This window comes from Protomyctophum parallelum, assembly GCF_964188405.1.
Source record: "Protomyctophum parallelum genome assembly, chromosome: 19".
NCBI classification, from domain to species: Eukaryota; Metazoa; Chordata; class Actinopteri; order Myctophiformes; family Myctophidae; genus Protomyctophum; species Protomyctophum parallelum.
This window is the reverse complement of record NC_139717.1, coordinates 19,563,272-19,635,360: the sequence shown is the minus strand read 5'-3', so window position 1 is coordinate 19,635,360 and position 72,089 is coordinate 19,563,272. Positions and strand designations below refer to the sequence as shown.

Below are 72,089 nucleotides of genomic sequence, written 5' to 3'. Positions count from 1 at the left end.
GGTCTGTGTCAAAGTTTGAAATAAACATAAATCCAAGCAGTGTTAAAAGCAGTAGAACAGGTTGTTTTTTCTAGATGTGAATACAGGGAAGTCTTGAAGGGGGCCATAACAGAGGCAATACATCTGAGTGAAAGCAGAAGTTTGTTCCAGTGAGATGGAGCTTTGTAGTGGAATGCCATAGTCTGCGTCCAACTTCAGAACATATTCCTTTGGGAACAGTGAAGTAGGGATGTTGTGAATTATACTATGACTTACAGTTTTTCACGATTGCTAACACACGTTTCTCAACACAATAACGGCTTTCTCAAAACGGCACACACAAAACTGAAAACATCACACACACAAAATGCAAACCCCGACACACTTTTTGCAAGATGACACTTTGCCATCAAATCTCTTATTATTATTAATAAGATGAATTAATTTATTATTATTATTATTATTATTATTATTATTATATATCCGGTCCACAAAATGGAAGCTGGTATATAGTGTGCAGCATTTGCTGCTACCGAGCTTTTACAGAACAATGAAGTGCAAAATTTAAAACACAATCTGTGAAATGGAACACACCATATGAATGGCAATGAGTCTGGAGAATGAGCCATTTCTCCTTTTGTAAAATGACTAAGTGTAGGCCTACTTTTTTCATAGTCAGACAAAGGCAGACAAATATGCAGCCAAAACAGGTTTATTTCATTTTTACTGTAAAGTTACTGTCTAATGCAGATGAGGGAGTGTGAAGCAGTGCAAATTGTGCTTTCGATTTTTGCCTGTTAACAATCGTGGAAAAACTGTAAGTGGATATGTGAACGGTTCCAGAGACGCTGCACCCAGTCTTGGCTCTCGATTCCTATTAGAAGCTCGACCGGCCGTAAGCGCCAAGAAAAAAAGGCACTGTAATGTGCCTGAATAATGCGTTTTATATTAACTGTACACTATGTGAAGACATTGAGGGTGGGATAATGACGGTGACCACCGGAGAGACGGGTGACAGCCAGGAATGTAGACGGCACCCTATAGGTGAGCAGTTAGCGCCCCAGCCTGTGTCCCCTGTGATCTTTCCCTAATGAGACTGATCATGGGTAGCTACTGGGACGTAAGTCGGGACTTGATCACCCCGGCTGGGTTGCCTGAGTGAGGGGTATGATGTTCGAGAGACCCAAAACCCCGATGACCTTGGGATACATCACTGAGGATATGTCCCAGGTGCATCCGTGCAATGTTTTCTAGTTAATGCCTCCGGAGTCCCACAGGGCTCTGTGCCAGTATTATTCTGTAGTCTGTATAATATGTGGAAACAGCGACGTAGAGTCTGTGGGGGCCACGGGGCCATGGCCCCCATGAAGAATCCTAGGGCCCCTTTCGGCCCCCATGAAGATTTTCGTGGACATTTTACATTTACATTACATATTTTCTGTAATATATAATACCTCTCCGCCGGCAATCTGAGAATCCCATCGTCAAATATTCGGGAAAACAGCACCTCCCCTGTTGTTCCTCAGGCAACAGTCTGTCTTGAGAGACACCGGCCGTCCAAGAGGTGTTAAAAAGTGCTAATCGGGTTTCTTTTGTAGTTGTTCTTGAGGCGTGGGCGCATTCGGAAATACCACACCGGAGCACACTCGCCTATTAGTTTGCATTGCACAGTGGGCTCAGTGCGCTATTTCCGAACGCGCCCATTGACACTGATCAAGAATTCACCAAAGAGACCTAACCACAGACTAGTGAGACTACACACTGACTCGAGAAAAGACCCATATCGTCCAAAATAGGCTGATCAGTCGCTGTCTGTGTATAGGCTAATTCATTGGTAAAAGGGGAGGCGGGGCTGCGGGGGGGGCCCCTTGAGGATTGATCAAACTCTTCGGCTCTGTGTGGAAACCCATGTCGAATCGAGTCGACTTGTGAGGTCAATGACTGTGTGTGTGTGTGTGTGTGTGTGTGTGTGTGTGTGTGTGTGTGTGTGTGTGTGTGTGTGTGCGCGTGCGTGCGTTGCTTTCGTGCGTGTGTAGGTGTGGTACAGACAGCTGTGGACTCAGGGTTGGATGCAGGACGGAGAGAAGGTCGTGGACGGACTGCTGAGCCTTCTGCATGAACACCTGTCTCACCTCTCTGACATCAAACCCACCTGTATGGAGGTGAGACCCTCCGTCTGTCTGTCTGTCTGTTTGTCTGTCTGTCGTGTGTGTGTAGTATTTGTATACAAATGGTGTATTTTATTTGTATTGTGCAGGTCTTAGTGTCCCGCCTTCACTCGGCGGTCTCAGTGGAGTACGTGAGGAGGATGATGAAGAGGAAGTTGAGGATGAAGAGCAGACAGGAACAGGAAACGGCCGCCAGGCTGATGCTCGACGACGCCCACAACCTCGACCTCTACTTCACTGATCAGGTGACGCACGCACACACACACGCTCGCACACGCTCGCACCTAGCACGGAGCACATGTAAGGTCTAAATTGTGTGTGTGCGTGTGTACACTCTCAGAGTTACACACCAGTAAGGGTCCATTTGGTTCCATTTCTACACTCTCAAGAGTCACACACTCGTAAGGGTCCATTTGGTTCCATTTGTACACTCAGAGTTACACACCAGTAAGGGTGCATTACGGCGCCAGTGATTTCTCTTCCGCGCTTCCTAATCGCAGCCAGCTGGCTGCTGGCTGTAGGCTCCATTGCATTGTCTTGATAAGTAACCTATAGCTACTGGCTGATATGGGTTGATAACATTCGAAGCATGTCTGTCTGTCCGTCCGTCCGTCCCCAGAGCTCCAGAGAGACAGGTGTGTCCGCGGTCCTGTCCAGGTTGGCAGAGGTCATCAGACTCCAGGATCCAGGAAGTATACAACTGGAGGTCGCAACACTGGCCAGAGACTACCCTGACCTCAGGTCTGTCTGTCTGTCTTTCTTCACAGGTCTGTCTGCAAGGCAGACTGCAAAGGCATTATGGCATGTTCGGTCAGATAACTCACGACTCTGAGAGATTGAACAAATATTTTATTATAGAATGAGAATACATTTATACATTTAATGTATATATTATCTTGGCGTTCGGCTCTGCTACATTTTCTCCCTGCTCGGCACAATTACACGGGTGCAGTACTTAGTTTAGACAGTATTTGGTTTAGACTAGTCATTGGTTAGACCAGTCCTACAATTACACAGCCATCATTAAACCTTAAGGGGTGCATACTTAGTTTAGACTAATCATTGGTTAGACATGCGTTAAGGTTAGGTTTAGGTGTGCTGCCCCGTGGGAGGTTAGGGTTTGAGATAGGTTGTAGTTGTAGGACTAATGACTGGTCTAACCAATGACCAGATAGTACCAAGTACTAGATAGATAAACAATAACAACCCCCCCGCCCCCCCCCCCCCCCCCCCCATGGGGAACAGAAATAAAATAGCAGAGCCCTCCGGTGGTGCTGGGGTGGCCGGTGGGAGCAAACAGCGCATAAAAACCAGGAACCATATGCAGAAGGAAGGCAGGAAGAATGCAGTATTAGGTTAACTTAAATACCCCGCCCGATTGATCACCTACATATAGCATCTGTCTGACAGTAGGATATCTGTACAGTGAGGCTATGAGCAGGGGTTGTAGCACCAAATTCTGGGCCTTGGGACAACACAACACGCACCTTTTTTCTGTTCTTTTTTTTAATCCCCCCCCCACCCTGGGTAATCTGACTCCGCTAGCTGGTGGCAGCAGTGAGTTAGTTCCTGCTCCTGCTCCCATCTGGTCCCTCTCAGGCAGAGACGATGTACTCCGAGACATTTCTGACCAGAGAGATATGCGGCCGCTAGAGGCGGGATCAACACGATGATGACGTATTGAAGCGCTGCCACAGTGCAAATGTAAACACAACCTAAAAAGACTACAACTCGAAATTATTATGGAGATATCATCATTTATGTCCCGCTGCTTCCGGTTTATTGTTTCTGCTTGAGAGAGACCAGAGATCCAGGCAGGAGGGAACTTGTGAACTCAATACTGCCACAATCAGGTTACACCCTGGGGCCCTAAGTAGTGGTATGGGGCACCCTATATCCCTCCCACCCTTTTTATTTAGGGGGGATCCTAACCACCCATTTTTAATTAATCTAAGACACTCCCCAGGGACCATATTCCCTCCCAGGGGCGCTCCCTAGAGGGGTGGGCGTGGCATTTCCGCATCTGATGACGTCATTATATCGATTTTGCTGTTTGGAGCTTCCGGTATCTGATGATCTCATTAGATTGGATGAGGACGGCAGTTTCATCGGTGCCAGTTTGGGTCAGCATATTGATTATGTATACATGCATTTTCATCTTTGGCAGTTGGGGGATCAATATGATTCTAGTTCTGCTTTCGAATTGGTTTCACATCCCCATCTGTTCAAACTGAACTGCGCATGCACTGATTTGTGTAGGCGAACTGTCCTATTGATTCTATCTGTGTGTGTGTGGGTCTGGGATCAATAGTTCGTATATGGGTCGTGACAGGGACATGCTTTTGCTAGGGTGTGTGTGTGTGTGGGTGGGTCTCTGAGCCGGTAGCTTTTTCATTAACACTAATCTATTTCGTAATCAGCCACTGACCATATGCTACTCTATTCCTGTGCTTAGGATACAGTGGGGTTTGAATGGTCATTATATTGGCTCCACCTCACAGACTAGTGATGTTCCTCATATGTAATGTTGGGAGTTAAGCTGTGTGTGGTGTGGTGTGTGAGTATTGATTTTACGTTTCCTTTCAACCGCAAGCAGTGGTCTCAGTTGTCTTACTGAGGAAGGGGGGACAGTGGGGAGGAAGCATACAGAGCATATCTATTATCTCTTCAGAACTGGTGCGGGGAAGAAAAAAAAAAAACTCGTTAGCGATCAATGTGACAAAAACAAAAGAACTTGTCATTCATGAAGAGAAGAGGAACCTGTGCAGGCCATTACAAATGGTGGACAAATAGTGGAGGTAGTAGACAGTTTTAAATACTTAGGCAGATATATTGACAGCAAACTCATTTTCAGTGAAAATACTGAACAGATTTTTAAAACTTGTAACCAACGTCTCCACCTACTACGCAAGCTCAACTCCTTTAGAGTGAGCAAGCATATCGTGGAAACAGTCTATAAAAACCTGATAGAGTCTTGTGTTTTAACATGGCAATGTGGTTTGGCAATCTAAAGGTCAAACGAAGAAGCAAGCTGCAGCGAATAGTAAATCTAGCCTCAAAAATAATTGGGAAGAGACACCAGCAATTAGGCTGTATCTACAATGAGATACTTCGTAAAAAAAAAAAAAACTATCAAGATAGCAAATGACCCCGTCTCATCCACTGTGCACCGACTTCCAGCTACTTCCCTCTGGTAGACGGTACAAACTAGGCATGCCATGGTATGAGATTTTACAGTACGGTACGATGCCGATATTGATAATCTATACCTCGGTATTCCAAGGTATTTATATTTATAAAAATAAAATAAAAAGATTACCCCCCTGACCTATGTCTAGTGACTACCTCCACATCCTTATAAGCCCTTCTTTGTTCCCCAACATGCAGGCCTACACATATATATATATATATATATATATCATAATATATGCCATGATTATGAATTGATTACCCTGGACCGAATGGAAACAAGACAGCAAGGACTTTTATCAGTGATCCCTTTGGATATGTGGTTGACTGTATCCTATACTGATTACACTTCTGCCAATAAAGTAATCAGTCAGTGAATCAATAGCTATTCCCCAGTCCCCATTGTATTTCACTGTACTATGGCTCCCCCTAATGGCCGTTTTGTACCCAGTATGGTGGAGCAGAGGTGATGCAATCTGCGCATGATCACAACTGTCAATGTGTGCCTCCGTGTTGACAGTCCACACTTAGTTACTACATATGGAAATATGGAATATACATTTGGATCTGGGTGTTTTTCAGCAACACTAACTCAAAGGTAGGAAGCAACTTTTCAATCTACTGCATCTGTGGGGTGAAAATATTTGTGTTAAGTGTTGTTGATGTTGTAACCGATAGTTTTTTACTGTTTGGTAAAGTTTTGCCTGGTTCAGGTTGTCTTAAGGTTTTGTTTTAATGTATGACTTGGATTATTTTGGTACGTGGTGGCGTATTTTGTGACAGTTGCATGGTTCATGATGTCTTAATGTTTTGTTTTAATGCATGACATGGGTTATTTTTGGTATGTGATGTGGTGTTTTGTGACATTTGCATGGTTCACGGTGTCTTAAGGTTTTGTTTTAATGTATGACATGGGTTATTTTTGGTATGTGGTGTGGTGTTTTGTGACAGTTGCATGGTTCATGATGTCTTAATGTTTTGTTTTAATGTATGACATGGGTTATTTTTGGTATGTGGTGTGGTGTTTTGTGACATTTGCACGGTTCATGATGTCTTAATGTTTTGGTTTAATGTATGACTTGGGTTATTTTTGGTAGGTGGTGGTGTATTTTGTGACATTTGCATGGTTCAGGGTGTCTTAATGTTTTGTTTTAATGCATGACATGGGTTATTTTTGGTACGTGATGTGGTGTTTTGTGACATTTGCACGGTTCATGATGTCTTAATGTTTTGGTTTAATGTATGACTGGGGTTATTTTTGGTATGTGGTGTGATGTTTTGTGACAGTTGCATGGTTCATGATGTCTTAATGTTTTGGTATAATGTGTGACTTGGGTTATTTTTGGTATGTGATGTGGTGTTTTGTGACATTTGCATGTTTCAGGTTGTCTTATTGTTTTATTTTATTGTATGACATGGGTTATTTTTTGGTATGTGGTGTGGTGTTTTGTGACATTTGCATGGTTCAGGTTGTCTTAAGGTTTTGTTTAATGTATGACTGGGGTTATTTTGGTACGTGATGGTGTATTTTGTGATATTTGCACGGTTCAGTTCGTTTTAAGGTTTTGTTTTAATGTATAACTTGGGTTATTTTTGGTATGTGGTGTGGTGTTTTGTGACATTTGCACGGTTCATGATGTCTTAATGTTTTGGTTTAATGTATGACTTGGGTTATTTTTGGTAGATGGTGGTGTATTTTGTGACATTTGCAAGGGTCAGGGTGTCTTAATGTTTTGTTTTAATGCATGACATGGGTTATTTTTGGTACGTGGTGATGTATTTTTGGTATGTGGGTATGTGGTTGGGGAATTTTTACATGGTTCATGATGTCTTAATGATTTGTTTAAGGTATGAGTTGTATTATTTTGGTAACTGATTGTATGTTTTGTGGCATTTGCATGGTTCAGGTTGGCTTAATGGCTTATTTTAATGTATGACTTGGATTATTTTTGGTACATGGGGGGTGTATTTTGTGGCGTTTGCATGGTGCATGGTTCAGGCATGCCCGGGCATGTCTGTGGCCGTTTGAGCTGTGAGGTTGGGGGTTAATACTGAGTAATGTACGGTTAGTTCATGCTAGTAGGGTACATGTTTAAAGTAATCATGTATATCATACTGGCGTAACTAAATTTGAAATGAGCTGACTGGACTATGTATTTTTTAGATGAACACAGTATGTTGTTCACCTACAATTATATCGATCGATGACTAGAGTAGATTGACGGCATTTTACAATAGCTACTATTAGGTATTATTGACATTTAAAGTTAGATAGACTATAGTCTATACTACATGGTGGTATAGGCATCCATGGATTTCCAGGGAATTCAACTTGAATCTGTAGACGGGGCCTGTACACAAAACACAATGTTTTGTGTTGACAATAACTACGAGGCAATAACAGCCATCATACTAGTAAATATTATGTATACTAGTTAAATTATCTAAACTCTGTGATTTGGCATAGACGTTTTTCACGACACATAGGAAGAGTCTAAACTACATGCATAATAATAAAATATGGTTGAATGTTTCAAATAGTGGATAGTTAGATTGGGTCATGCATGTTTTTAATACAAGCGCCTTAACATCACCATGTCTGATGGTGCAGTGTGTAAATGTATCAGGTTATCTACATGGTGTATACTAAAGCATGTAACACTGATGTACCGATGTTTTTCCAAGAGTTCAGAATGTATAGTTTAGAAAATTGTGTAAGTCTATACTATACGAGGTCTTTAGATCATGGTTAGCACCAAATATCATACCAAAAGTCTGTATCTTATGTTTATCAGGTTTTATTTTGATCAGAAAATAGACAATTATGCAGATGAACATACACTGTAGCACAACATGGAGCAAAATGTACAAGACAATGAATTCACCAGGGCATCAAATATACTCAGTCATCAGCTATTTATAGATCAATCATAGTGGCAATAGTTATGTCCTTGATTATTATTTTTTGGATCATATCAGGGTAAATCCTTCCAGTAATGCAAATAAGATGTACATAGCCTATGGATTCTTGACATTGGCAGTGGTCCTACCTCAATACCGCTAGTTCTCAATACCTTAATAACCCCCGGTATAAAATCATCAGTCCACAACTTGTTCATTAAATCTTTAAAATGATTGTAGAAGTAATATCGGGGCGTAATATTCAAACACGTGTGCTCGGTTTGACTAGAATGGTCTATGCGGCAGCCGTTGCAATCATCCTTCATCTGTTTGGTTATAGCGTTTGCGAGTAGTTGACCAACATGTATTTTCAGAATATCTGTAAGATTTGTGGGGTTTGTCCCAGCAAACTCATCAGTTGTCAGTGGCCAATTCAGGGGGTATGGCGGCGAAAGCAATGGTGTGTCGGAGGCTGGAGGGTCATGGGGAGCAGTTGAATTTGGGGGTGATAGGTCTACCCTCTCAAAATACTCTGTGTCCCCCGCACCATAGCCCCAAAATGCCCTCTCAAAATGTTCATCGTTCTTCGGATCATAGTCGCAAAATGCCCGGGCATCATCATATTCATCGCTGTCCGTATCTGCAGTACTGATGTTATGCCACCACGGGGGGTGTATACATGGTCCATTGCGGGTCCATCCACCATGAGAGGTCCCTTCATTCGAGTTTGATTCTCCCAATGAAGAAGTAGAATCCTCCATGGTGCGTGAATGGCGCAATATACCGACAATAATGAGTTAGCATTTTACCTATAGTGTAGGAGGGGGTGGGCTGGTAGCTGCATTTGTTGGCCCATCGGTTTCTAGATCAGAGTGGGGCGTGGGTGCATCGTTTTCTAGGGCGCTGTACGAATCATGATTTACAGGACGGTTATCCATTGAGAATAATGTAGCGCCAGCTGGCTTTGGGGGATCACCGAGCGAGAAGCTACTATGTCTGGGATTACCGAACGAGAACCCCGTAGGTCTGGAATGGCTTGTCTGGTAATCCACAAGCCTCAGTTTCTTTTCATTGAAGTAGTCCAATGATCGTGAATCCACACGTTTGGCGCCTCTAAGGTAGCCTTCCAGTAGGTCCAAAGATTGATTCTCTATAGTTGTGAAGAAATCCAAGGCTTCACACATCACATGCTTTAGAATCCCTAAATCATCCACACCAACGGCTAGTTGGATTGGAAAGCATTTCTCTTTCTCCATGATACTCTTAGGTCTTTCAACTGGGGTACCACATTGAGATTTGTATCTTAGTAGCAACCATAAATTTGACCTAGAACAGTCAACGATGAAGCCCTCAGTGTCACCACGTGAGGGTATTTCAGAGCTCGCCCGTACAAATCGACATGGCTTGATATAGCCAGGGTTTATCTTTGTATCCAATTGCAGGTACTTACAGAACTCAAGAATAGGAGGGACCAATCGCTCAAATTCAGATGCATAGATGCGTATGTAAGGCAACCGGTCTTCAAAGATACTGTCGCCTGTTTCCAATGTATAGAGTTCAATAAATCGCTGATTCTTGAAGGGAAAAAACGACAGACGAATTTTCCGCCCGTCAGATAATGTCCAAACTTTCCTATTCTCATCTTGGTAGCAGGTAGAGTACATGTCGTCTTTCTTTCTTCACGGTCAGCTAGTGTCTCTATTGTAGGATTACTCAGTTATGCAGGGTTATTCTCCGTATTTAAGAACATCCCCGGAGAGGTGGAGCCTAAAGAATAACTGCCATACTAATCATGGCCGACCTTTGAGGTCAAACAGGGTTTTGTATACAGTACCGGATACGTTACACCCTCCCCAACAAAAGAAAGGAAGGATCATCACCAATGCATAATCCTAATTAGTTACATTAGTCGCAAAGTTTAGTATACTACCACCGTAAGAACCTAACTAGAATCTAACAACGTTAATAGTGTAAATATATATATATATATATATATATATATATATATATATATGAAATAAAAACAACAATGAAGATATGATTTTTTTTTATTACTGAGAAACATAGCACGTATTTACACAAGTATGTTACACATTACATTTAATAGACATGTTCAGTTCATTCCCATTCGCTTTGGGGTTTCAACCAGGTAGAGGTGGGTTTCAACCATCTAGTTTTTAGGTGAAGCAGACGCTGAGATCGTCGACATGCCTTGGGTGCAGACAGAGGGGAGGGTACGTCCTCATCACCAGAGTCTGCAGGGGATGGTGGTGGATTGGAGTAATTCTCTGGTTCAGAGTTCGGTGCTCGGGAGGACGGGGTTGTAAGGGAGAGGTGTACAAATTCCGCATTTTCGGACAGTCCAGGAGTTTTCTTGCTCGTAGTCATGTCCAATGGTTCGATGCTAGCAAAATATTCCTCATCCGTATCGATTATTAACCCGTCCGACTCGAAGTCCTGCTCATCAATTCTCGACATATGGTTACTTAGCAGCTCCGCGGCCATGATCTCGTCCTCTGCCCTCTCTTTGTATAATTCAAAATCACGGGTATAGACAAATCTACCCCGTGTTGAATTATATTCCTCTAGTCTGAGAGGGGTAATATACGGGGTATATGACTGGTGCTCCACAGGTTCAACGGGGTTACGCGGTTTACCCATAGCCTCCATGACTAATACTGAGAGGAGATAGTTAATGACAAATGGTGTTTCCTGATAAATTATCTCCTATAGCCTTATCCTCTGGTGTGAATAAGCCTTATCCTCTGGTGTGAATAAGCCTAACTCTCTTTGCTCTATACATACATCTAGATCTGAGCCCTCCCTTTTAATTAGTTTGTTCCTTAGCTATACACCCCACCCCTCTCAGTGATTATTCATGGTAGTGTCTACAATACATTTACACTGATACATTTCAACTAGGCTATTAACTTATGTTGTCGTCAGCAGTTTCAAACCAGTATCTAAAAAATAATGCATGTTTCTACATGTACATGTATCAATTTTTGTTAATTATTAGCCATACGATTTTGAACAATAATGATCAATATACTTTATAATTTAAGCTTGGAGAGTCCACGGCATAGGCTATATAGAGTAGATGCATAGATGTAGATAATATCCTTATTGCCGGTATATTGCGCCATTCACGCACCATGGAGGATTCTACTTCTTCATTGGGAGAATCAAACTCGAATGAAGGGACCTCTCATGGTGGATGGACCCGCAATGGACCATGTATACACCCCCCGTGGTGGCATAACATCAGTACTGCAGATACGGACAGCGATGAATATGATGATGCCCGGGCATTTTGCGACTATGATCCGAAGAACGATGAACATTTTGAGAGGGCATTTTGGGGCTATGGTGCGGGGGACACAGAGTATTTTGAGAGGGTAGACCTATCACCCCCAAATTCAACTGCTCCCCATGACCCTCCAGCCTCCGACACACCATTGCTTTCGCCGCCATACCCCCTGAATTGGCCACTGACAACTGATGAGTTTGCTGGGACAAACCCCACAAATCTTACAGATATTCTGAAAATACATGTTGGTCAACTACTCGCAAACGCTATAACCAAACAGATGAAGGATGATTGCAACGGCTGCCGCATAGACCATTCTAGTCAAACCGAGCACACGTGTTTGAATATTACGCCCCGATATTACTTCTACAATCATTTTAAAGATTTAATGAACAAGTTGTGGACTGATGATTTTATACCGGGGGTTATTAAGGTATTGAGAACTAGCGGTATTGAGGTAGGACCACTGCCAATGTCAAGAATCCATAGGCTATGTACATCTTATTTGCATTACTGGAAGGATTTACCCTGATATGATCCAAAAAATAATAATCAAGGACATAACTATTGCCACTATGATTGATCTGATTGCATCGTTATATATATCTATATATATATATATATATATATATATATATACATACATTATAAATAGCTGATGACTGAGTATATTTGATGCCCTGGTGAATTCATTGTCTTGTACATTTTGCTCCATGTTGTGCTACAGTGTATGTTCATCTGCATAATTGTCTATTTTCTGATCAAAATAAAACCTGATAAACATAAGATACAGACTTTTGGTATGATATTTGGTGCTAACCATGATCTAAAGACCTCGTATAGTATAGACTTACACAATTTTCTAAACTATACATTCTGAACTCTTGGAAAAACATCGGTACATCAGTGTTACATGCTTTAGTATACACCATGTAGATAACCTGATACATTTACACACTGCACCATCAGACATGGTGATGTTAAGGCGCTTGTATTAAAAACATGCATGACCCAATCTAACTATCCACTATTTGAAACATTCAACCATATTTTATTATTATGCATGTAGTTTAGACTCTTCCTATGTGTCGTGAAAAACGTCTATGCCAAATCACAGAGTTTAGATAATTTAACTAGTATACATAATATTTACTAGTATGATGGCTGTTATTGCTTCGTAGTTATTGTCAACACAAAACATTGTGTTTTGTGTACAGGCCCCGTCTACAGATTCAAGTTGAATTCCCTGGAAATCCATGGATGCCTATACCACCATGTAGTATAGACTATAGTCTATCTAACTTTAAATGTCAATAATACCTAATAGTAGCTATTGTAAAATGCCGTCAATCTACTCTAGTCATCGATCGATATAATTGTAGGTGAACAACATACTGTGTTCATCTAAAAAATACATAGTCCAGTCAGCTCATTTCAAATTTAGTTACGCCAGTATGATATACATGATTACTTTAAACATGTACCCTACTAGCATGAACTAACCGTACATTACTCAGTATTAACCCCCAACCTCACAGCTCAAACGGCCACAGACATGCCCGGGCATGCCTGAACCATGCACCATGCAAACGCCACAAAATACACCCCCCATGTACCAAAAATAATCCAAGTCATACATTAAAATAAGCCATTAAGCCAACCTGAACCATGCAAATGCCACAAAACATACAATCAGTTACCAAAATAATACAACTCATACCTTAAACAAATCATTAAGACATCATGAACCATGTAAAAATTCCCCAACCACATACCCACATACCAAAAATACATCACCACGTACCAAAAATAACCCATGTCATGCATTAAAACAAAACATTAAGACACCCTGACCCTTGCAAATGTCACAAAATACACCACCATCTACCAAAAATAACCCAAGTCATACATTAAACCAAAACATTAAGACATCATGAACCGTGCAAATGTCACAAAACACCACACCACATACCAAAAATAACCCAAGTTATACATTAAAACAAAACCTTAAAACGAACTGAACCGTGCAAATATCACAAAATACACCATCACATACCAAAATAACCCCAGTCATACATTAAACAAAACCTTAAGACAACCTGAACCATGCAAATGTCACAAAACACCACACCACATACCAAAAAATAACCCATGTCATACAATAAAATAAAACAATAAGACAACCTGAAACATGCAAATGTCACAAAACACCACATCACATACCAAAAATAACCCAAGTCACACATTATACCAAAACATTAAGACATCATGAACCATGCAACTGTCACAAAACATCACACCACATACCAAAAATAACCCCAGTCATACATTAAACCAAAACATTAAGACATCATGAACCGTGCAAATGTCACAAAACACCACATCACGTACCAAAAATAACCCATGTCATGCATTAAAACAAAACATTAAGACACCCTGAACCATGCAAATGTCACAAAATACACCACCACCTACCAAAAATAACCCAAGTCATACATTAAACCAAAACATTAAGACATCATGAACCGTGCAAATGTCACAAAACACCACACCACATACCAAAAATAACCCATGTCATACATTAAAACAAAACATTAAGACATCATGAACCATGCAACTGTCACAAAACACCACACCACATACCAAAAATAACCCATGTCATACATTAAAACAAAACCTTAAGACACCGTGAACCATGCAAATGTCACAAAACACCACATCACATACCAAAAATAACCCATGTCATGCATTAAAACAAAACATTAAGACATCATGAACCATGCAACTGTCACAAAATACGCCACCACGTACCAAAATAATCCAAGTCATACATTAAAACAAAACCTTAAGACAACCTGAACCAGGCAAAACTTTACCAAACAGTAAAAAACTATCGGTTACAACATCAACAACACTTAACACAAATATTTTCACCCCACAGATGCAGTAGATTGAAAAGTTGCTTCCTACCTTTGAGTTAGTGTTGCTGAAAAACACCCAGATCCAAATGTATATTCCATATTTCCATATGTAGTAACTAAGTGTGGACTGTCAACACGGACACATTGACAGTTGTGATCATGCGCAGATTGCATCACCTCTGCTCCACCATACTGGGTACAAAACGGCCATTAGGGGGAGCCATAGTACAGTGAAATACAATGGGGACTGGGGAATAGCTATTGATTCACTGACTGATTACTTTATTGGCAGAAGTGTAATCAGTATAGGATACAGTCAACCACATATCCAAAGGGATCACTGATAAAAGTCCTTGCTGTCTTGTTTCCATTCGGTCCAGGGTAATCAATTCATAATCATGGCATATATTATGATATATATATATATATATATATATATATGTGTAGGCCTGCATGTTGGGGAACAAAGAAGGGCTTATAAGGATGTGGAGGTAGTCACTAGACATAGGTCAGGGGGGTAATCTTTTTATTTTATTTTTATAAATATAAATACCTTGGAATACCGAGGTATAGATTATCAATATCGGCATCGTACCGTACTGTAAAATCTCATACCATGGCATGCCTAGTTTGTACCGTCTACCAGAGGGAAGTAGCTGGAAGTCGGTGCACAGTGGATGAGACGGGGTCATTTGCTATCTTGATAGTTTTTTTTTTTTTTACGAAGTATCTCATTGTAGATACAGCCTAATTGCTGGTGTCTCTTCCCAATTATTTTTGAGGCTAGATTTACTATTCGCTGCAGCTTGCTTCTTCGTTTGACCTTTAGATTGCCAAACCACATTGCCATGTTAAAACACAAGACTCTATCAGGTTTTTATAGACTGTTTCCACGATATGCTTGCTCACTCTAAAGGAGTTGAGCTTGCGTAGTAGGTGGAGACGTTGGTTACAAGTTTTAAAAATCTGTTCAGTATTTTCACTGAAAATGAGTTTGCTGTCAATATATCTGCCTAAGTATTTAAAACTGTCTACTACCTCCACTATTTGTCCACCATTTGTAATGGCCTGCACAGGTTCCTCTTCTCTTCATGAATGACAAGTTCTTTTGTTTTTGTCACATTGATCGCTAACGAGTTTTTTTTTTTTCTTCCCCGCACCAGTTCTGAAGAGATAATAGATATGCTCTGTATGCTTCCTCCCCACTGTCCCCCCTTCCTCAGTAAGACAACTGAGACCACTGCTTGCGGTTGAAAGGAAACGTAAAATCAATACTCACACACCACACCACACACAGCTTAACTCCCAACATTACATATGAGGAACATCACTAGTCTGTGAGGTGGAGCCAATATAATGACCATTCAAACCCCACTGTATCCTAAGCACAGGAATAGAGTAGCATATGGTCAGTGGCTGATTACGAAATAGATTAGTGTTAATGAAAAAGCTACCGGCTCAGAGACCCACCCACACACACACACACCCTAGCAAAAGCATGTCCCTGTCACGACCCATATACGAACTATTGATCCCAGACCCACACACACACAGATAGAATCAATAGGACAGTTCGCCTACACAAATCAGTGCATGCGCAGTTCAGTTTGAACAGATGGGGATGTGAAACCAATTCGAAAGCAGAACTAGAATCATATTGATCCCCCAACTGCCAAAGATGAAAATGCATGTATACATAATCAATATGCTGACCCAAACTGGCACCGATGAAACTGCCGTCCTCATCCAATCTAATGAGATCATCAGATACCGGAAGCTCCAAACAGCAAAATCGATATAATGACGTCATCAGATGCGGAAATGCCACGCCCACCCCTCTAGGGAGCGCCCCTGGGAGGGAATATGGTCCCTGGGGAGTGTCTTAGATTAATTAAAAATGGGTGGTTAGGATCCCCCCTAAATAAAAAGGGTGGGAGGGATATAGGGTGCCCCATACCACTACTGCCCTAGTAATTGTGTCCCACCAGTCCGACGTCCCTGGCTATGAGTAAAATCTATAGAGTGCTATGTCTACATAAAATGCTATCTAAGTATGTATCATTGTCTTGTTTATTATTGCAGTGCTCGTCACGTGTCGGCACTCCTGTCCGTCAAAAGCACCCTGTCCTCCGCCGACCTCAGATCAATCAAACTCAGTGTGGAGGAGGTCCGCCCATCGCTCTCCTCCACCAATCACAGCCTGCCGTTCTTCTCCAAAGTCACGGTCAAAGGGACAGGCAAACTGGGTATCAAAACATGAAGAGACAAATGAAGTGTCTGTCTGTCTGTCTGTCTCCAAATGTATGTAGATCCTTAGATGGCTTTGATACAGTACTTAAAGGAGAATTCCATGCTTTGTAGTTGTTACAAAGCAGTCCAGGTGTTTTTTTTGTGCAAAAACTCCTTATTGGCTATTTCCCCTACCATAAGCCCTCAATGAATTGAATGGGAATTGAATGGGCCTATGGGGCTAATTCGCTTATTTCCATCTAAATAAGTAGTAAAGTGTGCCACTTGGGATATTATTTACATTATGAAGAGAAGATATACAAAAAAATATATATTTTGAGCTATGTAAATAAGCGAATTAGCACAACACCCCATAGCCTCATTCAATTCAATGCAATTCATTTAGGGCATATGGTAGGGGAAATAGCCAATAAGGAGCTTTTGCACAAAATAACACCTGGATCTCTTTGGTGGGGATGTAACAACTACAAAGAAAGGTAAGAAAGCCTTTTAGTATGGAATTCTCCTTTAACCACCTCAGCCCTAGGTAATGTACAGCAAAATATGTGACAATTTTCACCTATAATGGCGTGTGCGAAATAGTGACCCCATGGTGGAAGTGGTTAAGTAGATTCTAAATATTTGTGTTTAGCTGTTTACTATGAAAAGCACTTTGCTTTGATACTGGGTACATTTAATGTGAGCTATTATACTATAAGTGATGATTATGAAATTAACTGGAGTCACTTTGTGAAATATATAAGAATTATTACTGCAGTGACTTTGTAAAATATATTTACTTTTACCCATATAATAAGATTTTCATGTTCTCCCGTCCTTTACAGCAGGGGTAGGCAACCTTTGGCACTGGTTCCAACCTTGGCACAAAGGAGGGTGATCACTGGCACACTGGCATAAAAAAACAAACAATTACCGGTAAATAAACAATTAAAAAAATGTAGTCAAATAAATGAATTCACTCATATTTGTATGTAAATTACATCCTGCACATCATTCTACATTCATTAAAACTCTGAACTCTGACTGGGGGAGGGAGATAGGAGGCCTATGCTCTGAGTCCAATGATCATTATAACAATGTGAAAGAATATTTAACAAGGGAAAATGTTATATTCGTGGACAATCAAAACATGTTGGAATTGTGGTGTGGTGGCATTAAAGTGACACACTGACTATCCAGAAACTAAAAACATGGCACTTTGTTTCAAAAACACACACACACACACACACACACACACACACACACACACACACACACACACACACACACACACACACACACACACACACACACACACACACACACACGTCACACACACACACACACACACACACACACACACACACACACACACACACACACACACACACACACACACACACACACACACACACACACACACACACACACACACACACACAGATGGTATGAGGTTATGAACATCTGTTTGATGCTAGCGAGGAATGTTCCACATTCTCTCACAACAAAGCTGGGTGCTGCTGTTGAATTCCAACTCCATGACAGTTTTTTTTATTCTGAATCCATTACAAGCATTAGTTTTGCACAAAATGCACTCCTTGTCAAAATATTGTATATATATTGTATATATTCATAAATCCAATTGCTGACCGGCTGTCTGTATTGGTATTTTTTTATAGGGGTTTCTTTATAGGATTAACATCCTATGGCAGGCAAAAATGTCAAACTTTCCTTTCACTTTAAGTAGCATGTAACAAACTACAGTAGGTTTTCATGATTCTGAAACAGCCGCACAGCCACAAACTAATGCTTGGAATGGATTTAGAATCATGAAAACCCCCTAGTTTGACATGTCACATATACTTAAAGCATAAGGAAAGTTTGACATTTTGGACATTTTTGCCTGCCATAGGATGTTAATGAAAAAGAAAATTGCCCAATACTAACAGCAAGTGGATTCATGAATGTGTGTATATAGACAATATTTTAGGCCAATAAAAAAGACTAGCCTATACAGTAACAAATGTCCCACTTTAAACAAAAGAAACCTGTCGGCTGCCGGACTACTGTATGAGTGACTGACTGTCACAAGCGATACAGAGACACCTCAGAGACAACTTGCTTCGGCGCTCTATAGCAATAAGTGGGCCCTTACGGGTCCATTTGGTTCCATTGCATGCCTCTCAGAGGCATGCAAGTCTGTGAAATGAAAATGTTTGAGAACCACTGTAGCCTATCTAGATGTGATGCAACTGAAGTTTATTCTTTTGTGGAAATGTGCTTCCCTCTGGTGGTAGAACTCACGTAGTTATTATTTAGTCACAAGCTTGTTACTTCTCATTGGTTCAATACTTACACTGCACGCACGCACGCACACACACACACACACACACACACACACACACACACACACACACCATTTTTACTTTTATCATTCCGATCTACAAGCTCACAATCCATTGCGATGTAAAGTTCAGATTAATTGAAAATGGTGGACCCTATTGTAAACAAGTGTAATGCATATGGTGCATATCCATAAGTGTTGTCCTCACTGATCACATCCATAAATTATGGTTTCTCTCCAGTGTGAGTTCTCGCATGGCGTTTAAAGGCTATTTATGCGAGAGAAGTGTTGTCCACACTGATCACATCCATAGGGTTTCTCTCCAGTGTAGGCTACTGAGGAATTTTATGTTCAGGTTTGTAGATTGAAGGAGTCAAATAATGTATTAATTATGGCCTTAACAGGGATCACAGAGCGATACAGAACGAAAATGCATCGGATGCAACTGTATCATAGCACTTACCCTACCCCACTTACCCTACCCCCTTAGATAGCATTTCTGTAGACTTAGATAGCATCTGATACAGACTTATAGCATGTTATGTAGACGGCACTATAATTGCATTGTATATAGTCATAGCACGCCATAGTACATATGTACTGTATAGCATAGTAGTATATATATAGCGTATATGTATAGTCTCATAATATAGATATTCCACTGTTACTTTCTTAGTTTACGCATGTTTTATGATAAATGCTTTTGTGATGTATTCCCATGCTTTTGTTCCTGATTATTGTAAATCGCTCTGGATTAAGAGCGTCTGCTAAATGCCTAAATTGTAAATTGTATTCCAAGGTCATCAGGGTTTATGGTCTCGCGAACATCATACCCCCCACTCGGGTGACCCAGCCGGGGTGATCAAGTCCCGAGTTACGTCCCAGTAGCTACCCTCGATCAGACCCACTAGGGAAAGACCAGGGCCACACAATCCGTTGGCACCACTCCGGAACTACTATTCTGACTGAGAGGTACAATTACAATTAGATACAAGGTTCTCCTTTTGCTTTTGGAAACACTGGAGGCAGTGTCTATATGTTTTTAATTGACTGTATGGAGTGAAAATAATCTGGTATGTAGGCTATCTCTATGATGTATTGTTTGTTTCGGTGTCTTGTTTTGTATGGACCATAGTGTCTGCAATAAAGTTCATCCTCATCATATTACATTCTAAAAATAGCCCACCACCACCAGGGATTAAATCTCACAGTTTGAGAGACAGCTTTGTCCGCGGCGTAACCGTCTTTAAATAAATACATTAAGAAAAGCCTATGGGAAAAATGCATTGCGATTCATTTCCTGGGCCACTCTGAAAGGGGGAGGGACTGCGACGCTCTATAGTTCACAATCTCAAACAATACACCAGGAGGCATCAGCGTAGTGTTGCTGGATCAGTACGACACACGTCACTGAGCAGATTTATTCACACCTGGTTATATACACATCATCATAACAAGCATATCCGGTCTGGGGTTTGTTACTTCACAATAAGAGTTTATCAATAATAAAATATATATACAATTCAGATCATAGACATCAACAAATATCACTATAAAATCAATTCAGCACAAAAGGTCTTTTTTTTTAGGGGTCAAGGAGGTCGGGTTGAGGGGTCAAGTACCCCCTTTGACCCCTCGTGGCGCCGGGCCTGAACATAACATACATTTCAGCTTGGTTCCAACAGTGTTTAAATAAACAATGACAGTTATAGTGTGTAGATTATCTGTTCTGTACTGAGTGGGCCATCTGCATTTTAAAAACAGCAAGTGTGTTGGTGTGTGTGGGCATTAGTTAAATGCTTTTTTGCTGTCCTGTTTTGTAAAGAATTATTTTGACTGACATTTCACTTCCCCAAATTAAGGTTTAAAAATATAGGTTAGAGATAAGTCTTACTATACAATTAGTGGAGGAGGGTTTATGATTAGACAAGACATATATTTAGAAGATAGATGACAGGGGCTCGTTGCAGGCCCGGCGCTAGGATGAAATGACTGAGGGTCAATAGAGATTTTTGAGGGGGCAAAAAATATCGAAATCATATTGCGTTGTTAAATCAAGCAGGCAGTATCAGTTGTATGACTCAGGCGGTCCTATACAATATTAGAATGATAGCGCTGCCCCACCAGGGGGGTTTTGCCCTTTTGCGATGAAAATGCTTCAATCTGGTGCACTTTGAGATAAAAATGAGGCTAGATCTATAAAGAACTACACACATCATATTGGATTATTATCATCTTTACTGTGCTACTATTGCCATTTGCCAACATCAGCAGTATAGGCTACAAAACAAAGCATTGGATAGGGCAGGGAAACTTTGATGATGGAGAGGGCCACTATATTTCAAACTCACTCCAGAGGGCCACAATGCATAGCCTATAGTCAAAGGTAGCTGATCTACAAGCTCAAAACGTGTCGCAGTGCAATGCATTTTGAGCTTGTAGATCTACTTTTTTGCTATTTTTAAAATTGGAATCCTGAATTATTTTCACCTATTTTTTAATTGGAATCCGGAAAAGTAATCTTTTTTTATTTAATTTCAAATACACAACTTTATGATTATGAACTGAAATGCAAATATTGGACATAAAAAAGACTAGTACTAGTATTAACACATTAGACTGAAGTAATTAAAGCGGGTCATGTTCGCATGTTTTGAATTGCAATTGGAACAGCTGAAATCAATAACATATCAGTTTTCTGATATTAACCTGCAGACCACGTGAACTGCGTCTGTGCTCAAAGAATACATTCTTCAGCGTGTCCACAATAGTCCACAGCCCACTTTGCCACTCTCTCTGCACTGCATCAATAGCACCCCTCCCCCCAATGGCAGACACTCATGTCAGACACATAGGCCAACATTCAGTTGATCCGAATTATCATGTGTTAAATTCCTGTGCCTCATCCTGTTAGATGTTCCTTGCATGCCTGTACAATACTTTTTTTAGTTTGTAGCAGCATGTTTTGAGTTGTTATAACCAGTGCTGCTAGTGAATATATCACTGCCAAATATCACTAGAAAACCAATCCAGCACAAAAGGTCGTTTTATATTTTATTATTGACATTACAAAAAAAAAAAACGTGAACGTGAGTCTGACACGGGTACAACGGCTATTGCATAGCCGGGTGGGGAATGGATCTCCAACATCGATCATTACCGACTCACGGACTGCAGTGCTCTACAGCCGGGCACCGGTCTAGTAAATCTAAAAGAATAATAGAAAACATGATTTATTATCATGCAGGAAACAAATAGGCATACAAAATCACAGCTATAAATAATAAAAGTAAGAAAGTGAGTAAGAAACGCAATCAAATGCAGTGGGAAAAAGTATTGTTTAAAATAAAGTGACAGAATGCCTGCTGTTTTCTGGGAGTTTTCCCATATGCGGTGCATAACAACTGCTGGTTTATAATAAGCCTCAAAGGAGTAGTTCATCCAAAATGAGTTATTTTCTACCAAACACTTTCCATTGGGACACCTATACTGGAGACTGATGTTCTCAAATGATATGGTATGGGTTTTATGTATTGTACATATGAGTAGGCCTATTTGGATAATATATGTGCAGCCTAATAGTATTGAATAATATACAATTCATTGTTACTGCAGCAGAGCCATTTAGAGGATTGCTCCATATGCTTTTAGTGACAGGACCAAGTACAACCAGCTCTGGTGAAGAAACTACTGCTCATACTTTGATTTACATCCCATAGAGAAGATGATACAAGACAAATGGGAAACTAAAGGACTCTGTTTAATGATGAATTGTGCCAATGATTATTGTATGCTATTTAATCATGTTTTATCTCTTTAAATGAACCCCTTCAGGATCCCAATCAACATCACAGTAACAGTAGCCTGCGGACATCATTCACAATAATCAAGATGTTGTGCACTAATCGGATACCCAGCCAGACAACATTATTCATTATTTTTTACACAGCAGGACATGCAGAATAGATAGCTGAGAAATGGGAAATGTGGATCATAACATACTGTATGTTATTGTTACTTTATAGTTCCCTGTTACTTCCAAACATTTCGTGTCAAAGAGACATTTGCATTGGACATCTTTGCTTGTTCTATTGTAGTAGATCAGACTTTCTCTGTCCATGTGTGTTAGATATGATATTCACGCTGTGGAAACCACCCAGCTCATTATTTTCATGAATCAATGCTATTGAACACCCTGTCTGTGTGTTGGTTAAAATAACCAAAGAAAGATCATTTCAAACGCTTCGGGGGACTGTCTGTCAAACTGTCTGTTAAAGAAGCTCCACCACCTCCTCTCCCACTCTCATACAACTTAAGTAGACAATATTATATACAGTACATACAAGTCACAAAGTTAAATTAAGTAATAATGTAAGTGAGGCATGCACTGACATCTTCATATTTTCTCTGCTGTCTGTGTGCAGCCATACTCATTGTTGTGAATTATCTGCATGCTGTCTGACTTGGCAGCCTCTGGTGGACACTCCCCATTCCCTGCATCCACAATCACACAATTCAATTCAATTCAAAGGGCTTTATTGGCATGAGAAAACATACGTTTACATTGCCAAAGCAGAAAGAACAGTACAACAATACAGCAATACAATCAAAACAAAAACAAAAATGATGTACTTTGTCAGATTCTTCAATAGATCAACTTCTATGTTCAAGATCACTCGATGCAGGTATAGTGCAGGCATATACACAATGATTAGTCTTTACGGTGGTTGTGTTCCATTTGATATCCTTCTCCTATCACAGCAACTCACAAATCTTGCTGCTGTGTTTGCACATTGTTGTACTTCGCCCAGCAGATATGGGAGTTTTTTGTCATTGGTCATGTTTTCAAAATCTCCGTGTGTGGTTGTAATCTGTGGGAAGTATGTGTCTCTGATGTCTTGGTACAATGGACAGATGGTTAGGAAGTGTAGCTCGGTTTCCACTTCATTTAGTGTGCAGTGGGTGCATAGTCTGTCTTCTCTCGGGATACAGGTCTGCCTATGACGGCCTTTCTCGATCGCGAGACTGTGCTCACTGAGTCTGTACCTAGTTAAGATTTGTCTTTGTTTTGGGTCGGTCACAGTGCTCAGGTATTCTGCCACTGTGTATTCTCTGTTTAGGGCCAGATAGCATTCTAGTTTACTCTGCTTTTGTGTTGCCACTTTCCAGTGTGTCAGATAGTTTTCCTTTTGCTGTTTTATAATTTGGTTTAGTCCAATGGGTTTTCTATCTCGTGGCTCTGTTTGTGTTTGTGTCCGGAGTTCCAGGGCCAGCTGGCTGAGGGGGCATCTCTCTAGAGTTTCACACCACTCAACTCACTAGCCAATCACAGTCTAGGTGTGGCACCTATAACCAGCAACTCACCCCACACTCCTCACTCTCCTTCACACAGGCAACATTCCATGCAGAACCTGCAGCTCTCACTGAGTACCCGACAACACCTCACTTCTCTGCAGCCGTGTGTCCTTGACCAATAAACCATGGCTCACTGAAGACAATAAACTACTATCCTGTTGAAATATACCTTGGTGTCACATACACTCTCTCTGACCGGAGAAACTTGGGGATCAGTTCACATCCAACAAACTAACCAGCAGAGAATATTTATTATGGTCCTTCGAGCGGATTGTGCTGACTACTCAAGGGTGACATCAGGTCCTTTAACATGGGCTAATGGAGCACAATGCTACGGGCCCCAAGCCTATCCTAAAGAGGACCTACCCACCATGGTAGAATCCATAAGGAGAGCTGAGATTGAGGACAACCATCAATTGGAACTAATGAAGACCAGAATGAAGGAGCTTGAAGGGAAAGACGGGAAAATCCGAACACTGTTAAAACACATCAGCACATGGCTAATGTGTGACCTTCTCCAACATGGAGAACAAGGGGGAGTACCTCCCCAGGAGTACCACGTAACTGCACAGAAGCAGATAATGGTCGTATGCCCACCAGTTCAGGTGGTGCATTCACAACAAATTCCTCCCCAGTCAAGCCCAGCTTACTCACAGCCATTCATACCATTCAATCTGCTTAGTCCTCCACCTGTTCCAGCCTCTCCAGCCTCGGCGCCCCCAGACCCGGCGTGCGCATCGCCTCCAGCCTCGGCGCCTCCAGACCCGGCGTACGCATCGCCTCCAGCCTCGGCGCCTCCAGACCCGGCGTGTGCATCGCCTCCAGACCCGGCGTGCGCATCGCCTCCAGCCCCGGCGTGCGCACCGCCTCCAGACCCGGCGTGCGCACCGCCTCCAGACCCGGCGTTCACACCGCCTCCAGACCCGGCGTGCGCATCGCCTCCAGACCCGGCGTGCGCATCGCCTCCAGGGCCGGCGTGCGCATCGCCTCCAGACCCGCCGTACGCATCGCCTCCAGCCTCGGCGCCTCCAGACCCGGCGTGCGCACCGCCTCCAGACCCGGCGTGTGCATCGCCTCCAGACCCGGCGTGCGCATCGCCTCCAGCCCCGGCGTGCGCACCGCCTCCAGACCCGGCGTGCGCACCGCCTCCAGACCCGGCGTTCGCACCGCCTCCAGACCCGGCGTGCGCATCGCCTCCAGACCCGGCGTGCGCATCGCCTCCAGGGCCGGCGTGCGCATCGCCTCCAGACCCGCCGTACGCATCGCCTCCAGCCTCGGCGCCTCCAGACCCGGCGTGCGCACCGCCTCCAGACCCGGCGTGCGCACCGCCTCCAGACCCGGCGTGCGCACCGCCTCCAGACCCGGCGTGCGCATCGCCTCCAGCCCCGGCGTGTGCACCGCCTCCAGCCCCGGCGTGTGCACCGCCTCCAGCCCCGGCGTGTGCACCGCCTCCAGACCCGGCGTGCGCACCGCCTCCAGCCCCGGCGTGCGCATTGCCTCCAGCCCCGGCGTGCGCACCGCCTCCAGCCCCGGCCTGCGCACCGCCTCCAGCCCCGGCGTGCGCATTGCCTCCAGCCCCGGCGTGCGCACCGCCTCCAGACCCGGTGTGCGCACCGCCTCCAGACCCGGCGTGCGCACCGCCTCCAGACCCGGCATGCGCACCGCCTCCAGGGCCGGCGTGCGCATCGCCTCCAGACCCGCCGTGCGCATCGCCTCCAGACCCGCCGTGCGCATCGCCTCCAGCCCCGGCGTGCGCATCGCCTCCAGACCCAGCGTGCGCATCGCCTCCAGGGCCGGCGTGCGCATCGCCTCCAGGGCCGGCGTGTCCAACGCCCCCCAATCCAGCGTGTCCAACACCATCCAGTCCGGCGTGGTCATCGCCTTGCCTAGTACCCCTTCTAGAGCCTCCAGTCCGGGGGCCCACAGCCACTACAGGTCCACATGCACAGGATGCAGCAGATCCGCCTTCTGAGCCAAGCCAACCTGCCGCACTACTTCCTGCCCGGTCCTACCTGCATCAGCGACCTCCGGTGCGGCCCCGCCGAAAGCACCGGTCTCCCTTGTGGCTCCACTCCTCCAGGTATCCTACAGACCCTCCAGTACGGCCTCGCCAGCGTTGGCGGTTTCCAGTCTGGCTCCCCTACAGCGGTCGCCCGCCAGAGTGGTCGCGTCGACGGCTGCAGTCCCCTGGGTGGACCCAACCACCTGGTCACCACCTGCACCTGCGTCTGTCGTTCCTGACTGGGGCGGCCAGTCCCGCTCCTACCCAGCCTCCAGGCCGTCCGCCTGAGGTAACCTCCCATCACCAACCCAAATATCTGGCCCACGGGGTGGCTGAATGCCTCCCCTCACCAGCCCCAAGTTTGTGTCCCATGGGGCGGCTGAATGTCTCCCTCTTCCCAGACAACGTTCTACCCCCGAACTAACAACTGAACATTTTGTGTCCATCCCAGCACACTACACCGGTTGTCGCTGCACTACACTCACTGCCACCTCAACAGCAAAGACAATTCTCTATATTCACAGTAGCTGAGCTACTGTGGGGGCGGCTGTTGTGAATTATCTGCATGCTGTCTGACTTGGCAGCCTCTGGTGGACACTCCCCATTCCCTGCATCCACAATCACACATGTGTTTGCCATCACACCACTCAACTCACTAGCCAATCACAGTCTAGGTGTGGCACCTATAACCAGCAACTCACCCCACACTCCTCACTCAGTCTCCAGCCTTCACACAGGCAACATTCCATGCAGAACCTGCAGCTCTCACTGAGTACCCGACAACACCTCACTTCTCTGCAGCCGTATGTCCTTGACCAATAAACCATGGCTCACTGAAGACAATAAACTACTATCCTGTTGAAATATACCTTGGTGTCACATACACTCTCTCTGACCGGAGAAACTTGGGGATCAGTTCACATCCAACAAACTAACCAGCAGAGAATATTTATTACTCATCATCATCAATGCAAAGATGCAGTTCAGACAAAGAGGTGTCAAACATGTTCACTTTTCTTCAGGCCTGGACATGGCCACTTAACATGCCAGGCATTATGCTATTGAAACCCTGTCTGTGTGTTGGTTAAAATAACCAACGAAAGGTAATTTAAAGCACTTCTGGGTACGGTCTGTCAAACTGTCTGTTATAGCAGCTCCACCACTCTCATACAAGAAATTGACAATATTATATACATATACGTCACAAAGTTTAATTAAGTAATAATGTAAGTGATCATCATCATCATCATGATCAATGCAAAGAGCTTAGATCAGTTCAGACAAAGAGGTGTCAAACATGTTCACTTTTCTTCAGGCCTGGACATGGCCACTTAACATACCAGACATTATGTCCGGCAGGCCTCCCCGTAGTGGGCTGGGTGATTGGCCGGTCTGAGGCACATGTTAAATTAGCTGTCTGTTTCAGTGTAGTTTTCTGTTGGTTGGTTTTCACATCATTTAACGTTACCTACTTGTGACCTTGGTTATTATGGATATTATAGCCTTTCAAACACATATTTCTACTTTAATGTGTGTTAATGTGAGTAAAGTGTATTTTAAATACACTGGAACAAACTACCAGAAAACAGCAGATAATGCTGCCACCCTTATTTCTTTTAAATCACAATTAAGGACTTTTCTGTTTCCAGCACTCCCTTTCATTGATTGTTATTTTTACTTATTTAGTTTCAGTTCATCATTATGATATACATATAGTGTTTCCTGAATTGCCTTGTTGATCTTTTGGTACAACTACTTATTATAATAATCATGGTTCCTATATTTTAAAGTCTATGCTTTGACTCTGTCTGTGTCTGTTCTTCTTCATATGTAAGAAATATGTCACATATTACTCTGATCATGATTTAGTATTAATATCACTATAATCCAAGATGAAATACATTTAAAACAATTGACAATTTACAATAAATAATAAAATAATTATACCGTATAATATATTTTAAATCAGTTTATATACCTTTTTTTCATCACATATCAATGATTTATTTTTCTTTGAAAAAATAAAATAAAACTCGAAATCGAAATTGATAAAACTGTATTTCTTATATAGATAGAAACTTGAACCATACTTAATAATACTAGGTGTTTATACGCATAAAGTAGGTAGGTAGCAAATGGTTACACCTAATAATTATACATTTCAAACGTTCCTTCACAGATATACTGAGATACGTTCCATAGCGCCGGGAGTAAACCCAGCAGTCCGATGCAAAAACACGGTTCCAAAAAGGAAAAATAATTATTTGCTTATATTTAAGGCCAACAAAAAGAATAGCATGCGAACAGAGATTCCTATGGCAGGCGGCTTTAACCATGCAAAGATCACAATGCATTAAAAAAAAAATTGGTTAAGTTGGGAGAAAAACGTACAGAGGTTCCAACTTTCCTTCTGACAAGGGAAATAAACCATGGCCATACCATGCCCAAAAGGGCATAGACAATCCAAAAAAGAATCAATAATAGTAGCGCTAGCTTCATTGCTATATATCTATTTCTAGCCCACCGGGGCGAGGACACAGCAGCTTCACTTGTATTCATCAAGGTCTTTCAGTTCTCTTACAATCACTGTCTTCTCTTCCTCAATCCTCATAGTAGATCCATTTAGCCGTATTAGCACTTCACAGTTCCTGGTCCATGTTGATTTTATCTTGCCCTTCTTCTTCAAGGAGCGAGCCTCTCGTGCAATTTCTGCATTTTTCTTGGTAAGGGGCTCGTTCAGGTAAACCTGGGTCCCCTCCAGTTTCTTCCACTGCTTCAGTAGTTCAGTTTTCTTCTTGCGGTTCACAAATCGAACAATGATAGCAGGTTTAGCCTTCTCACCGTTCTGATCCTTCCGAGGAAGAGTGTGGCACACGGAGATAGCGTTTGCATCAACTTTGTTTTCTTTGCTCTCGTTGCATCTCCAGCGTTTGTAGGTCATCATCCGCAGCGTCCTCGCTGACTTCTCCACCCCCCGCTACAGCTTTTGCGTATGAGCCTTAGAGTATATATATGAATAGAGAAGGCACCCAGAGGAAATCTTGAGGGGAAATGGACATAGTGGCCGAATGAAGGTATTGCAGCCTGGCCCCAAACACATGAACGCGCTGTCCGTTGACTAACATTGTACACGTTCACGACGGACGACGCTCGTGCGCGTTCAACGGCAGCGCGTTCATGTGTTTGGGGCCACTCACCATTGCAATCCGTCCCAGAATGCACTCTGTTCCTACCAGGAAGGAGGAGTGAATCCGCCTCATGCGCTTTTGAGCAACTTAATGCAAGTGGATGGGAGGAGAACTCGGGTGTCTTCTCTATAGATATATAACTCTATGGTATGAGCGGGTTTGATGTTAAATCCCGAGATGATAACATCATCCATTCGTGTGTATTGTTCCAGGTCATGTACACGTCTTTCCAGCTGATCGATGGTTTTGTTCTTGTCTTTGATCATATCCTTAAGTTGCCTGACTTCGGATACAAGTTCTGTCAGCGTCTTCAGCTGTTTCGTCACTTTGGCCATCTCCGATGACATGAAGTCTAGTGACTTACGGATCTCTTCAATATCGTCGTCTTTGTCTTCCATCACAGGGACAGGGTTAGAACGTTGCTTCTTTGGTGGCATGATTTCCTTCCTTTTCAAAGTCTGTGAAGGTATTTCAAGACGTCAAGCTGATAATCCTCGCTTTTCACTCGATCTCTGCATTTCCTATTTCACGCCGAAACAACGCCCGCATTTAAGTTGTTATAAGTTGTTTCAAAAGCAAATAGGGACACGCAAAACTGTACAAATTAATCGTTAGAACATTTGATCCAGCGTTCGGCCTAGCTGCTCAGGTCGGCCTGTACGCGAATATGGGCGGATACCAGAGTCACCATATTAAGCTCTAGATAGAGAAGTATTTGTTGTGAAATGATAGATTTATTGTTTTTCCACCTACCGGCACTCGTTCTGTCTTCAAAGTCAAATAGCCTAAATAGGTCAAAATGTTGTTATAAAAACAAAGACAAAGTTTGTCAACAATTTCACTTAAATTGTCACGTAAGTTTCTGTGGCGGCAACTTTCGATTTGCGGGCCTTGACCTACGACGTGGTGATGACGTCATTGCGCAGTGAGAACCTCTGCGCACGCGCATGTGTACGTGTGTGCGTTATTTTTTTAGGTGTCATTCTGATGACAGTATTTACATAAATACATACTGTAGGTTACATTTACTATTATTTTTTATTGATTTGTAACCATGGGCATACGTGGCAAAACTATACTCAAACCTAATGGTTTTTCACCACTTGCTGTGAGAAGTCCAAGACGTACTCTCTTCTTTCAGACTCTTGTGGGGTCAGGATTGTTTTTTTCTCTCCTTTAAGTTTTTCTTTTGCCTCACTGCTGTATAATAGATGACTTCCTTAATTTACATTTTTAACATATACTGTTAAAATACATTGTTCCATTCACAGGCAATGCTCGTGCATGCCACAGTACTGATGCCCAGACACACTGATGCCGCCATCCTAAATAGTAGTGCACTTACATGTGAGCAGGTACACCAAGACTGAAAATCAGTCTGTATATATTCTCAATGACAACCTAGTCCAATACAATCAAAAGTAAAATGTTACCTTTGTTTAATGAACACCTACCCTGCCGTACAGTCGCAATGAGCAGTAATTAAACTATATCCATCCATACAGCAACCCGTGATATGCCTCTGTTATCCTCCAAGAAGATTGGCTGCACTCATCTGTGACACAGACTAAACACACTGAACATCTTGAGGTCTGGCGACTAGACAATCATCTCCCTCTAACATGGCCTGGTGGTGGGATGTTTGGACTGCTTCGCTGGCAATTTTTTCGTTGCGGTATTCAACATAAGCGACTCCCATGAAGTAAATTAATGCTGTAGCCCTCTCGGGTACAGTTATTGCAGCAAATGCATTCTGATCGCCCGCCGCTGCTACTGTCACATTCTTATTTTGTCCGCTGTCTGAAAATAGTCAAGGAACATTTCCAAGGAGCGTATTTTGTCACCGATTCCGCAGACCCTCATCACTCGCTTCTTGTCTTTAAAGAGGCGATGGTTATCGTCTACAGTTGGTAACTGTATTTTGGTGGTCTCGTTGTACAGTTTGCCAATATACATAGGAATTGGATCATAGTCCTCATCCTTACTCTGCATATCCCCCCTCTGGTTCAAATTAATCAAAAAAATATTTTCCAAATTTAGACCGGAGTCCGACTAGAGCAATTGGATTTTGGGGAAGGACTGGTGGAGATTGAAGGAACAGATAGACCTTATGTCACCATCCCTGTCGGTAACCCCACCACTCATAAGTTCACCTTACGTCAAAAGACAGCCTTAGGTAGTATTCAGCCTATTGCCAAGATTGTTAAAACTGACCAGTCAGAGTCTTCAGATAGAGCCACTGCAGTCATCAACCTGGTAGATGCTCCACTAGACGCCACAACAGGTAAACATGAAACCGACAGCCTGTGGCACCCGCCGGTGGATCTAAGCCACCTAGAGGAGGAACAGCAGCGGATCGCTAGAGACATGCTATATGAAGAATGCAAAGCATTTGCACAAGACGAGGACGATACTGGGTGTATCCCCAGTTTACAGATGGAAATTAAGCTAAAGGATGACATCCCAGTGCAACGTGCATATGCATAAGGTCAAGGACTATACATTCCGGATCTGTTGTCTAGAGGGTGAGTTGTAAAGTCAAAGTCGCCTTACTCTGCACCCGTTGTTTGTGTCCGTAAGAAAGACGGCAGCCTCAGGTTGTGCATTGATTACAGGCTGTTAAATCGAAAGACTTTCCCTGATAGACACCCACTCCCCCGCATCCAGGACCTCACCGACACTTTGGGAGGCTACCATTGTTCTCAATCCTGGACCAAGGAAAAGCCTACCACCAAGGAGTTATGGCTGAGGGCTCAAGACACTTAACTGCATTTATCACCCCATGAGATGCTTGCCTCTCTGCGTGATGAGCTGTGCATCCCCTATTTGGATGATGTCCTCTGTTTTTCAAAGACATTCACTGACCATGTGGACAGTCTGAGAAGAGTCCTTCGTGCCCTACAGAAGCATTAGCTGGGGTAGCACTTGTAAAGATTTGGCTTTTGGTGACTAGTTTTGAATTTTGGCGTGGTGTTAGGTATGGGTATAATGATTTCAGGTATGGTTGAAAACCAAAATAATTGATAAAAGAGATTTTATTTACTGATTATATTACTATTGGGTGTGCTAAATAACATACTAAAATCTTAGGAAAAACGAACAACCAGAAAGGCATCGTTTTCAAGATGGCGTCCACGCCGGTGGCTGAAATGAGCTAAAATGCCTATAAACTGGGATTTAATATGTAAAAAATCATAACAATTATGCACTTGAATTTTGGCATGGTATTAGACCTGTATGGGCATAAGGCTTTCAAAAACCATCGCAAACTAATTTGGCTCGCCCCCTAGTGGTCGGTTTGCAATGAATTAGATGATTAGATATGGTTGAAACCCCAAATAATTGATTGAAGAGATTTTTCAATGGATTATGTTACTAGTGGGTGTGCTAAATAACATACTGTAGCCACTGACCCGTGCCAGGGATGGTGTTACACATCCACTAGTAATCTGTGGTTCTTTAATGTGGGTCATATAGAACCCTGAAACCATTAGTCGTGGAAAAAGTATTCAAATGAAGGTATGTCGCAGTGAAAATAGCCTACTGTAGCCTTGCAATTTATGACAGTCGCAACTTCACCCTGTTTTTAGCACCTTGCTACATTTACAACATTAAAGAGTACGTACAGTAAATGTTCGGATTTCAAATATGAAGTGCTCACCCCAGGAGCCACGGAAGTTAGAATTTCACACGGGAGGGTCCCTCCCATGAAAGTGTCCGTGAAAGTGTCATGGCGCAGCCCAGTCACGTGATGGCGTGCCCAGTCACATGAAAGTGTCCGTGAAAGTGTCCGTGAAAGTGTCAAGCCCAGTCACGTGACCATGTCTCTTCCTGTCTGTAAGCTTCCTTGATTCTCTGTAAGCTTCCTTGATTCTCGGTTTTCTGAGTGAAACATCTTTCAGAATAAGATGCTTCGCCTAATAAATGACTGGATGACGCTCTGGCGGTAAATGAGTTATAGAAGAGTACCTCAAGTTACCATGCATTGCTGCACGTACTGCACTCCCTGTGGTGGTGGGGAATGCGTGTGTCGAATTTGAAGTCGGTGGGGCGAACGGTTCTCGAGTTACGTGGATTACAGACATACAGAGACTTGGCACATACTGTAGATTGATGATTGATTGATTGATTTGATTGACTATAAAGCACAAACAAAGCTTAAGAGCTTGTTTTCCATTGTGGTCCTTGGAGGGTAAATGTGTTTGTTCTGGACTGCAGACTATACCCAGGTGGGTGGGTGTGTTTACCACAGATGACATGATGTGATGTGGCCCAGGGCTGATGCAATACTGGCTCAGCAGGTGCAATATGTTGGAAGATAATTAATTGTCCCGTCTAATGAGGGGAATGAGATCGTTTCAAAACATGTGCAAATTAATTAACGACTTGTAAGTGCCATAATAGGCATGGGCAACAATACAGTACATCACAATGGTACCCCCAAATGCACATATCTTCACTGTCGGATGGAATAAAAATGGACGAAGTCGAAGGTTTGACTAATAGATCTTAATTACTTTGTTGTTGAAGGTTTATTTAGCATATTTAGAGTTATTTTTGCTCTAAACACATTGATTATAGTCCTGGATCCGTTTGGCCTTAGTGATGACACAAAGAATGAGCAGACAAAATTGGAACTGGAACACTATAAAAGTCTAACTCATGTTTTGGTGATGTAATGGTGATGTAAAACAAACGGTGCCGCAACACAAACATTAAACGCCATTAACAATAAAGAAACAATATGACGTAATGAGGCACATTATGTTGTAAATATTCCATTCATTGTCAATGCATTCACAAAACAAACATCGACCTAAAGACAAACATTAGACCTGTGTATAGGAGTAAAAAATAAGCTCATAAATAGCTACTCTCTCCTGATTGGCTGACATTTTGTCACCTACTTGAAAATGTATTTTCTGTTTATTAAGGAGCTGGAGACCTCGGTTATTGAACAAACACTCTATAGCAATGATCAGAATATAGTGATTTTAACCAAGAATTATCACTATACACTAACCTTTATTATATACCAATGTGTTCACAGACACACTTAACAACGTGACGTGTGTGTGGTTGTAGAAGGGCTATGTTCGCTGCTTTTGCACGGGGGGCATCCTTTTGTCCGACAACTCATAGGCCCGACGGGGCAATGCTCCGAGGTGCGCTGCGGGTCGGGAGAGGGTTGCGGTTAGGTTTAGGTGTCTGCCCCGGGGGAGGTTAGGGTTAGGGTGAGGGAGGAGGTTGGTTGTCGTTCGGACCAATGATCCGTCGGATGAAAGTACTGCACTCCTTTTGCACACCACTGTTTTTACAAGCAGAACATTTATAAAAACAAAATGGAGATAAATTATATGGTTTCTGCCTGACAGTGACAATTTGCAATATAGTAAACATTAATTCTTCAAATAGAGATTGTATTATAATAAACCCATTTTTTCACCCAGTCTCACAATGGACTAATGTAGCCAACCTGGGTGGAGCAACGAACTGGCCTCATGTTTCCTTCAATGCATGAGGAGTCCAAGCTGCTTCTTTTCACCTGACAGGGGGGAGTTTCCCCGGTTGGACGTAGCACGTGAAAGGAACACGTTATTCCAACCAGTTCCTTTCCCCTCCATCAGGTGCCCCGGGTGGCCAGGGGGAGGCAGTATAGAGTTCCCATAGAGATTTCTGAAAATATTTATATCAATTATTTTAAAAACCAAGCCATCCGGCCCGGGCGCTGACAAGTGCTAAAAGCGGTTATTGCTCTGGAACAGTTTGTTGCCCGGAGGCAGCGGAGGGGCTCTACTGATCTGGAATGGCGAGTTCTGGTTCCGTGTGTCACTCCCTGGGAAAACTGCGGCTGGAAAACCGAGGTGTTGAAGAGGAAAAGTGTCAGCGCCGAGGCAGGTCTAAGGCCGCTCTCCCCGGCTGCTAATTCCCGCCTGGAACACAATGGAATGGAGGTCCTCCGGACAGGCCAGAGAGTGGCACATTCGGAGCTTCTGCTGGATATGACCAGTTATAAGTCGTCCTCAGACGAGCCCTCCACCTTAGCTTCCAGTCATCCCGGTTCTCCATACATCTGGCCAGTTTGTTGGTACTTTGCGTTCCTGCGTCTTTCTCGAGTACATCAAAATGATGTTAATGTGGGACGTACGTCCTCTTGATCGATGCCCATGGGTTGGTTCCCACAGTACCAATTTCATCATACAGGGTCTTCTTGGTAACATGTACACTCTTGCATAGTGACCATCTGTAACTGCACTGTTTAATATTTCATACAGTACTAATTGGTTTCAATAAATTAACCCAGTAGCCTACATTTTACTGGGTTCAAACTCACACAATGTTTTTATTCATTATGATCTGTTTGAAAAATAGAAATATATAGGCCTCTCTCTTAGCTATATTGGAGGCATATATATTCTGTCTATTAGAGGATTTATGGTAATTGATAGAAAACATGACATTTTGTGGGGGTGAACTACCTAACCCTAACCCTAACCCTGTAAATGTATTGTTCATTAATGCACGCTTTCCCTCCCAAATAAACAAGTCAATGAAAAGGAAAATATCGTATCAACGTACGCTAAGCCCCGCCTCTACGTCTACCTCTGCTCCGATGGGTGTTGTAAAAGATTACGTAATGTTACAAGGTGGCATGGGATGGCACGGCACTGTGTATAAAACTGAACAAGTGGACAATGGTATATCTAGAGAAGAGGGAGGTGTGTTAGTTAGACAGAGGACAGTCATGATGAGGGCCTCTCTAGACGTTATACACCGGCTTTCAAACCCGTATGTGTACGTCATGTTGTTCTCTTTCCTCTCTCCTTCCTCTACCTCGTCCTCCTCGTCTTCTTGTGAGTTGCAGGCACCGTTTAATCCCAACAGAATGCACAAGCCCGGAGACTTGGTTCTGGGTGCCGTGTTTGACATCCACCTCTCCTCGGTGTTCCCTGATCTGTCCTTCACCGCCGAGCAACAGGACCCCGTTTGCCATGGGTGAGTATGACGAAGACACTTGCAAGCAAGAGAACGGCCGGTGTACTGTATGGTATGGCAGGGTAGGGATCAACTGCCATGTTTTTTATTTTCTTGATAGTCAATATGCCATTACTACCATATCAATATTAAGTGACACCACACTCAAATGTAATATGTCCAACATATTTTGATTGTCCATTTTCTTTTTCATTAGAAAAATCAGGATCATTAGACTCAACAACCTATACAGTATATCTACCAGATTCCCTCCCCTGCAGTCAGAGTTAAGATTTAGGAGTTTGAATGAATGTAGAATTATGTGAAGGATGTCATTTGCATACAGATACAGATGTGAGGGCACTTCATTTAACTGGTGTTTCTTTATAGATGTATATATTTAACATTTGTGTGTCTTAGTTTCTTCATTGACGCGCTCAGACGGGCCCAGACCTTGGCTTTTGCCATTGCTGAGATCAACGGAAACCCCCGCCTGCTGCCCAACGTGACTCTGGGGTATACCATCTATGACACCTGTTACTCGCTTGCCGTTGCATTCCGCGCAGCGTTGTCATTGGTCAGTGGGAGAGAGGAGCGGTTTCCATTGGCTGAGAGCTGCGTCAGGGCCCCTCCGGTGCTCGGCATCGGGGGTGGTGGTACCTCGGCGCAGTCTATTGCCATCTCTAGTGTGTTAGGTTTGTACAGAGTGCCCATGGTGAGTTGGACCCGCTTTTAGCATTTGGTTATTTGGTTGTGTATCAAATATACTATGGTGCACATTGCACAATGTGTAGTATTCTTTTTTAAGCTTGAAAGACATAAAACATAATATAACACGTATACACACCATATAATCGCTGAAACCTATAGCTATCTCCATTTTTCAACGTTTCAATTTGTTTGAATAAATCTGTGCTATTTTGAACACCCTTTACGTCTGTGTGTGGCTTTTACAAATATTGAACCAGTGAAAAGTTATTACAAAATCTAACTAAACCTCCTAACTCCATTGGATCCTCAAATTGTCGTTCAAACCACCTAACTCCAATTTGTGGATTTAAGTGGTTTGTCCCCCATGTATTAGAAAGTCAGGAGGAAAAGAAAAACCCAATCTCAACAATAATGGTTAAAAACCTCCTAACTCCACTTGAGCTGTATTTGGATATAGGGATGACAATATAAGGAGACATTCAAGTATCTGACAATGTATACAGCCACTGTACCGACTGAAGAGACAGTATTATGTTGTTCTTTTTTAAACATATGCCCGACAGCAGTGATATGGACTTGCAGGCAGAGCATGTGGGTGGAGCAGGCACATTTAGAATGTAGCTGTTCATAAGGTCATAGTGCAATGCATCATGTGCTCCATGTTTGATTCGTCCTGGATCTGTGTATAGTAAGAATGCTAAGGCTCTGAGCAGTGTTGATTTTGACAGCACATTTTGATTTTAGTTTTAGTCATAGTCTCGTCACATTTTAGTCAGCTGGTGTTAGTTTAGTTTTAGTCGACTAAATATCATTCGATTTTAGTCGACTAAATCTACAGTTGATTTAGTCATTGACGCCGTCGTAATAACTGATTTTACACTTGCTGAAAATAGCCAATCTACAAGCTCACAACGCATCGAGCTGCGACAAGTTAGGAGCTTGTAGATTGGCTATTTTCAGCATGCAACCAAGTGTAAAATGACATACTGGATCTCTTGTCCAGTAGTCCTTTCCTAATATTTTGGTCTAGATTTTATTGACGAAATTGTCAATCATAGCTTAGTTATCATTTAGTTTCCATTAGTTTTTTGTCAGTGAAAGAAGGTAGTTGACGAACATTTGGTGGCTCTGACATGGCTCTGAGTGGTCACATGCAGAGTGTCTGTGTGATTGAGGTTGTGGAGTACGCTAGCTGGCGTAATGTTCAGAATGTTATACATATTTATAACATTGTAATATTAAACCTTATTGCATGAATCACTGTGATCCATACGTAATAAACAACACTGTTAAAGGTAGGGTAAGTGATATTTTGTCAAAATATTTTGTCAAAACAAAAAGAATATCAATCAATAAATAAACAAACAAACAAAAGATTTGTGTCATTGACATTTCATATACAATCAGATTGTTTATTCAAACATGCTAATTAATTGCCTAATGAATCAATCAAAGGTTACAATTTCACACTCAACTGTTGCTGTTCAAGAGAGCGAGAGAGAGAGAGAGAGCAAAGGCACAATTCTATTACACAAGTTCTTGGATGGTGCTTAAAGGCTCATTCATAGTCTGGATTTTCGGTGGTGAGGTGACCACCGGAGCTGAAATAACGTTGAGCAGTGGTGAGTAAAAACAGAGAGAAGGGCTGGTGCTTTAGCGGTGGTTTGCTCTTCACGGCGGCTCGTGACGTCATGTTGTAGTTCGGTGGTCACCTAACCACCGAAAATCCAGACTATATATGAGCCTTAAGCCTTAAGGGTGCAGTCGCACCCTTGTATTTCTTTATTTGGTACAGTGAGTGTAGCGTTTAGCAGAGCGGGGGTTCATCTAGGTGAGTGATGTTGAGCAGACTAACAGGTCGAGGAGACAGCTTTGTCAGTCCTATCACATGCTTTGCTTGCAGGCCGACATTTGTAAAACAAATTATACATTATACATAATAAAGAAAGAAAATGTACATTGCAGAACATTTGTGACCGTTTCTGACCGAGGCTAAGTCATTGATTCTTTTCATGTCATGTTAAAGCAGGGAATAGCTTCAAAATGACATATTGGTTGTTCAGTTTGACCCAGCAGTTTTGGAGATATGGCTTATAGAGTAATGTCTATAAGCCATATCTCCAAAAGCGAGTTGAGAAAACAGATCTGAAAGGTTCACTTCTGTGGACTCTAACATTACACCTACAGTAGCTACATGTTTAAGCATTTATTTCATATATGCATGTTGATTTCAGCTCTAGAGTCTGCCTGTGCTATTAACTCGTTTTGGATAAAAAAAACTAAAAACGAAACAGTTTTTCTCCTCTCCTGAACAGTCTTGCCGCCATGACCGTCTCTGTATCAAAAAGAGTCACATTTTGTGTGTCTTTTTCAGATCAGCTCCTATGCCATGTGCTCCTGTCTGAGTGACCGGAATCAGCACCCTTCCTTCTTTAGAACAGTCATGAGTAATGCCATCCAGGTGAACTTTTAAGTACTGTGATTGATATATCACACATCACCTCTAATATGATTGTGGATATTACTGCTGGAGCCTATACTGCATATGGTCTCTGTTCACAGCATCATAAAAGAGAATTATTACACCTTTTGTGGAATCAGTGTATAGGAAGATTCACTGATTTAGATTAATTTGCCAAAGGTCAAGGATGTGAATAATGTAGTCTAAGCATTTAATGGACCACTTCACCACTTTTCAACCCATCTTCATATAATAGGTCCTCACTAATAATCATGAAAAAATGGCGCAATTATTTTCTACTCGGTCTGTGTCTCACAGGAGGGCTGTGGGCAGTTCAGAAATCGTCTTCCAGTGACATCATCGATGGGGAATACAAGCTAATAGAAACTGCAGGCTTTCTAGTCCTGACTAGTTGCAATGCGAAAATGGAAGCCATCGTTCTCACGATAATGAAAATCTAAACATTTTTGTAAAAAAATATTGTTTAAAAAATAAATCTGCCTAATGATGATGTCACTGGAAGACGGTTTCTAAACTGCCCACAGCCCTCCTATGAGACACAGACTGAGTAGAAAAAAATCGTGCCATTTTTTCATGATTATTAGTGAGGACCTATTATATGAAGATAGGTTGAAAAGTGGTGAAGTGGTCCTTTAACCCTTTTAGGCCTGAAGTCGAAATTTAAAACAAATCCTGACAGTTTTCTGAAAGACCTATGTTTCTATATCAGTGGTGCTCAATATTTCATCTCAAAGACCCCAAAGAATATATGTAATTGGCCCCCAGCCCGCATCTGAAAATATGTTAATTGTCCCTCTCCATTGTCTATCCAATCAGGTGCTAGCTATGCTCCAGATTATGAGACGGTTCGAGTGGAGCTGGGCAGGATTGTTGTTCACAGATGATTCCTACGGCCGCGACGCGGCCCACATCTGCCAGTCCGAGCTGGCCCGGTCCGGTTTGGGTTGCCTGGCGTACGCGGTGGCTCTGCCCTGGGACAACGACCCAGCCCAGACGCAGAGGATTGTCTCTGTGATGAAGACGTCCACAGCACGCGTCGTTGTCGTGATAGCATATGGAATCCATATGGTAAAACTCATGGACGAGGTTCGCGTCGCAATCCATGTCAATGTATAGGAACTCATGATTATAAAGGCATCGGAAATGAGTGATATTGAAGTAATAATAATAATAATAATAACAATAATTATAACATTTATTTATGAGCTGCTTTTAAAAAACAGTGTTTACAAAGTGCTTTACATGCACAACAATCAATTCAAATCGTTGGAAAAGCAAAACAATATAAGACAAATGAAACCAAAGCATACATAGACGGACATGCACATACCGTATACATAATTTGAGATAACCAAGTCTGCAAGGTAACTTAACGCAATCGAATCTAAGGAAAGGCTTTGGTTTTCAAAAGTGAGATGAAAAGTAAAGCCATCCTTTCATAGAAAATAAGGTTGTTATGTAATTGCAAAGCATTTTGTTTGATTGCAACGCAATCAAACAATCAGTCTTGCATCTAAGTAAATGCTCAGTAATTAGTATATGATTATTTACACATGTGGACACAGGTGGTAAAGCAGAAGGTGACGGGTCTTCAGTGGATAGTCGATACGAGCTTCATAGAACACCCACAGCTCCAGAGTCCTCGCTACATGCCGTACCTGAGAGGCACCCTGGGTATTGCAGTCCGTCGTGGAGAGATACCAGGCCTCAAGGACTTCTTGTTGAAAATGCACCCTGACAATGACCCTGACAACAGCCATGAGAATAGCATAGTGAGTCTTTTGTTTGGTGTCAACGTCCATTGTTACACCATGTGTACAGATACAAAATAAATACTTCAGTTTGGCACCTGCCACCGGACATTGTAGCAGTATAGGTGATACAGTGATATTGACAAGTAAGACGCGCAAACACGGGAAGCGAACGCAGCTCGTAAATTGCAATAACAACAATTAGAATAAATTACGTACTAGTTTAAGGTTTTTTTAAGTTATCTTTTTTTGTGTTTTTAAGATTATTTTTTAAAGTTTTTTTGTGTGTGTGTGTGTGCGTGTGCGTGCGTGTTTTTGTTGTTGTTTTCTTTAAGTTTTTTTTAAAGTTACTTGTTTTTAAGTTTAGTTTTTTTGAGTGGTGCAACCACTCCTACAACCAGCTTGCAATGTCCTCGTACCTGTTTGTGTGTGTGTCTGTGTGAGCACGAGTATGTGACTTAATAATAGCAGTAGGGGGCGCCAGAAACAGTGAGAGGGGTAGTGTCTCTAATGAGAGAGAGAGAGAGAGAGAGAGAGGGAGAGAGGGAGAGAGGGGGGGGGGGGGGGAATTGCACCACTCAGTTCACACGTGTGTGATTTTAAGTTACGTTTTGTGTGTGTGTGTGTGTGTGTGTGTGTGTTTGTTTTGTGTTTTGTTTGTGATACAGCTGCGCCCTCTGGTGGCGGTCAGGTGGTGTTACAGCTTGACACACAGACAGACAGACATTTTAGGCCAGCTTCTATAGTTAGTGCTCATTGCATTCGCAACAACTATAATGAATAAAACAAGAATATAAGTCCTCAGACTCCTCACTGACTGTTTGAGAGGACAGATAGACACTAATAGCAAATATAATATATAAATACTGCATAAATAACCTCAGTCATATATTGATGTGATCTGGACTTTACCAACCGAGTGTAGCCTAGTTATTAACAACAGCTCAAACAAAATATTGATAATATAGGAGGGTCAGTTCAGTTGTAGAACTCTTTGGCTTTGATGCTATCTTAGATAGGCCTTTTAGACATGCAGAAACATAATTGCCTTTATGCATGTACAGTAACATTAGCAAGCATCTTCTGGACATGCGCACACACACACACACACACACACACACAGACAGACACACACACACACACACACACACACACACACACACACACACACACACACACACACACACACACACACACACAGACACACCTCCCCTCTGCAGTGCTCTAAACTGGAAGTGGCTGGAGTCTGTATAATTTCTCTCCTAAATGAATATGATGGAAGACATGGTTAGTGATTATACTGTGGTACGCTCACATTTCATATCACACAGACCATACAGTATAACTGTATAACAGTGTAACATCGTATAACTTTCCCCATCAAAAAATGCACGTATAGTATTATACCTTTTTTTAAATATATTGTATTACTGTAAAAGGTTACAACAATCATGTTTTAATATCACAATACATCGTGACACCTCATTATTACACAAATATAACAATGTTTCACTCCTTATCCTAGTATGCTTTAGTATGCTAGATGCCTGAACAGTGTTTTTGCCTTTGTGCACCTTGACTGGACACCTTGTGTTACTATTCTCACGCCAGACCTCTGAACAGTGTGTGTGGCATGTTTGGGACTAGGCGTGGCACCTTGGGGCCCTTGCCAGGGGTGTTTCTCAGGCTTTACTTGGGCTCGTTCGTTTGTGTATTATTGTCCTGGGAAAGAATCTCTTTAGCAGTCTACTGCCAGTGGCATTGTGAGTGTGGAGCCACTTTCCATGTGGCATCATTCTGAAATAATCCCTGGTTTGGGGTGACTGCGATCGTTGACGATACTGTGAGCTTTGACACAGCGTTCATCATAATAGTCTTGGTTGGAGTGAAAATCACATCCGCTGATGTGTTCAGATGTCTGAACGATAAATTTAGTTCGTTTTTGAGCGGTGCCTCCGCTCCATTATGGGGCTATGTGTGTCCGTCCGTATGTCTGTCTCTGTGTCTGTCTGTCTGTATGTCCGAGCACGGAAAGCTGCAACTCCTAAAGTGTCCAGTACAGTACAGCACAGAGTAAAGTAGCACAGAGTACACTACAGTGACTACAGTACGAACCCTGGGCCGTTCCTGGGGCTCTGGATGTTCCGGGGACACCCCGGGAACCCCCACATGGTAAGTCTGTCATTTCTCGACCGTTTCGGACGCGGGGCGGCTCGCCGGAGCCGGACAGGCCCCCTGGCCGTGTTCCTGCGAGTCTGGATGTTCCGGGGACCCCCCGAGGACCCCCACATGGTAACTCCGGGTCATGATGGTCCGGGGACACAGTAGGCTACACTACAATGCAGTACAAAGCACAATAGAGTACAGTATAACAATAAATGTATAGTTGCACCGCTCAGTTCACACAGGTGTGACTTTTAATCTACAATTTCAACCTGATGTCTGTTTTTAAATATTCACAAGGTATTACATGTCTGTTTGAGTAGTCTTCATTTTGTGTCTTAAGGTGAGGCAGTTTTGGGAGCACACATTTCAGTGTAAATTTGCACCCCTTCCGTCAGAGTGGGTGGATGTTGGTGGAAGGGTGTGTACTGGACAGGAGGACCTAGGGACAGCAGAAACCACCCTGTTGGACGTGTCCAACCTCAGGCCAGAGTACAATGTCTACAAGGGTGTGTATGCTGTGGCCCACGCCCTCCATGACATGATGCAATGTGTGCCAGGAAGAGGGCCTTTCGCTGGCCACAGCTGTGCCAGTTTGCAGTCAATACAGCCATGGCAGGTGTGATATTAACGAATTAATGCATGTATGTATGACATTGGTATAAAGCTTGGAAGATTGGCATTACTGAGATGAAACGCTATTAATGCTTTTCTTATAGTGATATGCAAGCTAATTCTTATGTGCAGTTCTATCCAAGTCTCTTGCTCTTTATCATGATGTTCCCCATCACCATTTCTAGCTCGTGTATTACCTGGAAAAGGTCAACTTCACCACATCATATGGTGATCAAGTATTATTTGATGAGAACAGTGATGCCTTACCAATCTGTGATATCATGAACTTGGCGTGGCTTCCTGATGGAAGTGTAAAGGTTCAGAATGTCGGTGTTTATAAGAAGTTACCGTCCGTAGGTGAAGAACTCATCCTTGATGAAGACAGAATCTTCTGGAACTTTGTAACCATAAAGGTCACTTTGGCTTTCTAAAATACCTATAATGTGAATGTAATTTAATTTAGCCGTTTAGACTGTAAATGAGCAGTTGTTTCTTAACTCTCGTAGCCTCCTCGGTCAGTGTGCAGTGAGAGCTGTTCCCCTGGAACCCGTCTGGCCAGAAGGAAAGGAGAACCTGTCTGCTGCTTTGACTGCATTGCTTGTTCTGAGGGAGAGATCAGCAATGAGACTGGTAGGTGTCAATCATGTAACCAGGCCTATGTACAGTATAGCTTATCTTTAGGCTGATACTGTACTTGTATTCCCCTTGCCACCTACCTTGCCCCATTAGATTCAACAGAGTGCACCAGCTGTCCAGAGGACTTCTGGCCCAATGCTCAGCGTGAACAGTGTGTCCCTAAGAGCATGGAGTTCCTCTCCTACCATGAGCCCCTGGGTATCTCCTTGACAACCATCTCATTGCTAGGCACCCTCATCTGTGCCATTGTCTTGGGAATCTTCGTCAATCACAGAGACACACCCATGGTACGCGCCAACAACTCAGAACTCAGCTTCCAACTTTTGATGTCACTCAAACTATGCTTCTTGTGCTCACTTCTGTTCATTGGTCGGCCCAGACTCTGGACGTGTCAGCTGAGGCATGCAGTGTTTGGGATCAGCTTTGTGCTGTGTGTCTCGTGTATCCTGGTAAAGACTATGGTGGTGTTGGCTGTGTTCAAGGCCTCCAAGCCTGGGGGTGCAGACATTATGAGGTTTTTCGGTGCTATGCAGCAGAGAGGAACAGTTCTGACTCTTACTTCCATCCAGGCAATAATCTGCATAGCCTGGCTTGTGTCTGCCTCACCAACTCCTCGTAAAAACAAACAATACCACAGTGATAAGATAGTCTATGAGTGTGATGTGGGATCAACAGTTGGTTTTGCAGTCCTACTAGGTTATATTGGTTTACTGGCACTCCTCAGCTTTGTCCTTGCATTCATGGCAAGGAATCTTCCAGACAACTTCAATGAAGCCAAGCTAATCACTTTCAGCATGTTGATCTTCTGTGCCGTGTGGATAGCCTTCATCCCAGCATATATCAGCTCTCCAGGCAAATATGCAGATGTAGTGGAGGTGTTTGCTATTTTAGCATCTAGTTTTGGCCTTTTAGTGGCACTGTTTGGACCAAAGTGTTATATAATCCTTTTGAAACCTGAGAGAAACACTAAGAAGTCCATCATGGGTCGTGGTGCCACAAAGATGTAGAATCATCAATTAAACCACAATATATGTGCCTCTGTATTTTACAGCAATCTGTAGGCCTATATGGATATAATAATCATAGATAACATCTATAAAAGTAATAATAAAGTTAATAGATGTTATCATCTATGAATGGATTAACTATTAACCCCGTTTCGACTCTGAGGGAGACAAAAGTCGAAATGTCATGTTACCCCTGCAAAACAATAAAACACATGCAAACCAAGAGTGCACCAGTATATTATATTCGGGTAGTCTCTCTGATGAAGTGCCCAGGTATTATCATTTTTCTCTGTTGCAAGTTGTCCCCATTTATCATTTTCTCTGATGCAAGTGCTTCCTGTTGAGCACCGACAAGCCAGCTTCTACCTTCGGCTGGCTGAAGCGCGCAAGACTTTTCTTTACCAACATCTATTAACTATATCATGAAGAAAGTGTGGTGAAAATAGCTATTATCTTGTCACAATAACCTAGCAGTACATGTTCTGCTGAACATTTCTACACTCCATTAATAAAGGCTGATTCTAAAGGCAGAAATGTGAAAAGGCTTATGCCTATAGTGCATCCCTCGTACGATAGTAAATAAACAGTATTACTTTAAGATCAAGCAGCATAGGAGGAAGTGTTTTCTTAATCCCACTCCTGCCGTTTCTGACAGTACATGTGATGTTTCATACAATATTTATACCCTGCTTTACACTTTGGCCATTTGTGAACTTACTATTTGACCACTTTGCTTATGACATGTCCCAATTAACAGTGATGGAAAACATCCAGACCTCCAATTAACAGTGATGGAAAACATCCAGACCTGCAGTATTCATTATGCCGAACGCTCATTTCAGAATCATATAGGCTACAGTATCACATTATGACTAAACCCATTGACCATTAACCATGCACCGTTTTACATTTAAATTAATGGAATTTGGAATAGTTTAAATCTACCAGTAACTAAAGCTGTCTAATAATTGCAGTGGAATAAAAAGTACATTCTAAAACGGGTAGTTCCAATACTTCTGATTGGCTGGTTACCATCACGTGACCGGTGTAAATTTCATTGATAACCCACACCTTCACTTTAGATCATTCGTAGCTGATTCCACATCTCTGTAGCTGGGGAAGGGGAGTGCTTGATTGCCTTGCAAACCCATGCCGTGCGGGCGTCTAAGCACCACCCGGCTCATATGACTGAAGCTCCAGGCGGCCCCGTAAAGACATCAAGCGCTATTCTCCCGTCACATAGCTTACTTGCAGCAAAACAAGGAAGTGATGTGGCTCGCTCTGGTGGTGCAAAGCGTAGCTACTTTTGTGAATTAGGTTAATATTGCTATACGTTTGTAACCGTTTTAGAAAAGCAATAAGCCGATCAAGGCCCCAGCTTAGCGGGTATTTTACATGGCTGGGAGGGTAGAAGACCCTCAGCGCTGCCTACGCCCCCAGCCATTGTAAAATACCCGGAGACCTCTCGTGGCTTATTGCTTTGTGTCTTGCTCAAGGACACACTAATCCAAAGGGATCAAACCAGGATCCTTCAGACCCCCAACCTCTCGAGACACTGCCACCTTGAAATTGTACTCAACCACTTTAGTGATGGATAAAGTACTCAGATTTCTCAATGAAAGTACTCAGATTTCTCAATCAAGTAAAAGTATCAATACTGCAATTTAGAAATACTGTTACACGTGTCATTCCGGAATAATAGGCTTGAGTAAAATTGCAGGTATCTATATGTGCTTACAGAAACAAAGTAGAAAGTACTCTGCAGAATGTCCCATTTCACAAGTTTTCAAATCTATATAAAAATAGCTAATCTACCATACAAGCTCTCAATGTGTCCCATGTAGATCGGCCAAGCTTGTAGATCTGCCGGAAATCAAAATGTATTAAAGTAAAATGCATTTAAGTTACTTCCCATTGCTGCTTCTTCTTAAGGCACTGAATGAAGGCAGACAGACACAGAGTGGGTTTCCATTGGGCCAACAAGGGTTTATTATTGATTACTTTCTATCCAGATGTGACAGATGTTTAAACCCTGGTCATGGTGATCAAAGACTGAACAGGTTCTAACAGGATCAGTGTGGTTCTGTCGCACTACGCTAGAGGGCGCTAGGGGGACAATCTCCATGATGTTTATAATTACATCCGATTATACAGGAGATCAGTGCTGGGTCGGACGACGGGCGGGTTAACAGGTGAGAGGGAAAGGGGGTGAAAGGTCAAAGGTGACAGTTCACTTCTGCTCGGGCATGAGGTCGTCGATGTCCTGGCCCGCCTCCAGGCGCTTCTCCATGTCCACCAGCAGCTTGACGCCGTCCACCACCATCTGCACCAGCTCCACCTCCGAGAAGCCCAGCCTGTCGGCGTTGGAGATGTCAAAGGTGCCGCCCACCGCTGCCGTGTCCACGCCCCCTGAGTCAAAAAGACGAGGGAGGTTTGTTAATAGGCAATTAGGCATGAATGGATGTTAACCAGTTAGGACTGAGGCCGATTCTAAAAACTACTTCTAAATCCCGACCTTGGTTTACTGAAAAACTTCAAATATAGTGATATACAACTACCCAAAAATGGGTTCCCGCCTTGAAACATAAAAAAAATGAAAAGGAAAAGAAAAAGGGGGTTCCATTAATGGTTTAATACTCAATTGTATTGATTCAGATTAATCACATGACCACCAAAGGTCCTATTCTGGGAGAAAATAGCCAATCTAACCGTTAAGACATATCAGCTACTGCCATCAGTTAATGTCAGTTTTATTTGACTAAACTGATATTGACCAATACCAGCAAATATCGGCCGATACCAGTATGTGGCAGATACATCAGTGCATCCCTAAACAATAGCATTACTGATTCCCTTCTCAATCGATATTTTCCGGTGTGTTCAGTTTATTTTTCCTGTAAATATAGCCATTGGTGTTGCCGATATGTAATATTGTATGCGACAATGAATTGAATACACCAATTACTTGATTAATTGCTGTCAAGTATGCTCCCTGATACTACTTATACTGATAATGTGTATTGATATTTGATACCGTTCCTTTTCCCTCTTCCCGTTATCTGCTGCACTTCTTACTGCTGTACTGCCATTGGCAACTGGATATTCAATAAAGGAATTTATTATCTTATCCATTCCAACAGAGTACACATGTTGTAATTGTTTTACAATGAGCAATCCTCACAAATGCATGCCAACACAGCATTTATGTCTTGTCAAGTGCTTTACGTTGATAAAAGGGATTGATAGTTACATTGCAGAGCAAAAAGCAGTTTATAGTTAAGGGATGAAATAAAACAACAACCTCTGCATCCATGGGATGCACTACTGTACAGTTTTTCATTCTATGGGATGCACTAATGAATATAAACACCATATAAAATTAAATGAGTTAAATGCTGCGATTTGTAAAAATGGCAAAATATGACTCCTAACGCTGTTGAAGTGGGACTCATAAAATGTCCCTGGGACTCATTCTAAAAGACCATCCCTGCATCCTGGGACTCATTACATTGAAAACCTATTTACATCACTGGATTGAGAGTTAAATGTGCATCACATTTAGGACCCACAGTTATTAAATCTGATCTTTAGGACTGACTGTCCACATTGTAAATTTTATCTTTAGGACTGTGAAACAAGTAGGTTTGATTCCCGCTGGGGACGCTGTAGGCAAGTCCTCTCACTCCGCGTTGTCTGTGCCCATACCCTGGGTGGGGTTGGCAAAAGGAAAGTGTGGAGTTTGCATTTTCTCCCCTAACCCCAACCCCTCACAAAAACTGCAGTAACCCTGGTCTCTATACTGCCTCCCCCTGGCCAGCCTGATGGAGGGGAAAGGAACTGGTTTCACCCCCGTCAGGTGAAAAGCAGCGACTTGGGCTCCTCATGCATAGAAAGAAGCATGAGGCCAGTACATGCTCTCCCCAGGTTGGCAGGGGGAGTGTAACGCCCAGGATTACATTAAATAATTGACAAAAATGGGAATGTGAATCGTTTACCTGTGCCGCGCTTCTGCAGCCTCAGTCTCTTGAGGATCTCTCCGAACTTGTCTTGTTTGCTGACGTTGGGCAGCTTGACGTGCACACCCGCACGCAGCCCGGTGCCCAGGTTGGACGGACAGGTCAGCACATAGCCCAGGTGTTCGTTCCACATGAACTCATGGCCCCTGTCCTTGAACAGAGTCTCGATCTGTGAACACAAGATGATCAGTCAAACAATCAAGCAGTCGGCTGTCACAATCATGACATTTTAGTTGACGATTCTTTGTCACAAAACAATTGGATTGTGTTGTTGGCATTGAACATTGCTACGTATAAATCAATTTCTGTCAATTTCTGTCTTCGTAAATGGAAAATTGCACAGGGCAATTTATTTTTGCAAATAAATCTCTCTGATTTCAGCCTACCTTTGTGAGTCCGGTACAGAATCGGTTGAAGACCTCCTTCATGTTGCCTCCTTTCTGCATGGAGATCACCCTCAGATGGTCCTCCTCATTCACCCACACCAAGAACGTCTTGTTGTCGTTGTGCCTGGACAGTGAGCGTCAACATCAAGTCTTATTGGACCATCAATCCAGCCATTAAAAAATTATTAACACCAGTGTCGGACAGTAACGATTTACTGTCGTACAAGGACTTTCCAAAAAAACTGATTATGTATTCTAAATATCATTATGAATTAACAAAAAGAAAGGGGGGGGGGGTTCATTCAGAACATATGTTGAACAGTTAAAAAAGTGTCTTTTTAATGTCCAATGTATTTAGTTCATAAAGAAAAAAAAAAGTTACTTGAAATGAAAGAAAAGTTACTTTTCAAGATTCCAATAAAGAGAAAAAAAAAAAAAAAAAAAAAAGGAAAAAATGCAGGATTTCAATTCAAATGTACACGTTTTGAGCTTGTAGAGCGCCAATTTTTTGCTACGACAGTAACATGCAATGTGGCCCATCTGGAGTGAGTGTGGAAATATATAGTGTCCCCCGGCATCATCAAAGTTTCCCACCCCCCGGGCACTGTAGTGTGCTCTCACCAGATGCCGCGGCCGTCGGGCCAGTCGCGGCCCATACCAGACGCCAGCAGCAGGGGGGACACGGGCTTGTCGAACAGGAAGTGGTCGTCGATGAGCTGCTGCTGTTCCTCGTCCGTCATGTCCTTCAGGGCGTAGTACGTCCCCTTCAGGTCCCCGTCCAACGCCGCAAGACCTGACCCCCAGGAGAGACAATTTGTGAGATATACATTAATGATTGAAATAGTTTTAATTCAGAAATAGCAATAATAGCAGATATACAAGCTTGCAGCGCTGTGAGCTTGTAGACATGGCATTTCTGACACACGGTCCTTTCACTGCCTTGCTAAAGGGCACTTCAGCTGTGTTTGGGGGAGGGGCGAGTGGTGGACATTCACTTCCCCACCCACATTTTGTCCTGTGAACCGTCGGTCACAAAAGCACTCCTCTAACCCCTTGGTCAACCACTGTCCCATTCCTAGCACCATGATGCAAAATGTCGTGATTTGTAGCTTTGCGAGCTTGTAGATCTTTCACTAACTTACTGGACTTTGAGGTCCCGTACAAAATACATCTAGGCATCTTTTCACATTGGTGGCAAGTGTGGGAATATATTCGTAAAGGACCTGCAACTTATTTTCTCTCAATTTGACCTGAATTGGAAAGGAGACTGCGTTTATAGACAGGCATGCTGCCAAAACTAGAGTGCCTCCCCTGTTCTCTGGACAGGGAACACCAGTTGTAGGTATTTTTGTCCACCAGAGGGCGGTATCTGACTGTTAGATCAATGATGAAACCAATCACAGACAATGAAAAGAAAAAGGGAAGGAGGGACAGACAGACCGACCAGTGTTGATTTTATCAACTAAACTATGATGAACAATGTTCGCCCATTACCTTTTTTCCACTGACTAAAACTAATTGGAAGTTTAGGAAACACAATGACGACTAAAACTAGCTATGATTGACTAAAACTAAGACTAAATATAATTGACAATTTCATCAACAAAACTAGACTAAATGTTAGAAAGTAGTGGACAAGAGATCCAGTACAAGTAAAAGACAACATTTTACATTTGGTGAAAATAGCAGATCTACAAGCTCACAGCGTGTCGCAGCCTTGTCGTGAGCTTGTAGATCGGCTATTTTCAGCAAGTGTAAAATAAATCAACTCGAGTTAGTCGATGAATATCGTATGATATAGTTGACTAAAACTAAAACAATGAAAATCAGAAGTAATTAAAAAAAGACAATGAAAATCAAAACTAGTTCAAAAAGACAATGACCAAAACTAAAAATTCTAAATTTGCCGTTTCAAAACCAACACATATTTTAAGCTATGATGACTAAAAGTAAGACCAAATATAATTGACAATTTCGTCAACAAAACTAGACTAAAATGTTAGAAAGTAGTGGACAAGAGATCCCGTATAAGTAAAAGACAACATTTTACATTTGGTGAAAATAGCAGATCTACAAGCTCACAGCCTGTTGCAGCCTTGTCGTCCATTTTCCAGATCGTCCATTTTCAGCAAGTGTAAAATCAGCCATTTAGACTAAATACATTTTAGTCTACTAAATCAACTCGAGTTAGTCGATGAATAGCTCATGATATAGTTGACTAAAACTAAAAACAATGAAAATCAAATCTAATTAAAAAAAAAAGACAATGACCAAAACAAAAACAAAAAAAAATCTAAATTTGCCGTTTCAAAACCAACACAGACAGACACGTACTTTCTAAGGACATCTGTTCGACGCCGCGTCTCTCCCCGCGGCTGCAGTGAGGAGGCAGACAGAATCCTCGGATACTCCGCCCTGTGCGAACTCTGCTGCTCAGCACGTAGTCTGGATCCAAGTCGTCTCCTCCCTGGAATTCACACACACGATACATTTACAACAGTGGTGGTAAAAGTACTCGCATGCATTACTAGAGTACAATTTAGGCATTTAGCAGATGCTCTTAATCCAGTGACTTGCAGCCCATTTAGACCCGAGGATGATTATACAAATGCCTTCTAAATCCTGACAGTTTCCTGTAAAACCTATGTTTTTATGTCAGTGGTTCTCAAAGTTTTTCATGTCAAGAAACCCAAAAACTCTGCAATTGGTTACCGACCCCACCCATCTGAAAATATGTTGTTTCAGGGACCCTCCAGAAGCAAATATACATCATATAGTATACACAAAGTAGTAGAATCGTATGTAAGCTATGAATGTAACAGTGGAATATCTGTAAAAGAAAATATGCATATATATATTTATATATATATATATATAGTGCCATGTTTACATAAAAACTACAAGTCTACATAAACTGCCATCTAAGTTACATAAGTTGAGCCTTTGCATACGCCTGTAGGAGGTTGAGGCTAGGGCAAGTACTACAGCAAGTGCTATGGGCTAAGATAGTCTGAGGAGGTGCGTTTTCAGACTGCGGCAGAAGACTGGGAGTGAATCTGTAGTTCCAATGTACCAGTACCAATGCTGCAATATTGAAATACTCCCGTTACAAATAATTGTAGTGTTTTCTCACTGCCAGGCCAGATAAGTGTGTGTGTGCGCGTGCCCGTTCTGAGAGGCCCAGCCACCAAGAGACCAAAGTCACCCGATATACTTCAGCACCATGGACAGCTCCTACCAACCCTATAGAGCGTCGCAGTCCCTCCCCCTTTCAGAACAACGAGTGGCCCAGGAAATGATTTTCCATTAATTTTCTCCATAGGCTTTTCCTAAAGTATTTATTTAAAGACGGTTACGCCGTGGACAAAGCCAACTCGGATCGTGACAAATGACAATGAACACAATGTTTTGGGCCGATCAAATAATATATAAGAAGAACAACAACAAAAAGTGTTGCAACCTGCCGTTTTTTCTACTTTCTAATGATTTGTTTGGCCCAAAACATTGTGTTTATTGTCATGATTCGTCACGATCCGAGTTGGCTTTGTCCACGGCGTAAACGTCTTTAAATAAATACTTTCGGAAAAGTCTATGAGGAAAATGAACGGCGATTTATTTTCCGGGTCTCGAGGGGGCGGGACTGCGACGCTCTATAGGCAGCTGATTTTGGTGTCTCAATGAGATAGAAATTATGACATCTGTGCTCAGATCAGATCTGGATTCAGGTGTGTGTACCTGCAGGTTGTCGGGGTTCAGGTCGGTCTTGTGTGTGTCTGTGGGTTTGTATCCTCCATGGCGGTCCTCGATCACAGGGTCCAGCAGGTCCTTGAAGACCTCGTAGGTCTCTTCATCTCCGGCCACACAGCCCACCGTCATGATGAACGGATGACCTACGTGGGGGGGGGGGGGGGGGGGGACCATAGAGTTATATATATATATATATATATATATATAATCTAGAGACCGGACAACCCCGCCTCCAGCTCTCATTTCAACAGAAGTTGCTCAATGGCATTTGAAGGACCCGGAAGAACGATCTACCTTTGTGCCCAAATGTTTTTTTGGACCACAGCAGTCACACATTTTCCAGCAACAGCATGGTGCAGAAAACTGTCGCTTCCCTGACAGATCAACAGACAAAGCCACAGTTAGCGGCTTCAGTCTGTCGTGTGACGCGACACCGACACCTCTAATGCCCGAGTCGTACTTGGCTGTGCACCGCATCACGCACCAAACACAGCCGATCTACAAGCTCACAATGTGTCGCAAAGGCGACGCATTGTGAGCTTGTGGATCGGCTGTGTTTGGTGCGCGACACAGGCATGCAACGAGCATAAACCAGGTTCACTCTGCTGTGGCCTTCTAATCTTGTCAGAGACCAGTGTCAATCCAATCATTTTAATTAGTGCCGATTAGAACCTGCTGGCTATACCAACGTATAGCCTCACAAGTCTTCCACAGTATTACAATGCTACAGAGAGTCTGTTACCGGCTAAGCCTTCTCAAAGCAGCGCATGGGGAGCTCTCATTTTGTCAAATCCATTTTGGAGAAGTAGAAAAGTTCACTTACAGAACTAGATTTATTGAGCAACGTTTCGGTCATTCAGACCAGTCAAATCAAATTAAAAATATAAAAACTAAACTTCAGACCTCCCAAAACAAATTGATACAGCTATAGTCGGTCTGCAAGCCCACCGTGACCCACCTATTACCAACTTGCTTTTCTGGCTCGGGGTAGAAGACAGGGGCAAATGTCAATGGGATTGGTATTTAAGATACTCAGGACAGTGTCCTTACTTCTCCAGAGTCAGCGAGTGACACCCACTGTCAAACACTAGAGGGATTGCCTCCGATCTGGTATGCACCACATTTAACACAAACGTGATGTTAAACAGTATGTGGTGCAACAATGAAAACGAGTCCCCACTAGTTTGTGTCATCCCAAGTGTCCATGTACTTCACACCTTTGACTAATAAACACTAACTTGATTTCCAGTAGGACAAATTTTGCCTGGCATGGCCAGACTAATATCACTACGTAGATAGTCTGGAACAAGTTACAAACAGATTCAAAACATGAAATAAATCTTTGAATAGTGGGCTCCGATATCAATATTGGTCACCCACACAACTCTTGTGAGTGTAATTTGCGTGACTACAAAGACAGCAGCCCGGTGCACACCAATACGTTGCAACGCAACCAGTTTGCATCTGTCTGAATTGACCCGTTGACAGGTCGGTGAGTTATGCAGATCTCACACGTTTCAGAAAACGTCAAGGTCCAAAAGGAGACATTTTCATTTAGACTAAAGCAGCATATATAAAAGATAGCAGCAATAAATAATAATACAGCACAGACAGACACCAGTCAACAGAACAAGACATTATTACTTTACATTCTACACTACGCATCATACAAATCTAATAAACATCCTGGACATTCAATCAAATCATCCAATGTCCGAGGGGAATGAAAGGTCCATCACAGCTTAAAAACGAATCAAATTATTCACTTCCACCATAGCGTTCCTATTGTGGCTGGTAACGTTCGCTGAAAATAGCTGATCTACAAACTGCTATTCTCAGCATGAAGATCGCAGCTTGCACCATTTCCCAGCTTGTAGATTGGCTAATGCCATTGAAGAGATTTAGCGTGGAGAATATTGATTCACTAAAAACATCACGATCCAAGGATTTGAAGTGTATCGTGTTTAGATTATAATTCGTCATCGGCCAATGATAGCTCGTTGATTGATTAGAGGTGGTGGGGTTTTACTGCGGAAATGGGTTACGTGAAACCCAACTCCGCTGTGAGTCAGCAGAACGTCTGAAGGTTTGACCTTCATCCATGCCCACACAGTGACTCAGCAGAAAAGCAGTGGTGGAAAAAGTACTCAATTGTTTTACTTAAGTAAAAGTATCGATACTGCAATGTAGAACGACAAGTAAAAGTCCAGATTTCAAAGTGTACTTGATTAAAAGTACAAAAGTATTGGCATCAAAATGTACTCAGCCCATTTAGACCAGAGTTAAAAACGTTCACTTTGAAATAATATATATTCAAAGATTTGCGCCACATTTTTACGATTTTTGAAAAATAGCAGACCTACAAGTTCGTAGCGGTCCACTCGGTGGCGCGCTATGAGCTTGTAGATCCGCTATTTTTCAATAGCTAAATTATAACATAATGTTTAACACCAAAAGGGGTTCCCACCCAAAATGGGTTAAAGTAATTATAGCACTCACTATGCAGAATGTCTCATTTCAAGCTTTCAAATGTATACAAATGTTTTGGAAATAGATCTACAAGCTCACAATGTGTCACATCGTGACACAGCGGAGTAAAAGTACACTATTTGCCTCTGAGATGTAGTGGAGTAGAAGTAAGGTAGTGGAAATACTACAAATACCTCAAAATTGCACTCAGCAGTTAGTTACTTTCCACCTCTGCAGAAATGTGAAGCTGGCAGCTTTAAAAAAAAATAGCAGACCTACAAGCTTGTAGCGCACCACTCGGTGGTGCGCTATGAGCTTGTAAATCTGTTATTTTTCATGCTCCATCCATGCATACACATTAGATTAGAATTCCTGAGATAGATGGCTACATCTAGCTATCCATACGCAAACGTTTGCGTTACCAGGATTGTGAGGACATCAACATTTTAAGATGCCATCATACAATAGTCAAGAAATAGCCGAAAACAAATAAGCAGATCTACTACACACTTAATCTTGCAGACCAGCTATTTTCTGGTGTGTGACATCAGCGATGCACAACAGATTATAAAATAGGGAAATCTCTAACATCCGGATCCTAAAACCAAACCTCTAAATGCCTAATCCCAAGCTCAATTGTAAGCCTATAGCACGCACACAAACATACATGTGTATGTACATGCCTGTGTAGCAGTGTTGATTTTGACAGAACATTTTTATTTTAGTCATAGTCTATTGAATAGTTTACATTAGTCACATTTTAGTCACCTGGAATGTTTTAGTCGACTAAATATCATAAGATTTTAGTCGACTAAAATGTATTTTGGTGGGCCTTGATGCTGTCGTAATGGCCGATTTTATACATAGCCGATCTACAACGCGTCGCACTACTGGATCTCTTGTCCACTAGTGAAAACTATGAAATTGACGATATATAGTCTTAGTCATCATAGCTTACATGCATCATGTAACATGTTGAAAATGTTTGTCTTAGTATTAGTCGACAATAATTGGGACAGGCCTACCTCATAGAGTTTAAACTAAGGATAGAGTGAGGACCGGGAGAGCCACCCTCTGCTATTCATTTCAATGGAAGTTGCTCAGTGGCGTTTTGAAGCACCCGGGAGACTGCCGGAAGTACAGCTCAATGGCTCGAGCGAGCGGAAGTTGAGAGCTCGGGGTAGACGGAGACGCACATGACGTCACTGAACGTCCGTCCGTCCACCTCCATGAACTTGCCGCAGTTCCACTTTGGGCCAGTAGCGTAAGCGTTGCAGACGACCCTTCTGGGGGCTTGGCTTACCTGGGTTGTCGATCCCGGTCTGGATGACGTCGTCCAGTGTGAAGCCGCTGGGGGTCTCCTTGTCCCGCAGGTCGGCGTACAGTTCGGGGGTCAGCACCTTGGCCATGTGGTTGTTGTGTTTACTGAGGTCGGGGAACTCCTGCTCGGCGCTGTAGTTCATCTTCAGCTTGTTGTGGGTGTTACCGAACGGCATGGTGGCGCTCCCAAGATCTACCTGCACGCACACAACAGGAAGGGGGTTGATGAATATTATTATTTTCTTACAGTAGCCTACTTTGAGCCTTAACCGCTTCAATGACTGGACGTGCGTGTATGCACGTCTGTTTAGAGCAGTGGTTTACGACCAGTGGTCCGGGACCACCAGTGGTCCTAGAGCGGTGGTTTACGACCAGTGGTCCGGGACCACCAGTGGTCCTTGAAGCGGTTCCAGGTGGTCCTCAGGTAAATGGAGTTGGTAACCAAATGGACTCTTATAAATCTTAAACTAGAGAACACAAAATGCAACCAAATGGACCCATACGGGTCCATTTTACGCTCTCAGGAGCTAAATTATTGTTAGATATTGTTGTGCATACAACCCCTGGATAAACAGGCATGGAGAAGACTGGATCATCACTAAGATCTGCAGATCCAGTGTTGAGCCAATTGATCACCATAGCAACCCCAACCTAGGCCTGATTAGGTACATTCCCAACACCTGCTAAATCCTCCAAACCTCACCTCCACTCACACTCCTCTCAGTCATGCAACACATCCCAGGCACACTTTGGTAGGTCTATAGCCCTGTCCGGATGACAATATTGCCTTTCCAACAGATTTTCATTAAAGAAAAAAAAAAAAACGATTATTAATTTTCATAATCGATTTCGGGTCCCATTAACGATAATCGATTAATCGGACCCATCCCTAATGTTGACCTGACCTCATCAAACCCTGTACACTCAAGACAAGCTCCATATATGGCCAGTACAGAATTCATGCCATATGTTGCTCATTCATTCCCCCCCATGCCAAAGCGCCAGCACTCGCCCAGCAGTCTGGTATGACTATACACACACACCCTACAAACCCTCCCGCACGCTCAGATCAGACGACGCAGGGAGGCTGAAAGTACCTTCGCTAAAACGCAGGGACATAATCATACCCATGTGAAGTGAGGGGCGCTCTTACCATCATACATCACATTCCGTGCTCAACCAATCACAAATGTCATTCCGGCCAATCACAATTTGCGTCTTAGATTTTCTGTCCTCATTTGTCTTCAATGTTTGCGTTTTCACAAACACGAAAAGCTGGGCATAGGAGGGGGCTAATAAAATAATAAATCCCGCAGTCAAAGACAATTAAGTCTTGTGAACGGACATATTGATAAGCCCTGCTTTTAGCATAACCAATCAATTCAAGACACTATTAGACATGCTTATGGTGCATTTTCCTTTATTCTCTTTTGCCTTGCAAGCACTGCTGAACACTGTATTGCATGTTGGGTACGTCACTGCTGCACCTACAGTACTATAATCTGTATCTTAACTGTTGTGTCTTTTGTGACTCAATTCCCCTCGTGGGATCAATACAGATCTTGTTATCTTGCAGTATCGTAACCGCCCTGCAATGCAACAAACATCACTTAATCCTCTGCACAGTTGCTTATCGATATAACCTCTCAAGCCTGTTTGTGCATACAAATATGAGCATCATGAATATGCATTTGTCAATAATGTTTTTAACAAACAACCCTGAATTGTATTTGGCTGCACAATTTTGTTGTGTGTTCTACATTTCTCTAAAAAATTCCCCCAGAACTAGCCGATAAAACAAGCAATGGGTTAAGCTAGTACTGTAGATTGTCTGGTTACAAATAGCCAAAAAGTATAGTAAAGTTTTTTTTTTAAATTGCCATTATTTGAGATGGTCTCAATTATAATAGGCAAACATTCCAAAAATAGCAGATCTGCAAGCTTGGCTTGTAGATCAGTTATTTTTAAATTAAGTTAAGCGTTAAATTGTTAATTTACGAAGAACCCTTTGTCAGCCTTCTGTTTGGCCCCTGACTGACTAACCAGCAGGCTCTTCTGGCTTTTTCCGCCTAGTTTATGTTGAATTTTCTAAAACATCATTTTTGGAAAAAACTAAAAACAAACACGATATGCTCAGTCACCATGCTGCACCTGTGATGTTCGTTTTTAACGGACAAAGTTTAAAATAAGAATTGAATGCACAAAATATCAATACGAAGCAACTGAAAAACCTGTTACTTCAATGGTAGTGGATGGAGATAGAGGATTTTTGTCCAACCATGAAACGGCAACCAATGGGTGCGAAGAGGGGCACAACCACGGGCGGGACTTGTTATTTTGATCAACATTTGCCTGTTATCTCCAATGGTACCAACATCAATACAGCATGGAATTGAAAAGCAACAAAACCTTATCCAACGACAACAAAATAACTAAATCTCATCAAATTCCAAATAAATAATGGACCTGGATATGAAAAGGGTTGAAAACCACTGCAATAAAACAATGTCTGTAACTGAGTGTATGTACTGAGTAAATGGACTGTGTACGGTGACTGGAGTGTACAGTAACTCAGTTAAATTAACACCGAGTCACCTTACAGCTAGAAGGTCCTGGTTTTGATTCCCGCTGGGGGAGTGTTCCCTCCTCCGTGTCATCAGTGCCCATATCAGAGGTGGGGTTGGCAAAAGGGCCTGTATGTGTAGAGTTTGCATGTTCTCCCCATGCCTCCTATAGGGTATAGGTAGTAGGTACCCTCACAAAAAACATGCAGTAATCCTGGTCTCTAAACTACCTCCCCTGGCCAGCCGGGGCACCTGATGGAGGGGAAAGGGACTGGTCGGAACAACGCGCCCCTTCCACACACAATACCACACACAATTCCATGCTGTATTGATGTTGGTACCATATAGGAGAGACAACAAAATATTCTTTAGTTTTGGGTCTGAGGCTAAATCTCAACCAATTGTGGTCCGTGGCCCAAATAAGGGACATGAAAAGGGTTAACCACTGGCCTATAGGGTATAGGCCTATTCTTATCCTCAAACAGAAACGCTTAAAACAGTAATCAACCATTTGGTTAAATAATCGCCTTAAGACACACACATGGGGTCTCAAATCCCTCCAGGGAGGTGGGGGAGATCAAGCCGACAAAGGCTCATTATTAGGCCTACAAGGCGATGACGCAAGGCAAATAAATCCCCCCCCCCCCCACCCTTCATAGAAGTGTCCATTTGTATGTCTCTAAATGTTTTGATGAATTGAACAATGTGGACCCTGTTGTAAACAAGTGTAATGCTTAATTGGGTCGTCCACTCACAGTTAACAGTCTTTGTATTGAGTTTGTGCTTGAAATGTAGCCTACTGTAATTCTACAAACTGTTAATAAATATTTCAATCAATCATGATGTAGGCTATTTTTCTTTTATTCTATATTAAAAAAGTCCAATGACGTTCCACCGCAGCTTCCATCCACCCATCGACGGACAATACACGCGCTCGTGCGTAATTACGGCCTATAGACCTACATAATTATTTATAGTTATAGCAGCAAAAAAAAAAAAAAAGAGTCAAAATGCTGTTTATGATGGAATGCATCATTGCGGTGGGTGTGCGCGTGCGTGTGCGTGCCTTCCATTGTCTGCAGCAGCGCAGTAGGAGACCTTGCAGAGCAGACACACTGCGGGAGGAGACCTTGGGAAAGGTCGTTGGAGTGGAGAAGATGCGGTAGAATAACGTCCCGCAACACCACAACGGTGCCGTTTAAACCTTTTTTACGAAAAGGTCCAGTTGGTTTACAATAAAAAAGGTCTAATAAAAGCAAGGTCTTAATAATGCGTGTCGTCGGTCCCTCCCATCGACGGGGCCGGCCGGCCGGTGCCTCCCCTGCTCTCTTCAACGTGACGCATTAACCATGCATAATTAATAATCATTGCGTGCACCTGGGCTGTCACCCCATCTTGTCAAAACCAATCAGTCTGTCTGTCTATCCATCCTGCGAAAATAAACCCCTATAGGCATGGCCATTAATTTATCCAAGCAGGAATGAATGCGTCAAGGGAAATAAGAAGAGCAGCCATGATACAAGCCCACTGTTGTCCACGTATTCTAGAGTCATGTCCTTAAATCATTCATAATTCCCCTTGCGTGTCAACTGTATGGGAAAATAAAGTAACCTCACATTGTTTGGCACTCTGCTGCAGCGTTCTTAATACAACCATGTCTGTCCTCCTACCTTTCTCCTGACGCAGAAGGCTCGGTGGTGTCTGAGTGCAGACACTAGAAGACGGACGGACGGAACGGGACAGCAGGACGGAAATTATTATGACGGCTGTGCGGAATTAAAGAGGATTGAGCTGCGCCTTTTATACGGAACGCAGCGCGCCTCCCATTGGTCGACTATTTGTAGGTCCATTCATTCTATTGGACGGGCGGGCGGAGCTGGAGACCTGCTGCAAGGTTCTCCTTTTCTTCCGCGTCCACGCCACGGGTTCACGTGGTGTGATGTCTCCCACCCCCCCTCCTTATTAGACCCCGTCCGTGGTCTGTCTGTCTGCCCCCCTCCCTCTCTGGCTCTCCCTCTCTCTCTCTCTCTCTCTCTCTCTCTCTCTCTCTCTCTCTCTCTCTCTCTCTCTCTCTCTCTCTCTCTCTACCTAGTCAAGTTGTGCAGTAGGCTACCACCATCCAGTGAATGTACATAAACCCATCCTTGACCACTGACAAACCACAGTCTTATACTGTTGTACTGGGACAGGGGGAGGAGAGGTATGGAAAGCCGTTGTATACATAATACATAATTCCTTCTAGGAAGAACTTAATTTCTCCTAGGAATAACTTAATTCCTTCTAGGAATAACTTAATTTCTCCTAGGAAGAACGTAATTCCTCCTATAGGGGCTAGGAAGAATGAGGTTATGACTATCTGAAATGGAAGTTTGTCCTATAGCAAAAACTCAGTTACGGATATCTGAAACTATGAATGGAAAAAGTAATTCCTCCTAGGAAGAACTTAATTTCTCCCAGGAAGAATGACAGTTGCTGATAGGAAGAACTTAATTTCTCCTATAGGAAGAACTTAATTTCTCCTAGGAAGAATATGACAGTTGTTGATAGGAAGAACTTAATTTCTCCTATAGGAATAACTTAATTTCTCCTAGGAATAACTCAATTTCTCCTAGGAAGAACTTAATTTCTCCTAGGAATTATCCTAGGAAGAATAGCAGTTGTTGATAGGAAGAACTTAATTTCTCCTAGGATTTTGACTAGGACAATTTTTGACTAGGACAAATTGTAATGAGGTACATATCTTGAAATACAATTTCTACTAGTATGAATTAAGTTATATAGATAGCTGTAATAGGCATTTTGACATTTTGTGTATAGGAATAATGTCATTGTAGATATCTGAAACATACATTTTGACTAGGAAGAACTGAATTATAGATATCTAGTAGGCTATACACATCAGTCTAGCTATTAAATGTTAAAACGGCCATTTATATTATTTAAATGATTTAAAGATATCTTAAATCGATTTTGATTAGGATTAATTAAATTCTAGATATCTTGAAATACTATTTCTACTTGTAAGAATGTTATTACGGATATCTTTAATTACAATTATGGCTAGTGAGAATGCAGTTTTGACTAGGAGAAACATGGTTTTGGATAGGAGAGGAGAGGAGAGGAGAGGAGAGGAGAGGAGAGGAGAGGAGAGGAGGGGAGGGGAGAGGAGAGGAGAGGAGAGGAGAGGAGAGGAGAGGAGAGGAGAGGAGAGGAGAGGAGAGGAGAGGAGAGGAGAGGAGAGGAGAGGAGAGGAGAGGAGAGGAGAGGAGAGGAGAGGAGAGGAGAGCAGGGGAGGGGAGGGGAGAGGAGAGGAGAGGAGAGGAGAGGAGAGCAGGGGAGGGGAGGGGAGAGGAGAGGAGAGGAGAGGAGACATAGTGACTGGGCACTTTCCTCTGCAGCTCTCACCTCTGAATTATTCATAACCTGTAGTATGTGTGTGTGTGTGTGTGTGTGTGTGTGTGTGTGTGTGTGTGTGTGTGTGTGTGTGTGTGTGTGTGTGTGTGTGTGTGTGTGTGCGGCGTGTGTGTGTGTGTGTGGGGGGGGGGTGCGTGTGCAGCCTGTGTGCCTTCTCTCTCATTGAGAAGGAGCAGCCTATATTCCTAAGTGTAATTTATCCGTTTGCCTTCTTCTATAGCACACCTTCAACACTATTAACGCATGCCTTTGGAAATCCAACGCACAATGTTATTGCGCAACATTTAACCAGAAGTGCTGTCATGCAAAATACATGACATTTTCCACATTCACGGCCCCTCCCCTTTTCACTGCGCGCGCGTGCGTGCACACACACACACACACACACACACACACACACACACTGGCCAGGGGCACACAGCCACAGCCACGGACAGACAAAGCTGTGGTGTGCCCCCAGCCACACACACACACACACACACACACACACACACACACACACACACACACACACACACACACACGCACACACACACACACACACACACACACACACTGCACTTGAACAACTGGCCACCTAGGGAGATGTGAGCACCTGGACATGTGGGCAACAAAACCAACTGGGCACTATAGGGTCATGTGAACACCTGAACAACCGAGCACCAAATGGGCACCTGGACGAGTGGGCACCCAGATGAGTGGGCACCTGGACGAGTGGGCACCCAGATGAGTGGGCACCTGGACGAGTGGGCACCCAGATGAGTGGGCACCTGGACGAGTGGGCACCCAGATGAGTGGGCACCTGGACGAGTGGGAACCCAGATGAGTGGGCACCCAGATGAGTGGGCACCTGGACATGTGGCCACAGGATCAGTGAGGGCCGATCTCTAGATGTGAGGTCACTCAGCTGCCCAAACCTCTAGTATATTATCTCATTTCCTCCTCTCTCTGTGTGTGTGTGTGTGTGTGTGTGTGTGTGTGTGTGTGTGTGTGTGTGTGTGTGTGTGTGTGTGTGTGTGTGTGCGTGCGTGCCTGCGTGTGACTGACCTTGAAGCAGACCATAACTCAAGTCACGGCTGACCTACACCAGGCTTTTCAAAGTGCGTGTGAGCACAGTGCACACACGCACTGTGTATGCCTGTGTATGCAGGGCTTGCGTATCCGCACGCCTGGTGTAGCAGGTATCATTGATATCAATTGGATCTTTCAAACGTGCTTTACACACACGCAACATATGCACGCTTTGAAAAGCCTCGTGTAGCTCGGCCGTCAAATTAATTGTCAAATCACAGGTTTGCAGGTGTGTAAATGAATGAATGAATGAATGAATGAATTTGTTTTAATTGAAAAAGAAAAAAAGCTGGTCAAAATGATTTGTCATACAAGCCCCAAGCATCATTACAGTTTCAACAAAGAATGGAAACAGATGGAGAAAGAAAGGAACAGAAAAAGAAAACAGGAAACCTACAGTAGCATATATGCTGCAATGGATCGATGTATAGTTCATATTTCGCCACAAGCTCTTGCTGATACTTTAAATTGGTTTAAAACCCACCCCAGATACATTGAAACACTTTCAGATATATGCAAGCTCACAACTTGATTGAGCTTGTAGATCGGCTATTTTCGCTACTTATGTGCATGTATAGCACTGCATAAATTATGACAGTATGGCATTAATAAAGAAATGAAAAGACACAAGGTTTCTGCCTAACAGCAACAATATGAGGGAATATGATATGCAGTGATGTTCTGGCCAGTCAGCATATTACCCAACATGCAGTGCTTTGTGGTTGAGGTGAGCACAGTGCACAGTGATGGAAGAAGTAGGCTACATAGATTTGTTTTGTTTTTCTTACTTAGAGCTTCACTATGTAACTTTCTTTCTCTATACCCCAGAAGTGCCGAAATGGTTACCAGTGAGCTAATAGAGCCTGCCTAGGACAAAGTTTGTGCAGACACACTAATTGCTGAACATAGGAGGGGCTAGTGCCCCTCAAAACAGAAGCTAAGTACAGTAACATTTTGGGGGATGGGGTCCTCTGATAAATTGATCCGATTGGGCTATCCCCAAGAATGAAACCAAGCTGTTTTGATGCAGAAATTACTGCCCATTACTGTCCATACCAGCTAGAAGCTGAAATCACTTTTTTTACAGGAGGAAAACTAATATTTATGGCATATGCCATTCACCAGGAGTTGCAATCATGAACTTATCCAAAGTTCCTATCTATATGCTGTAATCAAGGAATGTCTGACGGGATGACAAAAACCAAATGTGATGAACAAGAGACTTATCTCTGGAAGTCCCAAGAGATAACCTACAGGAAAATACCTCATTAAAAAGAAAAAGAATCCTGCACATGAGATTGAAGTTCAATATATATATATTTTTTGGGCACAGCTTCAACAGTGAGAGGTCAACACACCAAAGCTCTCTGAACAGCCATAGGAACCTGAACTACAACTATTAGTATAAAACAGTATACAAATGTGCAAATATTAAGAACAATGTCAGATTTTATAATATTTTTATAAGATTGTATAATATAATTCAAGTAAAACTAGATTAAATCAAAAACCTATTTTAACACAAAATGAATATCAAAGTGATATCAAACAGATCTGTAACATCTGAGTGCTTCACTGGCAAAGTGGAGGTCACACAAACTATGTATAAAAACGTTGACTGACAGCTAGCTAATAGTGAAAATGTGGAATGTGGAAAGTGTGACACATTATTATTTGTTAAGGGAAACACCAGTTGGAAAAACACCATGGATGCGTTGTGAACTTGTGAAATACTATGGTATTGCATGAATTTGACCCAAGATGAAGCAAAAATGTACAGTACTTTGACACCAGGCAGCATCACAGCATCACTACAGTATATACAAATACAATTATATGTACAGGGAGAAAACCTGAATAAGGGTGCAGTCACACCAAACTTTAATTCTACCTATGTGGGCGTATTCTGCCAATGCTTTTCAATGGAAACGGAGTGGGTTGGTGCCAATTGCGGATGTCTGCAAAAAATAATTGAAAAGCATTCGCAGAATCCTCCCTCATAGGCAGACCGCAGCCTAAACCGACATTACTAAAATGTCAAACATAAAGGTACAAAAGTGAGCTTTAAAAGACTCTTTTGCCGTTTTGGGCAAAAAAGTATAATACAAATGAACGTCCAATGTCTATGAGCCTGCATGTGTGAAGGGGACTGTATCCCTGTGGCTCTCTTCCCTTCCCCCCCGTAGTGGCAATGGGTTTAAAAGAGCTTCCGCCATTATTCTTTAACTCTATGCCACCATGTCAGTTGATAAGATGATGTTAAAGTGCACTGCACTCGTAAGCCAGGGAGGTGTAAGGAAGAGGGGTCTCGGGAAGAACAACACCTCTCGACAACTGTCCCTGTTGGAGGAGCAAGCAAGGACAGAGAGAGAACACATTATGGTACTTGAGTCAAAGTATATGTAATGGTGGACTGGGTTGGTGCTGTATACCTGGCAGAGGAGTCGGTGGTTTATGGACTAGAGCAGAGCATAGAGTATATATGAATAGAGAAGACACCCGAGTTCTCCTCCCATCCACTTGCATTAAGTTGCTCAAAAGCGCATGAGGCGATTTCACTCCTACTTCCTGGTAGGAACAGAGTGTATTCTGGGACGGATTGCAATGGTGAGTGGCCCCAAACACATGAATGCGCTGCCGTTGAACACGCACGAGCGTCGTCCATCGTGAACGTGTACAATGATAGTCAACGGACAGCGCGTTCATGTGTTTGGGGCCAGGCTGCAATACCTTCATTCGGCCACTATGTCCATTTCGCCTCAGGGTTTCCTCTGGGTGCCTTCTCTATTCATATATACTCTAAGGAGCAGAGTCAGCAAAGTCTAGGGACTCTGGGCATCATGGTCTGCATAGTTCTGGGAAACATCAGAAAATGAGGGCATCAACATGATATTCAATAATACTCAACAATATTGAGTTTGGGCCTCGAGGCGATGTGATGTACAAAATGAATATTCCATCTATATATCCAATCCATCAATCCGGCCAGACAGACAGACAGACAGACAGACAGACAGACAGACAGACAGACAGACAGACAGACAGACAGACAGCGACAGACATACAGACAGACAGACAGACAGACAGCAGGGCTCTGACATTTAATACATTGATTGATTGATACTTCTGATCTTGGAAAAGAAAGTGTCTCACGTGACATTTCATTTCATCCCTTGGGCTCATCGCATTTCATTTCAACATGACATTTCAGCATTAATTCATAAACAGCAGGGCTATAACAGACTCCTCTCTTTTGCATTGTTGTGCACGCTCATGCCTCTGGGCGAGCGTTTTATGACTCCGCAACTGGGGTACCCGAGTTCACAGTCACACCCCTGATGACAACAAAACTGTATTTACACTGACACACACACATTCATCTGTGGAGACAGGCAAACGATAACATCTCTGACTCACCTCGACAGGTTTGAACAGGCGTAATTGGCCCTACTGTGTACTGTATGTGCAGAAGATTCAAGATGTTTATTGTCACAAGGATGGGTTTTGGAGGTGCGCCATGATATCCACAGAAATACATTTTTTTGTAAGTACAACAATAACTAAACCAACTACTAAACCATCTAAAACAGGTTAGAAACCATTTTGAAATGTATTTAGAAAGATAATGTTGTTTTCCAGGGGGTCCTTTTTGTTGTTCATATTTAGTAGTCTTAGGTCACATGACATTCCCACCTAATACTTCGGTAGACTCGATGCGTATGGGCGGAGAAATTGGGATTCTTGCATATTTAATTTTCTGCGGTTTGCCACACTGTCAACCGCAGCAATTGGAAACGAAGCAGGGGGGACCTTTATTAATGTGTTCCATTCATAAACTAGCCTACACAGTGAAATCTATGGTGATAAAATTATACTCATAACGTGCATGTGTCGTGCCGTCTGGGACTGGACCCCCCCCCTCTCTCTCTCTCGCTCTCTCACTATACACATGCAGCCATGCACTGTTCTTTTGGGAATGGAGGCACAGCCTCAGCTGAGCGCACTGACATAACAGACAGCAGCGCAAAATGTTTACAAGTTTAATCGAGATGAAAGTCCCTACTCCCCAGTCCCCACACAGTGACAGCACTCCATGTTTACGGCACGCACAGACAGACAGACAGAATATTCTGTAGGCTATAATATAGTGCAGTGTTTTTATGTGTTTTCTTAAGCAATTGATTTAAGCAATATTACACGAGAGGGTGTTGTTTAACGTGATTATTGCCACGACAGTGATGCGGTAGGGGAACGAGACGAAGTCGAGTTACGCAAGCATCACTGAAACTAGACTAAAATGTTAGGGCGGGGACTAGTGGAGAAGCGATCCAGTATAGAACTAAAAGACAAGTCATTTTATGTTATGGTTGTATGCAGATCTACAAGCTCACAACGCGTCGTCCTTTTCCTTACTTCCTTACCAATGTTAGACAGGGATGTGAATTATCGATTAATGCATTCATATTTAATTGATACGATTTGATAAGGATTTCGATCTAAATCTAAATCGATTACGATTAGTTGTTAAATGTTAACGACGATTAACTATTAACACTGGGGACACTCTGCCACAGTGGATTTCAAAGTGTAGTCCCGGAACCCTCTTGGTTGCAAAAGGGTGTACAGTATATCTCTGAGAGTGTACACTCACACGCACGCACGCACGCACGCACGCACGCACGCACGCACGCACGCACGCACGCACGCACCACACACACACACACACACACACACACACACACACACACACACACAAACACACTGCACATATTATTGTGCACACCACAGAGTTTTATGACGATCTTAGGTCATAGTCACACTCTGCCAACCATTGAATTTTCATCTCAATGCCACAAATGACTTGTCTCAGCCTGTGTTTTGTTTTGTTATCAATATGGTATGTGTTGAGTATACTGTATGTTGCGTGTGATCTTTGGACTTAAATCTGTAGGAAATACTTGCCATTTATATAGTTCAAAGGTATGCTATTAAATTTAATTGATTGCCTTAGTTCTGGTCTGTTTTTCTTTATTTTAATTGTTTATATTAAGTAGTTCCATCTGACAGAGGTCAAAGTTGAATGGAAGTTGTGCTATATGGTAGAAATAGTTCAACAATACAAACAACGTTGAAAGAAAAAAAAAGGAACTGAGTGTTTTTTCTTTATTTTATATTAAAAAAAAACTGGAACTTAATATTCACCTAAACAAGACCATAACTTCCAGTCTTCCACCACGGGACTCAGGGAATCAATTTAGGCCAGTCACACTCTTGAGATAGGCCATTTTACTAAAAGGGGCAGGGACATCATGATCCTTTTCAATAAGGACATTTAGGCAGTTGTATCAGAGGTGGCCAGTGTCATGACATGAAGAGCTGACTTAGGCAATAAAAAATAAAATAAAAAATGAGCTGCGCCATTGTTTTAACCCTCCTGGGTCCATGTTATAATTGTCCGTTTGCGCATGCTTTTGGTGTTTCTTTTATAAAACACATTTAGAAAGTGTTTACCTAGCAGTGTTTGTTATCCTTTTTTTCCAGGACAACCTCAGTTATAAGATTCAGCAATACATTATTGACTTTTACATACTATTGGAACCAGAAACACATAAAACAAAATAAAATCAAACAAAAGGTGACAATACGTGCATGCACTCCATGCACCACAAATATTGAATACAGACTGAGTTCCTTCTCTTCTCTTCTCTTCTCTTCTCTTCTCTTCTCTTCTCTTCTCTTCTCTTCTCTTCTCTTCTCTTCTCTTCTCTTCTCTTCTCTTCTCTCTCTTCTCTTCTCTTCTCTTCTCTTCTCTTCTCTTCTCTTCTCTTCTCTTCTCTTCTCTTCTTTCTCTCTCTCTCTCTCTCTCTCTCTCTCTCTCTCTCTCTCTCTCTCTCTCTCTCTCTCTCTCTCTCTCTCTCTCACACACATCATCTTTAGAATATGGTAGCAGGTGACATTTTAAGGTGTTCAGATATGGCCAGTGAACCGTGAACCTAGCATCTGCCATCAGCAGATTATATAATCCCTGCTTTCTGCTGCTGCCTGTCTGGGATTAACACACTGCTTCTAGTTCCTGCTAGCTCAGCATAATAATAGCTTTATATATGTCGTCATAGGTTCATATAGGCTACGCATCAGCACATATAGCTTTATATGTTGTCAATGTTGGGTGGAAACGTTATATGTCCAAAAATGTTCCTTTTTGTATTCCTTATTTTAGAATCACTTTGAAATTGTGAAAATAGCCCAAACTGCCTGACAGCAGTGATATGCTGTATGTTCATGCTCTACTGTAACTCAGCATAGCTACAGTGCTGTTGCCATGCATTCATATATAGGCTACACAGTATGTTATGATGCTAGCTCAGCATAATAGCTTTATATATCAGGGCATTATGGTATGCCTGGTTCCAAAATGGTTACTCTTCAGGAAATCTAAAAAGGAACTTATGTAGTAATAATATACTACAACAATAATATTGGTGAATTGATTTTGAATTCCAATGATACAACTGCATTGAAATGTAAACAGCAATTTATCAAATTGCGTGACTTCATATGGTAGGCTATTGTATGGTGTTTTTAATGCAAATAATCGATTGTACTGTATCAATACCAAGAACTTGTGTGTAGTAAAGAAAGAGCGGTTTAAGTGCTTTCCCATTCCATATCGCTAGACTTTGTCTATCGATAATGTACGATATCTGTTTTCATGTCAAGGTGCAAGTTTGCCCCATTATGTGTTCAAAATAAATACAATGTATTTGGAGAATCACTTTCTGTTAAAACTGAAAGATACTGCACTATATCAAGCCATGTTTCACACATATTGATATTGTTTTGGCTAAATAGTTACTTTATCGACTTTATATCATCGAATCATAGTGTATTGTATCGCCAAGAATGAACGAACATCGCCCCATGTATTGCGATGCATAATTGCATATCATATACCGGTATGTTAAAATCGTTACACCTTACCTTGCTGTACTGTAGGCCTACTAATATTTTTAAAAGCAGGTTAAAACTTTTTTGTTTCGTAAACATTTCCCCATGTTGTCATCGGATTCTCTTATACAGTTATCTACGTTTTGTTTTGTTTTAATCCTTGAGTACTGACTGTATTGTGCATTATTATACTACTGTTTGTTTTTAACTTGATTGTTTTATATTGTG

The 72,089-nt window shown here is 42.5% G+C and overlaps 3 protein-coding genes across 3 annotated transcripts in view; 2 read left to right on the top strand and 1 right to left on the bottom strand.

Moving 5' to 3' along the window:
- tnfaip2a (tumor necrosis factor, alpha-induced protein 2a) overlaps nucleotides 1-17,633 on the top strand; it is a 30,818-nt gene extending 13,185 nt beyond the window's left edge. Inside the window, exons 12-16 of the mRNA XM_083791093.1 lie at nucleotides 2,016-2,141; nucleotides 2,237-2,392; nucleotides 2,767-2,888; nucleotides 16,551-16,714; nucleotides 17,543-17,633. Of these exons, the coding sequence (XP_083647219.1) occupies nucleotides 2,016-2,141; nucleotides 2,237-2,392; nucleotides 2,767-2,888; nucleotides 16,551-16,714; nucleotides 17,543-17,595 (621 nt within the window). The 3' untranslated portion in view covers nucleotides 17,596-17,633. The remainder of the gene's footprint in view (nucleotides 1-2,015; nucleotides 2,142-2,236; nucleotides 2,393-2,766; nucleotides 2,889-16,550; nucleotides 16,715-17,542) is intronic.
- An 18,590-nt stretch (nucleotides 17,634-36,223) lies between these two features.
- Nucleotides 36,224-45,926, top strand: LOC310876827 (extracellular calcium-sensing receptor-like; the record flags this gene model as incomplete). The annotated part of the gene is made up of 9 exons (XM_083790481.1): nucleotides 36,224-36,582; nucleotides 36,982-37,276; nucleotides 39,647-39,733; nucleotides 40,571-40,822; nucleotides 41,320-41,526; nucleotides 44,012-44,287; nucleotides 44,469-44,696; nucleotides 44,790-44,913; nucleotides 45,013-45,926. The coding sequence occupies 9 exons, from the start codon at nucleotides 36,224-36,226 to the stop codon at nucleotides 45,924-45,926; spliced, it is 2,742 nt and encodes a 913-aa protein (XP_083646607.1).
- A 1,990-nt stretch (nucleotides 45,927-47,916) lies between these two features.
- On the bottom strand, nucleotides 47,917-62,195 carry ckbb (creatine kinase, brain b). The gene is made up of 8 exons (XM_083789660.1): nucleotides 62,099-62,195; nucleotides 57,848-58,061; nucleotides 54,064-54,218; nucleotides 52,663-52,795; nucleotides 50,950-51,121; nucleotides 50,329-50,452; nucleotides 49,922-50,111; nucleotides 47,917-48,335 (listed from the first exon to the last, which is right to left on the bottom strand). The coding sequence occupies exons 2-8, from the start codon at nucleotides 58,038-58,040 to the stop codon at nucleotides 48,157-48,159; spliced, it is 1,146 nt and encodes a 381-aa protein (XP_083645786.1). The 5' UTR covers nucleotides 58,041-58,061; nucleotides 62,099-62,195; the 3' UTR covers nucleotides 47,917-48,156.
- Nucleotides 62,196-72,089: the final 9,894 nt, after the last annotated feature.

Bases quoted from the DNA above. Each gene is read 5' to 3' on its own strand.
- ckbb (XM_083789660.1), bottom strand. From the start codon at position 58,040: ATGCCGTTCGGTAACACCCACAACAAGCTGAAGATGAACTACAGCGCC. The intron at 50,453-50,949 runs GTGAGAGCACAC...CTCACTGTCCAG, and splicing joins CCCGACGGCCGCGGCATCTG to GCACAACGACAACAAGACGT. The intron at 50,112-50,328 runs GTAGGCTGAAAT...TTGTGTTCACAG, and splicing joins TCTGTACCGGACTCACAAAG to ATCGAGACTCTGTTCAAGGA.